The sequence below is a fragment of the Quercus robur genome, chromosome 12 (genome assembly GCF_932294415.1).
Source record: "Quercus robur chromosome 12, dhQueRobu3.1, whole genome shotgun sequence".
NCBI classification, from domain to species: domain Eukaryota; kingdom Viridiplantae; phylum Streptophyta; class Magnoliopsida; order Fagales; family Fagaceae; genus Quercus; species Quercus robur.
The window spans coordinates 15,006,097-15,077,034 of NC_065545.1; the positions used below are offsets into that span (position 1 = coordinate 15,006,097).

Below are 70,938 nucleotides of genomic sequence, written 5' to 3' on the forward strand. Positions count from 1 at the left end.
ATAGTCATCACTTTGCCATGAGGTATTGCCTGAAAATGACGAATTCCATCTTTTAGGCCTCGAAAACTGTGATTTTGCCATTTATAGTAATTTTTATTTTCATACTAACTTTTTGCTCAAAAGTTAGAATAAGATCCTACTTATTTTGGGACAACCCTTAAGGTTAGTAATTTATGATTCTGCATTTAACTCAATCTTGTCATTTTTGGTAAATTTCAGTATTTTGTTAACTAATCGCATAATTAGTGCGAGTTAGGTTTCATACGTTTTTCTCAATATTTATATGTTTTGTAGTCGTTAGAGGCAAATTAAACTATTATCAATAAACACAGACTTTTTATCAAATTCTCTCTCTGATGAATTCTAGTTTATCTCCTTGTGCATTCAAAGAAACCTCTCGTGAATTCGAGATTTACTACCAAAAGTTAATAGTTTAGTTTCTATTCCATTAAAACAGTATCATATGTGCTTTCTTTTGACTTCTGCGACATCACATTTTAAATATGCTTTGTTTAAAACTTAAAACAATCTAAATTTTAGGTGAATTCAAAGCAAGGCAATTGTACTAGCCAATGCCATTTTGTTGGAACCATGAGGCTTAGAGTTAGAACAAGAGTCATAAATCCGAGTGGTATCCGAGTCAGTTCATGCAAACGCATTGGCTCTCTTGAATCTTGATTCCCTTCCATTGACTTAAGCTTGTCAACTTCTTCGTCTAATTATTGCCGAATATATTGGTATTTGTTTATGAGTGAAATCCGGAATCATGTGGCACTTCTCTAATTAGTATATATGTATTATTTTATATATGTGTTCATATTATGATTTTTTTATCTTTAAATTAAAAAAAAAAAAAAAAAAAAAAAATCATTTAACTAGTACCTCTCACAGACACGGTTTAGGTGAGATCCAATGCACCGTACGCGAGAAGTCGCTTTCAAAGAACCATTCAACAACGCTCCCTCTAAAAGCTTAGGATTCTTTTTCTTTTCTTTGGAAAATTAAAAAAAGAAATTAGTTGACGTTTACTCAGAGAGAGTCTTTAATCTTTGAGATCTTCCTTTACTATAAATAAATTCACAATTTTCACTATAATTCTGGTAAGTAATAGATTGTTTGTCACTATTATATGAACTTATTGTTCTTTTTTTTATACTCATAATCAGTCATGTGGGAGAATTGTAACAAAAGTTATGCATTTATTTTTGGTACTAGGTTTTTTTTTTTTTTTTTTTACCCTTTTGAACAAGCTTTACTATTTCTATGTTATTTTTTTCTCTTTTGTTAGGATTTTTTTGAATAAAAGTCATACAAATTTTTATTTTTATTTTTGTAACTATTGTTGTAGCATTTTGTAGTTGGCACATAGAACTAATATAAATATTAGAGATGGTTTCAAAAAAAATAAATAAATATTAGAGATAAATAATGTGAAAATGAACGGTTATATTATTATAAGTAAAACTTATCACTTTAATAAGTTATTATGAAAAGAGTGATAAAGAGAGGAAAAAAAAGTGATAAAGAGAAAATGTGTCGGATTGCCATATTTTTTTATATAAAAAAACAGTAGGAGGCAAAAGGCATTTAATGTATAATCCAACTAAAACCCAACTAGAAGCGTTGATTTCGTGTAGGGTGGCGTGAGGGTCCTTTCTCCGAACTTTAACCTTATTTCCGGTATATGACTAGAATGACCTTACCTAGTTTTTTTTATATCACATAATCTTTTAAATGTCATCATTCAATAAATAAATAAATAAAACTATAGAAATAGAATACAACTGTTCAAATCATATTTCCTAGGTATAATATAAAACAAATAGCACTCTGTTGTGTTGGTTAGGTTTACCAAATCCCTTCTGGCTAGGACAAAGGAAGAACCATTATTCTAAAACTCTTCAAAGTTATGTACCACATTCAGGGACAGAAGACAATAGGGGTTGTTGGTAGCTATTCAATTATTGGATTCATTACCACAGACCAACAGTATAGAAAAGGAAAAGAAAAAAAATTAATTTGAAAATTCCAATCAACATTTGACAAGTTAGAGTTTGTTTTAAAGCAATAATAGGTGTGTGTCCATTTCTTGCAAGCTAAATAAAATGTGAACAAAGGGCTAAGTGTTGCTATTTCTTAAAACTTTAATTTACTTCATCAATTTAAGTCTTTGAAAGTAAGCATCAAATGTGAAGCAAGCCCTTAACTTAGAGAACTCAATATCATAATTAAAAATTACTTTTGACCCTCTTACTCTTAATTCATTTTATTATTCTTTTCATTTTTCATCTATTTCTTTTTCAACATGTTTAGCAATTAGCATCTCTAAAAAAAATTCTTCTCCAAGCTAGTGGCAAGTTAATTAATATGTTGATATACTCAATCTAAGAGCAATTTTTTTCACAACTAATAAAATTATCTATTATGAGTAAAATAACATCATTTTTACCTAAGTTTATGATTGATACCACTTTTATTATGCATCTATCACTAATCATATAAGCTCTTATAAAAAGAAATAATAAATAAAAAGATATTGTCCCCAAACTTAATTGAGTCAGTTTGAAATAACAACTTTTTGCACTATCATATTATTATTTGGCTTTTTGTATTTATAATATTTGGTTGAATTCCAAGCAAGAAGCAAAAACAATTAATGCTGCTCCAAGGAGTGAGAACTTTCAACAATCTAGGGGGCACATTTGGAAACAAAAATACATCCCTAGATTTTTTTTTTTTTTTTTGAGTATAATACATCCCTAGATTAATAATGAATCTCCGCGTTTAGCCGTGTCCACGGTGTCCTCCACGAGGTTTCCACCACCCACAGATCACACTTCCGCACCTTCCACACCAAACAAACAACTTTTCTCTCTCTCTCTCTCTGTCTCACTCAAACACCGCGTACAAATATTTGCAACATATATATAAATAAACCACTGCTTCTCCTTTTCCATCATCAGTACCTCAAACTCCAAAGAAAAAAAAAACAACCTTTTCTTCCACCCAAATCTTTCAATACCCAAAAGCACTTTCTCAAACTCAAACTACTACTTCTCATTTCTTTTCCAAAAGTTTGAGGATCTTAGACCAAAGCCTAAACATCTTTGCTTTCAAATCCTACAATATATCCCAGAACTCAATTTTCTATACTTGTGCTTGAAAGTTGAAAATGCCAATGAAGAACCGTGGTGTAGCTCGTAAAGCATGGAACATCTTGCGTTTAGCATTGCTATGGGCACGTAAAGGTGGTGTCTTTAAACGCCGTATCATGATGGAACTGCGTCAGTACATTCAAAGACTTGGTAACAATGCTAGGCAGGATCGACTCCACTATGGGGAGCGCGAGCTTTCCTTCGATGAGACCCCCATTTTCCATGTCAAGATGAACCGTCGTTCATCCTCTATGCGCTTCCGCTTACCTAACATTCCATGCATAACCAACCCACAAGTGGATTTTGACTATGATGATGATTTTATTGAAGAACAAGCTTATGGCTATGATGATGGGAGGAAGAGTTTTCTAAAGGGTCAAGATGAAGAAGAAGAAGAAGAAGAAGAAGAAGAAGAAGAAATTGTTCCCAGCTGTGAGCAGGAAGATGGGATTGATTCGAAAGCAGAAGAGTTTATTGCTAAATTCTATGCTCAAATGAAGCTGCAGAGACAGATTTCATATTTACAGTACAAATGAGATGGTAAATAGAGACACAATTTTAATCATGGTTCGTGGATCGTGAAGAACTGTACCTGCAGCTTTTGCAGATTTATTATATGATGTCATTGCGGCATTTTGTAGATAGCAGAAAAGCTTCGATCAGAGTTTTGAGTGTCTACAGATTTATAAATAAGCAGTAGAGCTTGATTAGTAGAACCAGTTTTTTTTGGATGTGATTACAGAGGTTTTCTTCACTTTGGTTTGAGAAAAAAAGAAAAAGAAAAGAGGAAACAATAAGTCCAAGGACAACATTTTTTACCATTTTTTTCAATAATATTTAGTTGCCATATTATGATTAGTAATTTAATGCTAACAAAAGCATCAATGTTCCAATCGCAATTTAACATGTCAGCAATAGTAATGCCAAAGCATAATGGATTTGAATCAACTTATAAGCGAAGCAAGCCCAAATGAAACATAAACCCACCAGGCTCCTGAAGGAAAAAGACAAAGCAGGATCAATTGTAGCTCATAATGCTTCAAGTTATACATGCTTTTTTTTATAATCCCCAAGTACCACAAGTTATACATTCAAATTCTTTGACATCAAAAGCCAAAAAATAATAAAATAAAAAAATTCTTTGACATCAAAAGCTAAAAAAATAATAATAATAATTATAAAATTTCTTTGACATCAATCAACAAAATAGTTCAAAATTTCTCCACTGTTTCATTAGAGTACATGGTTAGTTGAAGAATCTGTTTTTCCTTTTCTTTTATTTTTTATTTTTAATTCAGAATGATAATTGGAGTAATAAAACTTTGGGAAGCAAATATTTAGAAAGGACAAAATATAGGATCTATACCTTTGATTTCCAAAAATAAATTAAATTACTAGATGAAAGTTACAAAATAATAAAAATAAATTCAGGTAGCATTTCATGAAAAACTCAGGCAAAGAGAAACTCTAACCAAATGTAATAAGAAAGAAATGCAAGAGGTCGATTCAAGAAAGAATGAAGCATTTCATAATCATTTGGTATAATGGGAGAACTTTAAATAGAAAGTCACTATGCTCCCACTTTTGTAGATGTAAGGACTCAATTTGTAACAACCCCAAACTAATGTTGGGTTCGTACGTTAAGGGCTCAAACAATATAATTTGTAGAGCGTGGGTTTGAAAGACTAGGCCTTGGTCACCGGACGGTGGTTAGTCATGGTGTTCATACAAAATTAAACCATGTTCGCTCGAGGAGTCTTTCTCCTCGATACGGTCTGGGAGGCTCTGGTTCTTGGCCTTTTTTCCCAGCCCCTTTCTCTGGATTGCTTACTTTTCCTTTTATATTAGTCTGTACCCCTCATCCAACGTCCACGTGTGGGTTCGACTTTCCAGGACTGATACTTGTCCCATCAGCTCATACCCAAAGTGGTTGGGGGTGGTTGTAAAAGTTGAAGAGTATGGTCCTGTCAGGTGCAGAGTGCTTTATTGCAGCACTGGCAGCCTTTTACTTGGGCCGCTCCTGCACTGTGCTCGCCCTTTCTTTTAGGGGCACTATGGGATGCCGAGCACGAGATCGTCCTCGGCCATATCCTTAGGCCGTTCGGGACTCCCATTGTGCGTCCTCGGCATTACCTTTCCTCGGCCCAGGCCTTGAGCCTTAATATAAAATGGGCTGGGGTCATAAATTCTCTAACCCCACAATAACCCCTCAAAATCCTGCTGTACGGTTTCTTGGTCGGAAAGGAGAGTTTTGGTGATGCTAAGCCTTTATCACAGTTTGTCTAGTCTTGCCCTTCATTAATGTCAGTGTCTCTTCATCTGCCTAGAAAATGCACCGGGTTACGAGACATTCTTTTAGATTTATTCACGATGCGCTCCCGCCGTTTCAGTGTACGAGGCGCGTCTTTAATAAGTTCCCTTCACGAGGCCACTCAAATCCGACGGTTATAGACGGCGTTGGGAGTTGAGTGGATACTATCTCATTTGCAGCTCCTTTTGGAAATCTATATAGATTAAATGCCACCAAACCTGCCTTCCATATAAGAAGCAAGGCAGGAGGTCACTTCCTTTACGCACAGACCCTTCAGTCTTTCTAAAGTCCTAAACCTTCAACTATGCTCAAAGTTTTCCTTATCAGCATAATCAAACCTTAGAGTGTGATATGTTTGAGGTAAAAGCGGGGGAGAAGAAACTACATCCTCTCCAGAAGCACTGGGTCCCTCCGAAACTTAAGATGGCTCGATCAGGGCAGGGTAGGCAGAGACTCAAGATATTTTTCCCCTTCCTTCAGCCAAAATCCAAAGCAGGTGTTAATCGCATCGAATTTTTGGTGCAACGGAGCTGGGGTTGCTCATCATCAGTACCATCCGCTCTCTTTCAAGCATAGCTAATATGACACCTGCGTGATAGGAGTCAGGGCTGACGCAGAGATTAAGCATCCCTGCTTCTTCCTCTTTTCCTTCACTGGTGCCTCCTTTCGCCTCCTCTTTTTCTTCTTTCCCATCACCAGATCCATCCTGGTGCTTTTACTTCTTACTCTTCTTCTCCTCATCCATCAAAGGGGGTCACCCTCTCATACATAATCGTCACTGGAGCAGAGTTTAGAAAGATTTGTCGTTTCCTTGCATCTTTTTGCTTTTGCTTTTGTAATTAGCTTCCTGTATTGGCTTGTTTAAGCCCCTCATTGTACGCTGTACTACTTCTTTATATTAATAAAAGTTGACATTATTTTATTCTAAGTATTCTTTCTTTTCTGCAATAGTTATGCTGTAAATGGGTGTGCTTTTATATGATTATTTTCTATTTATTTTTTATTCTGAACAATACTTAGGGCCGAAACCCTTGTTAAAAAAAAGATATTATTCTGAACTTATCGAAACTATTCGGCACAATAATGCCGACCTGAAAAAGGTTATATACCCAAGACTAGCCGAGATGACAGCTGAATGCTCGGTACCGTGTAGGAGGTAATCATCCGAGAATGGATAACCCAAAATAAACCGCTCATGCGGGTCGCTATGTACTAGGGTACTTTGCCACCTTCTTGATAACCCTCATAACCTTGGCCATTTTTGGCATCTGGTCCAAGGACCGAAGTACGACCATACCGAACTTAAATGCTCGTTTGCATCAGTTCCCTTAGAATTGAGGATCTGAGGTCAGATCGGGATCTTCACTCCGTCTAGGACTTAATCCGACTTTCAGTAAATAATTTTCCCATAGGTAAACTTAGATATTTTTTTTTAAGTAGTTGGTTTCCCCATCGGTTTGAGTCCGAGAACCATACAATACCTTGGTTCTGTCCAAAACTTAGATATTTTCTTTAAGTAGTTGGTTTCCCCATAGGTTTGAGTCCGAGGACCATACAATACCTTGGTTCTGTCCAAAACTTAGATATTTCTTTAAGTGGGGGGGGGGGGGGGGGGAGGGGGGGTTAGCCCCTCGGCCAAGCCGTGGGACATTGGTTTGGGGGGATTAGCCCCTCAGCCAAGCCCTTAGAACCATCCGCGCTACTGATGCTTCGAAGCGTAGCCCCTAATGGAAAAGCGTAGCTCCTAATGGAACTTTATTTTAGAGCACGACAACGGGCTGTTGGGAGTGATGGGGGGACTCTCTCGACCCACCGCCTGTGCCAACACACAAGCCCTTTCCCACAGATGGCGCCAATTGTAAAGACTCAATTTGTAACGACCCCAAACTGATGTTGGGTTCGTACGTTAAGGGCCCAAACAATATAATTTGTAGAGCGTGGGTTTGAAAGGCTAGGCCTTGGTCACCAGACGGTGGTTGGTCATGGTGTTCATACAGAATTAAACCATGTTCGCTCGAGGAGTCTTTCTCCTCGATACGGTCTGGGAGGCTCTGGTTCTTGGCCTTTTTTTCCAGCCCCTTTCTTTGGATTACTTACTTTTCCTTTTATATTAGCCTGTACCCCTCATCCAACGTCCACGTGTGGGTTCGACTTTCCAAGACTGATACTTATCCCATTAGCCCATACCCAAAATGGTTGGAGGTGGTTGTAAAAACTGAAGAGTATGGTCCTGTCAGGTGCAGAGTGCTTTATTGCAGCACTGGCAGCCTTTTACTTGGGCCGCTCCTGCACTGTGCTTGCCCTTTCTTTTAGGGGCACTATGGGATGCCGAGCACGAGATCGTCCTCGACCATATTCTTAGGCCGTTCAGGACTCCCATTGTGCATCCTCGGCATTACCTTTCCTCGGCCCAGGCCTTAGGCCTTAATATAAAATGGGCTGGGGTCATAAATTCTCTGACCCCACAGTAGATATGATAGATTTTCAATAAACACCTTTCACCACCACCGCACACTTTTAGTGCGATAGTCACTCCACAAGTATAAGTGTTTGTGAGGTGTGGAGAGTAGAGGCCGAGGTTCAAGTCTCCAAGAAGGAGCTTTCACACACATATACACTTAGATTAGATTAGAGTAGAATTTATATCTTGTAAAAAATAAAAAAATAAAAAAATGTAAACACCCTTTCACCGAACTTTGAAGAGGTCAATTCCCAAAAGTATTCCAAAATTGTTTTAGGAATTCCCAAAAGTATTCGAAAATTGTTTTAGGGAAGACTCGAATATAGGAGTATATTTTATATAAAAATTTAATAAATTGGTGTTGATACCCAATTTTGCGAACCTATATCCAAAAGCCCATGAGGAAGAAAGCCCAACGAAAAGCAAGACCTACCAAGAAGACCGAAGAGCAAGAAAGGTCCAAAGAAAGAAGTGCACGGGAAAGCGATCTGCAGCAGAATACAAATCTGCCGCAGAATATAGTTTTGCCGTAGAATACAGTTCTCTAGCAGAATGGCTTTGGTAGATGAAGATAAATTGGGCCCAAGACCCTTTTGATCCAGTCAACATTATTTGGCCCACAAATGCCCAAATCTTTTTGTATAAAAGATAGGCGTGATAACTAAAATGAAAAAGTACGATGAAAAGAAACAAGGAACAGCAGGAAGTGTCAGCAGCAGGAATTGCGTGAAGGAAAAGTCAAACTAAAGGAAATGACAAAACACAGCAGGAAACGCATGAAGAAATAAGACAGAGCCATGTAGTAGAACAAAACAAAGCTAATCGACTACGGCAGAAACGACATGAGAGACAAACACAAAAGATAATGGAGCAAGCACAGAAGGGCCAGAGCACCATCAACCTGTACCCAGCCAATACAAGGGAGGTGGGCTCACGGTTAAGGGGATTCAGAGGGTGTGGTTTGTTGGTGGGGGGAAAAGGGGGTCTATATTTGGTTTCCTACCGTGACTTCTTTTGGGAATATACATTGTGGGATGGTATCTTACCCAAAAGAAGTAATAAATGGTTGGGACCATCTGATGCATGCCATAGAGCTAGGTAGTGAGGTAGCCCAATCTTTATTGGTTAGTCACCTAGAGCTAGAGGTATACAGTAAGAACAAACAAAATGAAATTTTGTCATGAAATGAGTAATGGTGCAGCTGACGTATTTTGAGCAATGGCAGTGGCCGGGTTACCAATGGGTTGGTGGGTAGTCCTGAAGGGATGCCCACAACAAGCCAAAAACAATTGGTGAAGCCCTAGGGGTAAAAGGGAAAAATCTCATTAAATCAGTTCGCTATAAAAGGGAAGTAATCATGGCAGAAAAAGGGAGGAGGAGAAAAAACACGGAAGAGAGGAAAAAAACACCAGAGGAGGACCCAATGGGAGAAGCACTTAAAATGGGGGGGAACCCATGGTAAGAGGGTAATAAGCACCCAGAGAGGACCCAGAAAAGGAAAGACCAAAATGGGGAACAACCCACGACAGGAGAGTAATAAGAAACTAAGAGTAAAAAAAGAACGGAGAGAAAGAAAGAAAGTGGTAAAACAAAGAGAGAAAATATGGTAAGAATAGGGGCATGCATCAATAGACCATCTTTTCCCTCCCTCTTAGCAAACCCACTTTTTGATGTCCCTAAAAGTAATAGCAAGTAGCCATTTAGGCTTATTCTCCAAAATGCACAACTTTGATGGCAAAAGCCTATGACAAGGTTGTTCAAATTGGGGTTTGGGTTCTTTCTTGGTTTACTTATCCTATAGGAAGATTCAATACTTGATTTTGATTGCAAATATATTTGATTTCTCTTATTATAAATTATATCTACTGTATTTAGTCATTTTGCCGTAACACGTTTTTATCACGTTTGCTGCATCAGTTGTCCTGCTATAGTATCTTTACTTGTACTAGTTATTCTACTGTAGCACATTTTCATTATATTTACCGTGTTAGCTATTATACTAACTAAACATTTTCTGCTAAAGCTTTCTTCTTTATTTGTTATTACGTGTTTTACTTTTGACACAAACTAATCATTATCCTGCCATAAGTATATATATACATATATCTTGTTTCTCATGTTCTGCAAAATATATTTTATATATGTATATGTGAATACATATAAGTATATATACTCATATATGTATGTATATATTTGAGAATATGCTAACCCATTTAAATTAACATTTGTTTGATGGGTATTTTCTTTGGATTTTAGATTTGTTTATGTGCAGGAAGTAAAAAAGCATTTCTGCAGTAAAAACAAAGAGTAGTCATTCACATTGCAAAAGGCTTTACTGCACGACAGAAGGCTTTAAAGCACAGCAAACAACTTTAGAGCACGACAGACAACTTTAATGCACATCAAACAGCTTTATTACAGAGCAGAAGGCTTTAATACACAGCAGACAACTTCAATACACAGCAGAAAGCTTTACTGCATAGTAGGAAGCTTTATTGCACAGTAGAAAGTTTTGCTGCATGGTAGAAAAGTCAGTCCTGCGATAGAAACTAAAAAAAAGTTCCTTTTGCGACAGAAACTGGAGAAAAGTTCCTTTTGCGGTAGAAACAAAGGATAAGCTGACTTTGCAGCGTCTTCCCTTGGACTTGGACTCAACGTTTGCGCACAAACTAGCAACGGCAAAATGGTACTTTAGAGCCCATTCTACGGAGCGCTAGACCCAACTTCCTTCTTAGAAAAAGAAACGTAAAAGAAACCCTCTACAATTGGAAAATTCAATATGCTCATACTTTGCCAGAGTTGCATGATCGAATTTATTTCACATTTTTAGATATCCCTATTTGCAATATCTTCTAAACCAAGATCATTATATCAAAATTAAGATAAAAGAGCCACTCCAAGCACAAGATGAAGGTCTAAAAAGTATATAATGTTTTGGAATAAACATCTGAGTGCTTAAAAAAAATATATATATATATATAAAAAATAAATAAATAAACTGAGTCCTATTTTCTATCCAAAAACCTGTCTTGTCGGCTAATAAACAGTAAGAGAAGTCTAAAACCATAAGTTACAACGTTTAGCATTGGCAAAAATCAAGAATGTCAATCATAGAGGGTGAGTGAACCAATAACAAATGCTTACTCTCATGTGGTTTTGTTGGGGTGAACATTCTGAGTTGAACCCTAGGGAAAGCCTAAAGTGGGTATCCAAGACTGGCCACCCCCTACCCTTTTTGTTTAACCAAAAAAACACACGAGTCAACAAGCAACTATCATTGCCACGGTGCATCCAAAATTTGTGTATATCTGTTCTTACATGTAAATTTTATGTCCAAAAGATTGGACCAACATTTTATGTCCATAACTTCAAAATGCAGCAGGAAATCATCTCACTACGGATCCACTTTGGAAACATCTATGCGCGTTGCTCAGTTAGACAGCATCAATAATTTTCCTACATTAAAATGTTAAAACATATTATGTAAGTACAGAGAAAAAATGTCATAAATGAACTATGTTATAATTCAGGTGGCATTACCACACTAATTACAACCTTAGGCAAGGCACTGTGCATACCCACACATCACAGCTGCGGAAAGTGTGTTATGGGACCATAGCAAGAATATCATCCCATAACAGGCACAGCATAAAATGCAATTGGCCCAAGTTTGGGAGGGCAAGGTCCCACCATGAGCGCAACGTTGGTGCCACATAGACAAAGTCAAGGCATATTTAAGAGTAGCATATCTATAAAAATAAAAATAAAAAAAGCATGTGAAATCCACCCTAACCCTAATCTAAATTTCTATTAAGGACACAGACCAGTCAGATGGATTACCCAACTGACCCCATCTGCATACTGCTACATCTTTTTATTTCATACACAATATCAAAAGTGCACGTGAAACTATTCTTGTGCATTTAGTACCATAAAACCAGAGAAAAAGGTCCTAATCCTACCTGCTCCTTCTAAAACATGGATTTGGCCCACCATTTGCAATCTACTGCAGAATTTAACAAACCCATCCCAAATTATGTAAGGTGCACAATGCAGTGAAACCACAGGGCAAGTTGCAAATTCTTCTGAGGTATTTCTCAAAAATTCTTTATCTTGAAAAATGCTTTTTTTTTTAAAGAAGAAATCCTGAAAAAAATACCTTAAAAGAAAGATTTAAGAGGTACTATGATGGGGAAAACTAGCATATCAACTTCCATTCTGATGCCTGCCAAGATATGCTTCCAACTGTCCTGTTGCTGCCAATATAAGACCTACATTGAAAAGGAATAAATGTTATATTGAAGTGCAGATATCAGAAAAGTCCACAGGCATTTGCAGATGAGAAATTTGGATGCTAGGTGGAATTAAAAAGGTATATTCATATTTACAAGGAAACTGCAAGGAGCACATTGCAGGAATGCATCAATATGATTCTACCCATTTTCTTATCAAGAATAACCTTCCTAGGATTTCTAGAAATGACTTCATTTTCAAACTGTTTTGTTGAAAATGAACATGATATTACACCACTGTGAGCTCAATTACAATGATAAATGTGACTTATAATATATTGAGAAAACAAAAGAATAGATCAAAAGTACATTGCGTGAAAAACCAGAAAAGTATTACAAAAATCAATGCTGAACACATTATCCCAGAATAAATTTTTGGAAAAAATAAATATATAAAATAAAAAACTATTGGCAATATGCTAATCTACAAGCCAAGCCTTATCCAAATAATTATTGTAGGTCAGTTATACAAATCCTTCTAGCTGTTCTGCTCTATGTAGAACCCTGTCTTTCCTTAAATCATTGGTCATCATGTCGGTCTGTTAAGGACTTGATTGGATGTTGGTAACAATATAAAACTTGAGAAATAGCTTAATTAGAATGTAATTCCAACCAGCATATCAGGGTATACGCATGGCTCTCAGTAAGTACCTAAAAATAGAGCTGAGGGCCTTGCAGGCCGTGATTTGAATTCTGGATGAAATTGCACTCCTACATAGAACGGATGAGTTGGAAGCTCTAGAATCTGCAAAACACAAGAAAATTTTGGAAGTATAAAATTTAAGCCTAACTTGTAATTATAATTTAAGCAATACTGACAAATTCTCAAGTTCATGTGAGCTTAAGCTCTTCTAATTATTACTCAGCCGAAAACCCACCTCCATTCTATTTCCACTTTCATCTCTCCCAAAAAATTTGAGGCCAGATTCTTCTAGAATTTCAATAAACTCTGGGTTTACCTGCACCAGGCAATGGACACTATATCATACCATGTCAACTACATATTTAGAAGAGAAACAATGCCTGATAAGATCATTTTCTTCCACTGAAATTAGATTGCAAAACTAACCTCGTATCTGTGCCGATGCCGTTCCTCCACATACTCTGAATTTTGGTACCTAGGCAATCAGGAAGAACTATAAATGTAGGCATGGACAATGGTGGATGCTAACAACAAAGTAGACTCAATTGCACAGTATATAAGTCTCAAATATTTTAATCAGGCTCATTGTAATCAGTCTAGGACAAGAGCTGGCTGATTTTTTTTTTTTTGAAGAGTACAAGAGATGGCTGACATATTGGTTGCAAAAGTAGCACCAAATGGATCCCAAAAGGCAAAGAGAATAGAGAGAGAGATGAGAACAGACTTATCAACAAAAAAAAAAAAAAAAAAAAAAGAAAACAGATAAAACCGGTCCTCATGTAAGAGACAAATAAATGCAGTAGCAGTAGTACACCAGGATAATATCAAGCAGAAGCAACAGACTAACCCAGCTAGATGGTCAAAAGGAGATGATTCTTCATCGTTTTTCTAAAACAATACCATACATTCCATCACTAGCACTGACATGACTACTGGACATTGAACAGGCCAGCCTTATAGTTATGGCTGTCTGTCCTTGCAAATAACCAGATGGATACATAAATTAGTCATCCAACTCCAAGGGATGATATCTACACATAAAGGTGTCCTTTGTACAGAAACAAGGTATTTTCATAAAGGTAATCGAGTCACCAATTTCAATTTGCAGTAACAGACTAACAGGATGTTATTTTTGAGTATTTTAGAAAGCGGTCAGATTTAGAGATAAATCACATACAATTTTGAAGTAATACAATCAGGTGTCTGGAATAGCGTTTTTCGGGATCCTAGTCTCATTGTGTTTCCCATATGAGTTCTTGAACCCTATAAAAAATAGAAATGATAATAATTGCATACTTGATACAAGGGTAACTATCACAAGGTAAAAATGTCATGATAGATATATACCTCAGGCATGAAAATTACAACAGGATTTGGTGTCTTTTCGTCAAACTCGCTGCTATTTGCCCTTTCCAAACCCAAAACCTAGAACAAGTAATTATTGTAAGGTTCATATACCTGTTAAATGAAAGAAAACATGATAACAAAAGAAATGTCACATACAGATCTAGCAAACTCAATCACAGAAATCTGCATGCCCAAGCAAATCCCAAGATAAGGAACCTTGTTCTCTCTGGCATACTTTGCAGCCAATATCATACCTGTGACACCACGATCTCCAAATCCACCAGGAACCAAGACGCATGCAGCATTCTGAAAATGGAGTTCTGTCAGAACCAGTTCTAATTATACATTTAAATGTCAAACACCCCCTCCTTGCCAAAATCTACATTAAGTGAGCACCTAAGAATTAATAAGCTCACTATCAAATCAGCCCAGATCAAACATGAGACCTACTTGCCCATACAAACTTTTGACTTTTGACTAGGCCTTATAAATGAACTTAAGCCAGGGAAAGCCGTTCCACAATGTGATATTAGATATACTAGAAATCCCCATCAGTTGTCTAACATATATTTCCAGTTATTGTATCACAACATATCTTCCAAAACTGCCCATCAACAGAACAGGCTAATTAAGGACAACCAAAACTACTGAACAAGGAGTTCAAACATCAAACCCAATCTTAGGGACAGGCCCTGACCCAGCCTGCCCTTAATTTGGCCAGTTTTGGACATATCCAAAGCTGGATTTGCACATGTCAATCTTCATGTTTCAAGAGTGATGGACAACCAGAGTCTTGAATCAAGGGAAATAGCACTTGAATGCTAGAAGAAAGAGAGAGGAGGGGGGGGGGGGGGGGGGGGGGAAGATAATATCAATTCAATGCAGACTGTACCCTCAGAGTCTCCCATGCAGTAGCGTGTGCTTCTGGCGTCTGTATTAGGAACACAGAATTTTAAATGAGACAAAATTCCACCAGAAATAAAACAAAATCCTCTACAAATGCAGCTTAAGGGAACAGTACCAATCTAGCACTATCATCTTCAAGGTCAGAAGCTGCAATCCAGTCAATTGATGGCTTCAGAGAACATGCAATGCAGGCATGCAGAAGGGCCTGCAAGCCAAATTAGACATATTTAATCCAGGAAGTCATAATGAAAAAAGTTACTATAAAATTGGACAGGAAAATAGTTTCCTTAAGAAAAATATAAATCTCATTTATTCAATCAGATTGACCATCATAATGAAATTACAATTGAATAGTATGTCATCCATGACCTAGAATATCATCAAGAATTGCTGATGATAAACCATGTATAAACCCCTAGAGAGCTGTAACTAGATTAATCCTAACAAAGTATGAAAAGACAGGAAGCCATAATATGAAATAAACTACATAATTTGAGTGGTTCGGTAGTGTATCAATCAGGTTAACCATCATAATGCTATTACCATGTGAATGATGTACCATTACCTTCTTATGATATTATGATATAATTTAAACTAAAGACAACACCATTTAAAGACCAATATATATGTGTATATGTATATGCATATAAGTTTTGGCCACAAGGGAGGGGGGATGGGAAATTCGAACTATTGACCTACGCTCAATGTTGGTAAAAGCGTCAAACATATTTAAGCGCATAGGCCTCTTTGAGCCTAGGTGCAAAGCACAAAACACAAGTGCACATCCGATTAAAGTAAAGCACGCATTTTTAAAATACAATATAAAATAACCTCTAATAAAAAGATTGATAACATATATAGAGCCCAAAATAATAATATGTTTTGCCTATTAGCTAAAATAGATAGTGCAATTGCACAAAGTTTATAAGTTTAAATTATACTAAAATTCTTTCAATTCATTAAAAATTTTATATAAAATGTGAAAACAACTATCAATGGACAATATGATAATAGTCTAGTCATAGAAAGTTTAAACATTTTATATAATCCTCTTGTGCTTAAAAAAATCATAGATTCAAGATAGAAAAACATTTTATTGCTTGTGAACTTCATCATGTATGCTATATTCCAAGATGGAAAAACAATAAAAGACAAAGAGGACTTTTTCCATATCAGCATCTAGTATTCTTTAGAATATTAATTTTCATAAACATATCTGATTGCTGAAATAATTGATCATAAGTTATTGACATTGCAGGCTTTACAGATTATAAGTCCATCTCCAATTCAAATTAAGCACAGAAGAAAAGCTATTATCGCACCTTCACAACAGACAAATATGAATCTGATAGGCCAACATACTTCCCAACCAATGCAATCCTCACCTGCAAGTAGCAGAAGGTGATTAGTTTCCATGAAAAAGTGGGAAATATTCAAAGGAAAGCATTACATTTTATCAATGATAATACTAACAGATTCAGTGAGATTATCAAAAGTCTCAGCCATCCTGGTCCAATCTTGTAAAGCAGGAGTTGCAGCATCACTGAAAAAGAAATTTATTAAAAGTTAACGTAATCATCACACATTCAGTATATTATTTCCAAATTGATGGCACATTTAGTTTTATAGCGTCCAAAAGTTCTACAGTTAGCAGTCCATAGATCCAATCTATGCCTCAGCCTCAATAAAAATAAATAAATAAAAAGTAATTGACTAAAATTGTCGGAGTTTGCAAGGATCAAACATATGATTTGCCAAGGTGACAGGGTCTCATCACATACTAGAAAAGTTTTGAAAGGCCAAGGCCGATTAGCACTCTGATGCCAAGATCTAAGCCTTAAGATGAACAAAAACTTACTCAAGTAAGTTTAGCTGCTTTAGAATTGAGAGATGAGCATTTTGGTTCTGAAACAGCAGTAAATGTCAAACATCCAAAAATGAAAATGTTAGATGAATATACTAGAAGCAGCAAAGCCACAGAAGAATCAAAGAACTGTATTCAACCCACCCTAAGTAAGAGAGGAACATGCCAAATATTTGGAACATCATGGATGTTGAGAATATTACCAGCCTGTGAAAGACCATAAGGACAATGAAAAATCCTCAACAAAAATACAGTTCATTTGAAAGATGACCAAGCAAATGTCAACAACTTACTGGAACATGGCAAAACTGTGAAAGTTTCTCCTTGGTATTTTCCAATAAAGGCTGCAATAAACTTGATGAGAATTTATTTCAATATTGTCAAAATTACATTTTCAAAAAAATGATGAATACCAAGCAGCTAAATCTCAAATCATAGATAAGATCAATGCCTCTTCAAGTATGACACAAGAAATAAAAACCTACAAATAAGATACCCACTGCAAGGACTATTTCAATGTTTTAAGAACAACTTATGACCCCATGCCGGCAATGTGCAAAAGCAGGGTAAAAAGAGACAATCCAATATAAAACTTTTGGTTCCAAACTGATACAGCTAAATATACTTACAAGAAAAGTATAGCCACAAATAAATTGATAATTTAGGCTCACAGTAAGCTTTCCCCAAACTGTAATGGTATATGACTCAGCCACACCCCATTAAGACGAGGATCGAGGAATACAAGAAAGCTTACATGGATCCACAGAAAAGTTTTGCACGCAAAGGTATCTTTTTCCCTGTATTTTGCTAGGTGATTCTAAGCTGGATATGTTACAATCATTAACTCCATTATGCACATGTAGTTACCAGCAATTGAAAAGATGTACCTGAGCAGAGCGACATGCTAACAGATGAGGCGTCAAGCCTAATGCTCTCAGCTCCCGGACACTATGTTGGGTAGGTTTCGTTTTCTGCACCATGAGAGAGAGAGAGAGAGAGAGAGAGAGGAAGTTATATTTACAGAGAAAAAAAGGGGAGAGGCAGGGAAAAAGAACTCCAAACAAGAGAACACAAAATTTCAGTTCAGGGAATGTAATCAACTGTAATCTCTACATTTACAATCCAATAAGTGGACAACTAATACTTTGAAAATCTCATATACAGGTTATGGAGTATTACTTGCTCACCAACAACACCCAGTACTGGTATCAGGCTCACATGAACGAGGCAGAAGTTATCTTGCCCTGAGATAGAAATAAAAAAATAAAAAATAAACACGAATAATTATTTCTAAACATGATGAAAACTCAGAACCAAAGAGCAAGCTGAATACTCAGAACAAGTTATTATACTCAATTTTGAGTATCAATTGAACGTACATATTGCAACAGCATTGCACATTAAGTCCAAATTAACCATATTTGTCTATACTGTAAAAATCATAACATATCTGGCCACACTTTTTAATTGAGCCCATAAACAAAGTCAAACTTACCAACTGAGAAGGACAATTGTCGCAAAGCCTCGATGAATGGCATTGATTCAATATCACCTAACAAAATGATATAATAAAATTATCTCTTGCAGGTAAAATTAAGCAACAGAGAGATAATTTGGCACATAATATGCCTCTTTGTTTTGAATAGCTCATACCTACAGTCCCTCCCAACTCTATCACACAAACATCTGCTGGACCTTCTTTTCCATCAACAGGAATGACAGCAACTGATTCAATCGAATTCTTAATGGCATCTGTTATGTGTGGCACTACCTGGAATCCACTCAAACATGGCTAAGCTCAGTCACTAGTAATCTATTAATGCAAGTTAAATAAGAAGCCTAATTAAGTTACCAAATGTAGAATCACCTGGACAGTCTTTCCAAGATAATCACCTCTTCGTTCCTTCTCAAGGACAGACTGATTAAAACAGAGCAACATAGTCAAATTAAGAAGCTTATCAATCTGATAAAGTTAATAAATCCAGTACTGAATTGAAGAAATTAGCACCTGATATATCTTTCCCGTGGTAATATTATTGTTTCTTGTAAGCGTCACATCTAGGAACCGCTCATAGTTACCCAAGTCCAAATCGACCTTTCAGAAGAAAAGCAAATAAATGAAGTAATTATCATATCATTAAACTAAATTTATACCATCGACATCCATAAAATTCCAGGTTTACTATTACCAATAATCCATTTCTTACTTTATGAACTAATATGCCAATAGCATAAACACCTATAACACACACTAGCCTACCCCCCCCCCCCCCCCCCACCCCAACCGGCCACCCCCTTGTGTACATATGGATAGAATTTAATCTTATAAACAAGGGAAAAAAAAAAAAAAAAAAAAGCAAACCTCTCCGCCATCGTCAAGAACAAAAACTTCCCCATGTTCAAAGGGAGACATGGTACCAGCATCGGTGTTCAAGTATGGATCTGTAACCCAATAAACAAATAAAATAAATAAAAATGCAGAAATTTAGATGCAAAAGAAAACATAAAATTCTTCCTAACATTTTCTTCTTCTTCTTCTTTTTTTTTTTTCAAACATACTCCATCAAACCTTTTTTTTTTTTTTAATTTATTTACCAGTTGAGCTATTAGCCACATGCTCCATCAAACCTTGAAACAACCAGCATAAGACTCAACTCAACTACGCCTTATTCCTAATTAAAGTTATAAACTACTATGTTGAAATGAATAAATAAATGAGACCAATACCTTTTTCTTTTTCTTCTTTTTTATGGGTAAGTGAATGAGACAAACACACACACATGTATTTATTTGAATACTTTCAAAGATAGAAAATAATATCTACTTGCAGACCCATATGGACAAACTAACAAATAACAATCACAGCACAAAAAGGTGCTCATTTTAAACCAGTTAAGCACTGAACCAATGTAAACTATGAAGTTTCCAATAGAGACACCAAAAACAAAATCAGCATAAGTAACAAAACAGCGACATTTCCAAACATGAATAAAACAATAATAAACTCAAAAACCCGATAAAAGCAATAGCAACATAGATAGAAGTGATGGGTGAAAGCAAAGAACCAATTTTGATGGAAGTGATGCGAAGGCCACAGGCTTTGAGGACTACGCCTATGCTGCTGGCTGTGACGCCTTTGCCCAACCCACTCACCACTCCCCCTGTCACCAACACATACTTCATCCTCTCTCTTTCTCTCTCTGGGGCTTTTGTGTTTGTGTTGTGTATGAGTTTTCACAATTGCAGACAAAGTGTTTGTGTTAATGACCGAGCGGGAAACGTTCTCGGAACAAAGGAAGGGAAAGAAAGATCCACTCTATGAAGCTTCGTTTGGGAGGTTTTTATAAAGGGAAAAGTCTTGTTTCTCGTGCTGGAGGTAAATGGTAATGTCGCTTTCAAATCTTAATAAGGGACTTTGATTTTTTTTTTTTTTTTTTGATGGGAGGGACTTTGAGGATTTTAATTTCTAAACGTGGGCTTCCATGACATTAAAAAAAAGGTGGTAATGCTCATTTAGGAAAGGTAAAAAAATTATAAAAGTAAAATTTAAGTAGGTTCCACCTTAGTTAAGACAATGAGAGGCGTTAAGAAAATGGATTTTATATCATCGTTATACATGTATTGATGATACTAAATAGTAAATACCAACTCAATCATTAAATGTATTCTTGTTATACCTTATATAATCTCTTCAATTAGCTAATGCTATTTTGGCATCTCAATGCCCAAAAGTGTGTTTTAGTTAGAGCTAAAAGCTTTATTTTTCTCTCTCTTTTTTTACCCCATAAGCCAAATTTTACCACATATGGACTGAAGGAATTTCAATTATCATGCATCACTTCTTTGGAAGAATTTGGAGGCACGTGCACCACTAAAAGTCACAACACCTTTGGCTTTAGCTTTGTTTGATATTTTGTAGAAAGTAGTATAACTTTTGTGGTAATCTTTTGTGAAATTGAGTTTTATCCAAAACAGAATCTTTAGCATTTCGAGAATTTAGTACATTAGAGGGAATTGTGCTTTAAAGTTTAAAGGAATAAGTATGCTTTCACAATCATTTTTATAATTTTGGCTACAAACCATCTATGTGACCAGTAGTAAAATAAAAATAGTAAGATACCGACATCACAAAATTAAGAGACACAAAGAAAGATACCCCTTGTTTAATGAAGGCACGCATAGCCCCATATATGCCTCCACTTTGATTGATTTCGTTGTTTTCCAATATATATAATTTCTTATATGAACGATAGATTTTACATTCTATTTTAGAATCTTTTCCTTTTGAGTTTTGTCCACTAACCTTATCTTAGGTTATATGCTGAAAAAATGGAATCCGTCAATGGCTAATCTTTTAATAGAGCGATCATTGATGCAAAGGCATATACTAAGTGGATTTTTACAAACGCTTAGCATCAAAATTAGAGCACTATAGATTCTCAAAAAAAAAAAAAAAAAAAAATTAGAGCACTATAAATGTCTAAAAGGAAGCCTAAACATACATATAAACATAAATCACTAATCAGTTTGGGGAAATGGAGATTTGAATCATAAATGTCTTCAAAATGTGTAAACTAATTAAACTGTAAGGCTTTTGGCTTCTTTTACTTGTTTTGTGCTAAGTTACTCTCAAATATATATATATATATATATATATAACAATTTGTGACTTTTTTAATTAGTCATATACCCTAAGTAGGATAGACTTAGAAGTTAGAACCCTTAGATAATAACATGATTAGTTATTGTGACTACGTCTTTACAAGGGGAAAAAAAAAATCTCTTAATGACGTTCTTTTTTCTATATTTTTTTCCCTAAATAAATCTTATTGAAGTTTTAACAAAATTGGTGCAAAGGCTTTTGAATTTACTATTTAATAAAATCTCAATGAAATTTTTTTTGACTTTTTTCTCTTCCTTTAATTTAAGGATGTGTTCCAATAAGTTTCATAACTCGAACCATATAAATTTCATATTTTTGTTTCTTTAATTCTTTAATTCTCTAATTATATATAGATTGCATCAATCATTATTCTAAAAGATTTATTTCGTCATTTTTTGAAAGATTAATTCTTAATTCTTACCACTTGTTTGGTACGAAAGATTTTAAAGGGGGTAGGTAATGGCGGAGAAAAAGGGTAGAGGGGTTGATAATTTATTTTGTTTGATATGGAGAAAAATTGAATGGAAGGAAAGTGAGGTGAGAGATGCTTTCTTCCTCAGCCCACAAATTTCCATGCCTTAAAAAGGAGAGAAAATTCAAGAGGATAATATAAAGAGGAAGAGGAAAGTAAAGTGTGAATGTGAGAACGATGTTTTGGATTGCCATGATCAAAGCATTTAAAAAGGGTCTAATTAATGACGAATTTTAGAAAAGAATGCCATTTTTAACATGTTTTTATTATTTTTCAAAAAGAAAAAACAAGATAGACTAGAACGGAACTAAAATTTCATTTTTGAGAGCTAAAATATGAACCATGATATGTCTTTATTATTTTTTCAAAGAGAGAAAGAGAACAATAAGGACAAAACTAAGTGTGCGTTTAGATATCGCTTATTTTGTTGAAAACTGAAAACATTATAGCAAAATAATTTTTCAATGGTGAATAGTGCCATGAGACCTATTTTTAATGAAAGTTTTGTTGAAAAAAGAGATTTGTGGATCTCGTGAACAGTGCATGGGACACACTAAAAAAGCTAGAAAAAAAAAAAAAAAGACAGACGCAAACATGTGAACGTGGAATGCAATCCAAATGGAACTTAAAATATCATCTTTGAAAGCAAAAGTATGAACCGTTATATGAATTTGTTATTTTTTTAAAGAAAGAGAGAGACAATGACGGAACTAAAATTTCATCTTTAGGAGCCAAAGTATATATATAAAAAAATACCATTCATATAAATATTCAATTCTAAACAATCACATCATATATATATATATATTATTTTAATTTTCCATCCTTTTCACCACACAATTAAAAATTTGATATAATTTACATTAGGTATCTAAGTGGTGATGATGATGATGGTTGTTGTTTATGCTTTCTTTCCATCGTTGCTTTTTTCACATTTTTATTTATTTTTCTCTCCTTCCACTTTTTATTTCCCTTTAATCAAACATAGTCTTAAGAGATTCTCAACCAAAAAAAAAAAAAAAAAAAGTCTTCAGCTTGTCATTGGTACAAATTATCTCACGGGCCCATTAAGGCCTGACCTCATTTTGGTGAATCCGGGCTTTGTATTTCAGGCCAAGCCCGTGAATAAAAGTCCACTGTTGTGTTCCGTATCCTTTAAGGTTCATAATGTCGTTTTGGAAAATAAAGGCAATAGTGCAAAGTGAAATACCCTTTTTTTTTGTTTTTGTTTTTGTTTTTATTTTTATTTAATTTTTTTTTATATATAATTTTTGGCGAAACAAAACTTTAATCTTGGAGTGTGACTCGTGAGCAATGCATAAATGAGCCCAATTTGCTTGATCCATTAAAAAAAAAATGTTTAATTCATTTCTTTTGTAAAAATGTTTAAGAATGTGGATATGAATAAAGCTCAACTGTATAAAGCTTTCATTTAAATTAAATTTTTCTTGTCAAAAATTTTATACTTCAATGATATTTTTTGATCTATTTCATAATAGCATTAAATTTAATTGTAAAGGTTTTTTTTTTAATTTTTAATTTTAATACTTTCCATTCATTCTAGGGTTATTGCTTTTTTTCAATCCTAATACTATCTAGGAATTCAATGAGATGTAGTACATAAAAATATGAGATGTAGTACATAAAAATATAAATCTCATCACACTCTTGGATTTTTTTTTTTTTTTTTTAATTTAAGAAACACACACACACATATATAGGGGAAGATGGATGAGATAAGGGAATATACTCACACTCTTGGATATTTTTATCATTAGAAAAAATATCAGTTCTAAATTAAGATGAACGAAAAATACTTACATTTAAAAAAAAGTCTTGAATAAGTGCAAAGAGGCTAGTTTACTTTGAGAAAACAATAATTTAATTACAAAGTTTGTGAATAAACTTAAACTTGCTTAACCAAAAAAAAACTAAAATTTAACATGTAATTTGGAATTTTGGATTAATGATGAACTCAAGCCCATTATCTTATGCTTAAACAAAAATGAAAATTACAAAATCTATTTTTTATTTTTCTCTTTCAAATGACCAAAGTGCCCTGTCTACATCTTCCACGTGTTCTGGTGCCACGAGTTTACAATCCATACTTTTACACAAAGCCACATCCACGTTCACTCTTTTAAGGCACCTCGAGCAAGAGACAACAAATGTAGTTTTACACTTTTACTGTTCTGTTGTCTGTTTCACTGTTCGCTGTTCCTTTCCTAAATTCCATTTTCTTCTGTACTTTTTTTATTTCTTGTTTCGATTTTATGAAAAAAATGGAATTGAAGCAACAATAATAAATAATATAATGAAGCCTGAATCGAACTCAGCAGCTTCTTCATCTTCATCTGCATCTTCATCAACAACACCATCACCTTCTGGAAAGCGAGCTAGAGATCCTGAAGATGAGATTTACCTCGACAACCTTCACTCTCACAAACGCTACCTCAGCGAGGTTGGTTCCTTTTTTTGTTTTTTGTTTCTATTTTATTTTTTTAATATTCTTTTATATATTATTTATCGCCCCCGGTGTTTTTGTTTTGTCTTGTTATTAACTTTTGTTGGCCTAGTTTTCATTTCTAAAATACTGGGTTTTCATGGGGTTTAGCTAATTCATGTTGCCAAACAATGGGTTCGATTTCTTACATCGATTTTGTCTATAGGCAAAACTACAAGCTGTTAGCTTTTGTTAATTGCAGTCTGTTATGGGTTTCTTGGGATATGTTTTGGAATGTAAGTAATTTCTTGATACACAAAATATGCATGTAGGTGGAGTTTTTTTGAGTGCCTTTGATAAATTTTACATTTTTTTTGTTTTTTACATTGATTGCTTTATATGTTTATTTGGTATCAATGGGTGGAGATTAGTATGAGGTTTAGCTTTAGTTTGTGTCTGAATTGGTGTCAATTTGCATCTTAACTCCTTCTCTTCTTTAAAGATTGCGTATAAAAAGAAATTAAAAAAAAAATTGTCCTGCAGATAATGGCGTCCAGTTTGAATGGATTGACCGTTGGAGACCCACTTTCTGATAATCTCATGGAATCTCCAGCCAGGTCTGAAAGCATGTTTTATCCCAGGTAACATTTTATGGTTTTGATGAACACAGACATTAGGCTGAAAGATACATTTCCCTTCTTTTGTTATGAGAATATATGAAGGTTAAATGTGATAGCCATGCCCAACTCATTGTAAATAACTTTTGAAGTTGTTTTTGTTGCAAGCATTGGTTTGGTGGTTAAAGGGTTGGGTGGATTTTGGGTAGGCCTTTGGGTTGAATCTTACTGCTTGAATGTGGAGAATCTGAACTTGGTAGTTGATATAGGTTAATCTTTTGGTATTAGTTAGAGGCTTCAAATTAAAACCAACCGGTAAGTGAAATTGGGTTGAAATTGGTTAATTATTGATAGGACTTAGGAGGTGAAACCACTAAATACAGATGTGGTAGCAGATTGCATAGAATATATTTGTCTGTGATTTTGGTGTTTGCTTCGTTTGCTGACTCATTGATCATGGCCTTAGCATTGTAGGTTAGCTAGATAAGTAGGCACTTTTAGTGGAAATATGTGAAACATCACCGTCTCTGACTGTGAGCATCAGTTCACTTACATCATCTGCTCTCCTTGTAGCTAGATTACTCTTGTTATAAGAAACTCCTTGTTTTCCAATGCAGATATAACTTGCCTTGGTATAGATGATATCTTTAGTGCTTTTAAAACCATTGTTTTATGTTTCCAGGGATGAGATGTCCTTTCAATATTCACCAATGTTAGAAGACTGGGATGACTCTCGATTTTGTGAGAACCCTATAAATACATGCTCCTCCCAACCTGACAGCGTACCCACCAGTCCTGTCTCTCCATACAGGTATCAAAGACCACTTAATGGGTTCTTTTCTTCACCTTCCACTAGTTCACACCCTTCACATGGTTGTGCCATGGCTCCTGTCACAAGCACACAGCCTCGCCAACGAGGCTCAGATTCTGAGGGCCGGTTCCCATCATCACCTAGTGATATATGCCACTCAGCTGACTTGAGGAGGGCTGCTCTCTTGCGGTCTGTGCAGATGAGAACACAGTCTCCTGGCCCATTATCTTATGAACTGCCATTTGGTTCAGGACAAGACCCTGTACCTAATATAGAAGCTGAAGAGCGACCATGCTCATACATGAAGTCTTTGGTTGATGAGAGGGAGTATCAAATTGAGGAGTGTTCTTCAATGGGACTGCCAGAGTCTGAGTTTAATCAAGATAGCTCCTGCGAAGTGGTGAATATGAATGTTAAAGGGGGTGATTCTGAGGATTAGATTCATTAGGAAGTGCATTAGGAAGACAAGCTCTAATCTCATCATGGGCATCTATTTGCTCTGGGGTCACTGTTGTTTGTGTTAGTTAAAAGTGAGTATTTCAGTGCATGCCCCGAAAGGTCTCGGTTGGTTCTTGTCAATTGGGAAATATGCAAGTTAAAGTCTCATTATTTTATGCAAATGAAAGGCCATGAGTTATATATCAGGCAGCTGACAATTTCATCCCCAAAAAAGACGAGATTATTCACTTTGGACATAGCATCCTTCTCTTGATTCTTGGCAGCAACTCGAGCATAGCTTATGATGTTGATGCTGTATGATAGTGATATTTATGAGTATTGCTTGTCATCATAGATTCCTTGCACTTGATGCCTGTGATCTTTCTGTGCCCCATGAATTGGGCTTTTCTACCCTTTATTGTTCTTCAGCACAATTATACTCCTGTCCTTTCTCTTAATATCCTGTAAATCTTCTTTTTCAACTTACCATTTTGAATCATTTCTCTCAGAACCTTACCCATATTCAACACAACAAATACTTTTATCAACCAAAAAAGACAGGATCTGAGAGCCATCTCCCCCTATCAGCCCACACAGCTCGGGCCAGGAGATCAGGATGCAAACAGGCCCAACTCTATTACAACTATTGGCCCGATGGGCTAAAGCATGAGCATTCACGATTATTTCTCTAAAGACAAATTGATTGACCCAGATTCAAAAAAAAAATGTAATTCAAGTTTGATTCACCATGCTATTAATTTTGTGAGGTTCCGAAGAGTCTTATAGACAAAGAGCGAAATAATCTAACCAAAGGCACACACAACTTCCTTGTATAATTAATAATAAATAAATAAGCATTTCATAACTCCATTACTGGTGTATTATCATGGGATGAGCCTTTTGAGGCAACCTTGATTTTTCTTTGACTTGAATTTTATGCCTTCATAAATACTAAATAATGTCTTCAAATATATTTTTTTAATACAAATTTTAGATGGTTAATGTGTTTAATTGTTAAGGAAGTAATGCTCAAGACAAAAAACTTCACAACTATAAGTGGTAAGTACATCATTTTTACATGGACTTTTTAATAACACCACTTTTATTGTATACAAATCACAAAATCTCATAAAAATAAATAATAAAAAAACCAAAATATATTACCTCAATGATTATGAGAATAATTATGAGGTCACAATATCTCACTTCTAGATTTTTTTTTTTTTTTTCTTAAATAAATCACAACATCCACCACTAATTGCTTTGTCAATATGTGGAAAAATTATTTAGTGCATTCAGTGTATTATATTTTCCTTTTTCGTAAAAGGGTTGTATTAACGGGTACTGCACGGTGCCCATTAAGCACACCTTTTTCTGAAAAAAATTATATCTTCTTTCTCAATATATGTTACTTTTTCAGTTTACAGTTACCATTTTAGGATTTTTCTACTTTTTCTGACAAATATTTTTTTGTTTTTTCTGCCCTTAACCAGCACCGCTTGGTGCTGGTTAACATTTTCCTTCATAAAATTTGGATCCTGTATTGGACTCACATATGGAGTGTACCTTCACCTGAGATTAAGGTATAATGCACCCAGGTATAATACACTGGGCGTATTGAATAATCTCAGCTGTGTATGTGTTATCCAGTGTTGCCGACCAGAATGTGAAGATACTGACAGAAGAACCAAACAATATAAACAGATAAACAAAACAGACAAAAATATTCTTATTATGATTTGTAATCAAATCATAAATGCATTCGACAATTATAACATGCAAAGTTCTCATTCTTTTACCTTTTTTTGGGGTTCTTGAGGAGTGAAGTGAAAGTTCAAGGCATATCATAGAAAGAAATATTAGCTGGTAACAAACTCTAACTTCAACTCCAATCTAAAGTTCTATTATCATGAATACAAAACACGATAGTAAAGGAATGCCGTTTCTTTTAGTAAATCACCCCCAGTTAGCTAAAGTGGATCTAAAAGCAGTTCTTGGCTACAGCATGTGTGCTTGATTACCATCAACGCCTACAATTGTAACCATCAAGATGCCCAGATCAGATCAAATTTAAGTTAATATCATGCTGCGGGTGGTGGTGGGAAAACCGCTTTAGAGAACTTCAACCCAATGCCAGATGAGGGCAAGACTAGGCTACTGGAGATCAAGCAAATGATGATAGAACATTCTTCTTCAGGGTGAACTCGTCTGCCTTGGCTGGGCTGATTGACTGCATCAAACAGGGAAAATACGACGAATCATTTAGCTAATTTTTTTAGTATCTTCAACATGATGCTAAACGGTAATAACCAAAAACTAATAGTTATGAACTTATGATTCCTAAGGGCACAAAGCCACAAAATGGCCAGATGGAAGTAGCTTTTTTTTTTTTTTTTTTTTTGAGAGAGATCAGTAAGGATGGTATTAATTTATAGTTGGTCATCCTTCATATTTAAATATCTTGAAAGCTTCTTCTAAAAAAAATTGAAAGCCACAATACATTATTCTCACAATACAATGTACAATCTACTCAATTTTATAAAAGAACAAAAAAAGGACTTTTCTTTCTTTTGGTGATGGTAGAAATATCTAAAGAAAAATTATTACAATGGTCTATACTCTATATGATGTTAGACACCAATTCCAAGAATTGGTCATTTTTAAGCTATCCGAAATTTGTAGATACTATTTCAAGCACAAAACATACCTTGTCAAGTATGCGATGGATCCGCTCGATTTCATTCTTAGCATAATCAGCACCTTTCTCCAAACAACTTTTAGCAGCTTTCGAGTAAATCTTTCCATACCTAAGAAGGGGTTTTAAGAGTTAAATCTAGGTTCACAGTTTTATAAGATAAATAGTAGGTGTACAAAAGTTGTGATGGTGTTTTAAGTATTAGAGCAAACTATGTTTTGATTTTAGAAGAATTTTATCGGATGCTTTTTTTTTTTTGGTTATGTACCATACTACATAATTTTTTTTTTTTTTTTTGGATAAGGCCATACCTACATAATCTTAATTTTTTTTTTTTTTTGAGAAAGAAAATCTTAATGTTAAAGATAATCTTTTTTTAGGATCTGTTTAGGATCCACTTATTTTGTTGAAACTGAAAACTATTTGTTTAAAGTACTGTAAATAAAGGTAAAAGTTAGCTGAAATAGTACAGTGAGACTCATGAATAGTATTAAAAAGTGCAGTGGAGCCCATGAATAATAACAAAAATAAGTTGAATAGTAAAATAAGCTGGCAACTTTCATCAATGCCAAACACACACTTAGGGTTTGTTTGGGATCCGCTTATTTTGCTAAAACTGGAAACTTTTTGCTCACAATACTGTAAATAAAGGTAAAAGTTAGCTGAAATAATACAGCCACCCATGAATAGTACCAAAAAGTATAGTGAAACTCATGAATAATAGCAAAAATAAGTTGAATAATAAAATAAGCTAGTTTTTTAAACTGAAGCCAAACGCATACTTAATATAAATTTTATAATAATAGATGAATTGTTAAGATTAGTTAACTATGATACTATAGAATAATCCATGAATTTAATAACAAAAATAAGTTGAATAGTAAAATAAGCTGGCAACTTTCATCAATGCCAAACACACACTTAGGGTTTGTTTGGAATCCGCTTATTTTGCTAAAACTGGAAACTTTTTGCTCACAATACTGTAAATAAAGATAAAAGTTAGCTGAAATAATACAGCCACCCATGAATAGTATCAAAAAGTATAGTGAAACTCATGAATAATAGCAAAAATAAGTTGAATAATAAAATAAGCTGATTTTTTAAACTGAAGCCAAACGCATACTTAATATAAATTTTATAATAATAGATGAATTGTTAAGATTAGTTAACTATGATACTATAGAATAACCCATGAATTTAATGTACTTAAGCGTTCCAAATGATAAAAGCACACCATACACAGTGTAACACTTATGTTGAGCAACATAGCATAAATACGACATGTAAGACCAAACTTTTATTGACAAAAACAAAAAATTTTAATAGATAATCAAAATAAAATCAATAAAAGTAGGTCTTTTTAACTTCTTAAAACTCTTGCAAAAAAGTTTCACTTTCAACCATAATGTGTTAAAGTGTAAAACCATTTGGTGTTGAGCCACTTGGTGCAACCATAATGTGTAAGATGCAACATTTATTATCTAGTACTATGTCCGTGCGCACAGTTTAATCAAGAATCATATACTGAAATATAAACTAAAGTAAATATTTTAATAATCTAATTAAAAATGAATAATAAAATAGATAGTAGAATAAAACAATCCAAATTACTTTAATTTATATGATGAATGCATATCGTGCAGAACCAAGTTATTATGAAAAATGCAAGGATTATAATACATTATATAATAATTTAATATAAAGTAATAAAATTGAATGGAAGAAAATAATACATGTGACTGATCTTGAATAGTTTGTTAAGGATTCAAAACCGACCCCAAATTTTTTGGGATTAAGGATTGGTTGTTGTTATTGATGTTGTAATGGAAGTCATTTTAAAGTTCTTAAAACTTCTGATAATCGAGTTTCAACCAGAGAAGTATTTTAATTTTTCTTGGCAATAGCTTGATCGGTAGGCCTTGGAATGTGCTCCCTCAAGGTCCTGGGATTGAGTTTAGGGATTAATCCAATGCACGGCCAGGCAGAGGTTTACTCAAACAATGGTGGGTCCAAAGGGCCCTACCTTAAAGACCCTACCTTAAAGAGGTTTCCCGTCATCAAAAAATATTATTGAGTCACATGACAAAATTATGTTGTATAACTTGTAACACTTACATTGAGCCACATAGTGCAAGCTTGACATGTAAGACCCAACTTTTATTATTAAAACATATAATACGATAACGAAAATTTATATTTCTAAGAACACTTGGTAGTAGAATTTTAATCAAAGTAGTATTTTTTTAACTTTTAGAAACTTTAACAATAGAGTTAATTTAAAGCATCAATGTTAATTATTTTAATGTGTTTTTAACGTTTCATACGACATTAAGAGGAAAAGATCTCACTTGACAAAATTACACAGTGCAGAACACAACTTTCATTATAAAGTTTAATAGTTTGATATGATATGATTTGGATGTGAACCTATATAATATGTGAATGTTTTGATGACAATGACTAAATGAATGATTATTAAAATTTCACAACTCTTGTACAGTGTACTAGAAGTCTTACAATTTCACATGGAAGGACTTTTTTGCATTTACGTGAATTTCTGTTAACTTTTAGTTATAATGGCTAATATAGTGTGCAAATTTAATGATTTAAAAATTTTCCTAATTCTAATTGAAAGCTTTTAAAATTTATTTTTTGATTTGAAACCACCCAAACTATAGGGGAACTATTAATAAAGGATAGGCACTTGACATAACCACGGTTTATAGGACCTAATTTTATCATATAGTCTATGATATTTACAAAGAGGATACCCACCAATAATACTTTTTGCTTTCCTTTCTTTTCTTTTCTTTTTTTTTTGAGAGAGGGGGGGGGGGGGGGTTGTTGTTTAAAACCTAGTAACATATAAAAGCCAGAAAGCCACAAACTGACACCCATGGAGTACCTTGCACTGGAACCTGTGAGCTTCTCAGCTTCCTCTTGTATCCGAGCAAAGACTGCTTTCTTCTCTTCATTACTAGCAGCTATAAACTCCTTCACCAAGGCATCTAAACTCTCAACTATACCAGCCTGTAGAAACCATCAAGTATATCAAGTAAGCAATAATAAAATTGCCATCTCTGTCAGCTTTTATCTCAGTTACTAACCTTTGAAGTAAGCTGTCCCTTTGCATCACGGCTGGTGCCACTCTTTTCATTGATGAAAGCCACAAAGTCTTCTAAATCTCTGCCACCCTCATATTCTTCACCAGCTTTGTTGCCCTTTGGGAAGAATTTCAACGTTGGAAACCCACTTACACCATACCTTCATACAAAGCACTGACCTTTAATATTGATTGTTGGAAATCCTTAATGTTGATGAATTCATCACCAGTAGATAAATAAGCTTATAACCTGAGTTTGCACTTACTTTTCCCCTAGATCCTTGTATTTGTCAGCATCTACATTAGCAATCACCACATCTTCCTCAAGTTTAAATGCAGTGGCTACCTTTTCATAGGTCTGAAGAAGCAAAAGAAAAACCCAAATCATTACAAAGTATATAAGTTATGGCTCCATCCACAAGCATAAAAGAAAAGAGGCAGACATACAGGAGCAAGGTTCTTGCAATGACCACACCTGGCAAAATCACAATCCATTAGAAACTATCCATTAACAGAGAACAAATTAAGAAGAAAAATAAATTAATTTCAAAATTCACTGCCCATGGAGAAAGCAAAATCAATAGTATCTATAAAAACTAGACATTAAGAGAGAGAGAGAGAGAGAGATAAGAATGCTTACCACGGTGCATAGAACTCAACCAAAACATCTTTGGTTTCATCCAAAACAACCTCACCAAAATTATCAGATGTGAGCACCACTACATTGGATGGAATTGCAGCTATCTTCACGTTAGTCCCTGCAAACAATTGATCTGATTAGAAAACATAAGAATTTTATAGTGACATTAGTTCCTGAAACTGTGACAGGGAAATTCTTAAAACTACAAAGAATGTCTAGCAATTAATGTTCTATTCTATGAGATATGCTACGTCAAGACAGAATGATCTGTTGTGACACATTCTTGAAGACGTGATAGGGAAAAGAATAATAGTATAAAAATTATGTGTAGCAACCAAGTTCTACTATATGTGTTAGGGTAACACCTGAGGACTTGTTTAAAGACAATGAAGGCAAAGCATCCTACAGAGATTACAATTCAAAGCACATTACATTTGTTTGATTTGATAACATAGAATTAACATACATTGAGTGGGCTTCATACAACAGAGCCATTAAAGTGAAATAAAGAAACTAAAAATAAATAAAACAATATTCCTCTATGAAAAAATGTCATGTAATATATTGTGTCTAACCCAAAATTCCAACAAGATGATTTTTTTTTTTTTTTTGGTTCACATGTTGAAACAGGTAACTTAGAAGACACAATACCTCCTTCAGTATTCACAAACTCAGCAAGGGCTTCTGTAGTACGTGGTCCTTCATACCTGTATAGGCATATAACATTCAATCAAAATTCATTAAAAATAAGTGCATTAGACATGAGAAAGATGATTGACAGATGCCAAAATTTCAGGACTATGTTGATTAGTTGAGTTATCCTCACTTTTTGGGTTCCAAAGATCCTTTAGGAAACCATTTAAGTGTAGGATACCCAGAAACGTCGTATTTGCTGCACAAGCTCTTTTGGTCATCACAGTCCACCTACTCAACATTTAAAAATGATATATCAATAAGCATTCAGCAAATTCTTAACAAAGCCAAAACAAGGAAGTAAAACTTTCAAAAGTCAGTAACATGGCATAAACTTTCAAGCATTCACTGCGGACATAAAAATTTGTCATCCAATTCATATTACTCATAATATATGAAAATCAAGTTATAAATGTCATTTACAGCGTTGTAAAGAGCTGACCTTTGCGATCAAAACAGACTTGGCCTTTTTAAAGGTTGCGCCAAGCTTCTCATACTCTGGAGCAAGCTTTTTACAATGTCCACACCTATCAAAGGAAAACATATTATCAAAGTAAGCTTCACTTTCCAGAAACTCAGTATGTGGGGAAATCTGGTTTCCAACTAAACCCATTACCAAAAACAGCCACGTGACTCAATTTAATTGAGGAATTTAAGGTATAGGAAGCTCGAACAGGGACACGGGTACAACACCATGACGCAAGCCAATTCTGAAAAATTATAACATAAAACGACCAGTACAATACTAGTATGACACAGATACAACACCCTAAATGAAGTGTCGGTTCTTCCTAGTTTAAGGTGTTGTCCTTAGTTTTTTCATACTCATCCTCAGATCCGATCTTTATTAAAAAAATTACTTTAATTATTCCATAAAAAAAACTAAAGTTTGAAATAGTTAAAAACATACAAATCTACACATACAACCCTTTCTTTGTAATATTCATTTTCGTAATTTATTTTTCCCCATCTTCTCAACATAAGTTTACATTTTAGTAATGATTCGAATATATAATATAAAAATCTTTTTTTTTTTTTTTTATAAATAAATTCTATCGATGAAATTCATGGACTGATTATGTAGATTTGAAATGATTAATTCATTTCAATCAAAGTTCAATCTATCGGTATTGTTAAAATTCCTCATATGAAGCAATTTAAAGATTTGATCTCCAATTCTTATTATGCTACTAATCAGTACCAAAAATAACAGAGCTTATAAGTTATAACATTTTCTTTGAGATCTTAGAAAACAATAAAGCAAGGATTTACGAGTAATTAAAAAAAAAAAAAACACAATAAATTTGGAGCTGAGCTTAGATTAAATAAAGAACACAAAAATGGTTAATTGTAAATTAAAATTACCAAGGAGCGTAGAATTCGACGAGAGCTGCTCTGTCTTGACCGACCTCTTTCTCGAAGTTTTCTTCGGTGAGCACAACGACGTCGTCTGCTACCGCTATGGATGATAGTGATAAAGCTAAAAAGGCCAAGCCTACACAGATCTGAACAAGCTTTCCCATATTTGCTCCTTTTCCCTCTCTCTGTCTCTCTGTTTTCGCTTTTCTTTTAGCTCAATGTCAAAACCAACTAGAAATGGAGAAAATAGTACCCAAATATATAGGATTTTCCCCTTACGTATATGCTTATGTTATTACTTATTAACTTATTATTATTATTATTATTATTTGCTGAAGTATATGCTTATGTTATTTTTTATTTTTTGGTCAAATACGGTTAACATGTGATTTGGACTAACAATAGCTAAGTTTAATATTTTTTCAAAACCGACTAACTTAGTCACTACTTTCTCCAAAAAAAAAAAAAAAAAAAAAAAAAGAAGACTAATTTAGTCACTAATTAATATAAAAAAAAAAAGAGAAAAAAGAATAACGATTTAGGGTATAAGTTGAGTTTAGGATCAAGTTAGTAAATTAGTCCAAATCTCATAATTTTTTTTTTTTTTTGAGAAGAAAGATGAAAGACTTTATTTAAAAAAAAAACTAAAAAACTAAAAAAAACTAAACTCAGCTATATAAGCATGAAGTATATAATAAAATTGTGATAGAGTATTTTTTATCCACATAGCACAATTGGGGACATTAAGAAAATGTTTAGCTGGACAAGTTTATTACCTTCTCATTACAATAATTGATTAAAAAGGATTTAGAGAAAATTTTAGCATCTTGAATTAGATATTAAATATATTTTACCTTTCTTTTTTTTTTTTTTTGTGGCTGAAGTATATGCCTGCTTATGTTATATTGTTATGTTCTTTATTTAGAGCAGGTGAATTTTTATGGGCTGCTAAACCCAGGTGGGCGACCTCATGTGGTTATTACTAATTTATTATGGGCTGATAAACCCAGGTGGCTCTTCTTCTTTTTTATGTTAGTGATGTGGCATGGTGCGGTTGGCGAATGAGTGCGGGGTTACGTGTTTTAGATGACGCGTCAAGTTGTGAGAGGCTGAGCTTGCTTGTACGTTGGAGAGGACTTTTGGGATACAAGAGACACGACAGACTAAAAAACAAAATTGAAATCTTACGAGACTTGTCCAAATGAGTATTTGTTCCAAGGCCCAATTGGGGCACAGTAAAGCAATTTGGGCTTGGAATTAATTGAGCATGGACCTAAAAGTATAAAACAATGTAAAGCCCAAAATATTTACATCTTTAATGTTCAATTTAATAATCATTAGATATTGATTCTCAAAAATAACAATGATAATTGTCAAAGTGGACAGAATAGATTGAATAGGACTGAAGTGGACCGAATAGAACCAAATTGGACTGAATAAAACCGAATAGAACCAAAGTGGACATAATAAGAGCAAATAGGACCAAAGTGGACCAAATATGACGGAAGTGGACAGAATGGACTGAATAAGACCAAAGTTGACCAAATAGATCCAAAGTTGATCGAATAAGACCAAATTGGGCTGAATAGGACCAAAGTTGATATAATGGACCGAATAAGACCAATGTCAACCAAATAGGACCAACGTGAACCAAATATGATTAAGATGGATAGAATGGACTGATTGGGACCAAAGTGGACCGAATAGGACCGAAATACACAACAAAAATATAAGAGAAACACTGTTTGTGGTGGTAAAATTTGGTTTAAAAATCAAATTAATAAAATAATGATGTTGTGAAGCCTTCAAAGTTCAAAGTAAGGTAGCAAATATAGATATAGAATATACATGATATTAAGTTTACTCTCCTAAAAATTGTATGTGATTTTTAGGAGAGTAAGTCAGCTACACATCTTTTATTGTGAAAGAATTTGTGTTACATACAAACATGTTTTGGAAGCAAGTTAAAGACTTGCATGCCACTCTAAGAAAAAAAAAATCCTAATGGGAGTCTAAATGCAAGCTACATATCGAGTATTAAAAAAATGGTTGACATTTGATTAATTTTTGTTAAATAAATAAGGAATTAAAAAAATTATGAGTCAAAATAAATAAAGAATCAAAAAATTAAAATTTATGTAAAAAATTATGAAACTACCAAAGCTTGTGTGACATAATATGGAAGAGTCCAAAAAAAGTTAAACATCTTTGGTTATTATATATGTAGGGGGACAAATTGATCCGCAACCCAAAAAATTTGGACAATGGCCCAACAAGCCCGCAACAATAAATTTGTTAGAGAGTGGGTTAATCTTAAACGTTTATAAAGTCAAATGTGAATCACAACGGGTTAGTTTAGTGTAGGAATGATTGAGAAGAACAAATTGAAAAGAGAAACACTCCTCAGTCAAATCCGAGGATGATAGGTTCTTGTATATATCTCCCAGAATTCTACAAATGTTCAAGTTCTTGGTTATACAGTGCCTTTCTTTCTTTCTTTTTCCTCCCCCACTTGTAATGGAAACCTTTCCCTTTTATACTCCTTCACCTTCTCCCATCTCAGCCTTCTACTTGTTGATCAAGCAACTAGTCTTTTTGATTCTTGTCCCATCAAAACCTTCTTAAGGTCCTTATGTGTAGCTGTAAGGTTAGAAGTCATTGTTCAGGTATCACCTCTACATTAATGTGGCCAGTTGGTTAGGTGCAGAGTATTCAATGCGATGGTAGTAGCTTTCTTCACGGATATTTCTCAAGCTTTCTTCACAGATATTTTTCAACTCTTTGTTGACTCACCCCTTTGAAGCTTATCCTCCCAAGCATGGTTGCCTACTACCCAGTACTCACTGGGTTATCGGACGTCAAACTTCCATTCTATTTGTTCGAGGAAGTTTGGCTCCTCAGACAACATCACCTACTTGCTGTTATAAGCCCTCATCCTTGGCCCAATAACCCACTTGCCCTTATTAATACTTGATTGTCCTCAGGCTCTTTGGCATCCTCGGGAGTGGCCCACAGCCCAATACCCCTATTTGAATCTCTTATCCCCCAATATATATTATATATAGATATAGATTAGGTATTGATTCTAAAATATATATATATATATATATAATAACAATCAGATATCCATCTGTCAAAATGGAAAAAGAATCTCTTGCATCTGCATCTTTCTATTTTTTTTGGGTGTAGGTCTCATTATAGTGTCACCCACCCTATGAAAGAATGCATTAGATAATTATTGGTTAAAATGTACATGAGCTAATATAATAGGTAAATATAACAACCCCAAAACCATTACTGATACAAAACCATGGTCCTATCGAATTCAAACAGAAGAATGATAGTTTTTTCTTGACTTGTTGCTTAATTTGCAGCCACCTTAATCGTGCTTGATAGCTTCAACATTAATATGGAGGATTAAATGGTGGGTTCATTTTATTTTTTTTATTTCTTGCATTTAACAGTTTATGTAGTGTCACACCATTTGAAATTTTAAATGGCCTGAGATTATATATACATTTGGATTTATAATATTTATCACAACAATGAAATGTATACATTTGAAATAAAAATCATAGTATGATTTGAAGCAATATGAGTTCGGCAGAGAGTACAAATACAAGTATGAGAGTCCATGATTATCGAAATCAGACATCAAAGACTTACAGCCAAAATTAGCATTCAACTCTTCATAATAATCTTCTAAATTTTCATTAAAGCCTTTTGTAAAGCAGAAAATACCTAATGTTAATATGTATAACTCAATCAATATCGGGAACTTCTCTCTCTGCAGCAAGGGGAGCTTCAAGGTGCAATATGACATGATGCAGATTCTGCAAGTCATCTGCATGAACCTTCATAGTTTTGTTTGATAAGTGAACCTTCATAATTGACATTTCCTTTTTCAAGTCAGCTAAATGATTGCTGATTTGCATCCCCAAATCGAACTGATTATCATTGTTATTGGACATCACTTCAGTCGCAGAGTCTCTAGGATTTAAACAAGCTGTCCAGTTGCAGTCATCCATTATTGTATGGTTCAATCTGACAACCAAAGACATGCTCAAGTGAGGGGAAAAGAATGATGGCAGTCGTTTATTCCTATGTAACACAAGAAGAAAATAAACTCGGGTTATGAGTTTGATCTAATAGGAACATTAGGTAGTTTTGAAATATGAATATTCCTATTGTGCAGGCACATACAACGGGAAAAAGGTAAAATTCCTGCACTGGTAGGTTGCACTTTTGTTCCTGCCTCTTTCCCCTTAATACTCCAGAAGTACTCATGGATCATCAGACAAACATATGACGGACCCAAAACCCAAGTAAACATGGAAATTTCATCAGTGTTTATGTCTTTTTCTTCTTATCTCTCTGAATTAAAAGCTTTATAGTTTATACCAATAATAAAACAGCAACAACAAAAAAAAAAAAATTTCACAGCCAATCATCTTCTATACACTCCAAATTTTTTTTTTTTTTTTAATATGACCTAGACTCAAATAATATTAGCAAAACAAATCATCTCCCAAAAGATGAAGATAGATACAAAATTAATCAGAGTTCTCTATCGTTTCCAGAATCTTTTAACAGCACCCAAACTAACTACCCTGCAATTTCAATGAACCGATTCCCATCCATATATTTTAAAATGTTCAGGGCCCTAGTGTTTCTCTTCCTCTGTATATCATTTATATATGAGTAGCCTGAGCTACTTATGCAACCATCTTGCCAAAGCTCTTACACATCAGAACATTCCTTGCACCATTGAACTCTGCATTCCAGTTCCCTACATGTCTAGAGAAGCAGCACATAATAGTTACCTGTTCCCATATGCCCTTTGAGCTGCTCATGTCTTTAGTTAAAACATTTCTTTCCAAATAATTTTGCCCTTCTGACCACTTTTTAGATAATTCATAATATACCAGAAGAAGTTATATGCTTATCAATAAACTTAATTTTAGAACAGTACGTAATGAATACCCATCCTCCCAGTAAGGGGCGCAGGGCGACAAAAAAGGAACATGTATTCATGAATAAAACCAAGACATTAGAAAACATATAAGTGGTAGTATTTCTTACTTTTCAAGTATGCTCTGTAAGTCTGAATTGTTTTTCACACCAAACAAGGCATCCACCACACCCTTTTTTGTCCTTACAAGCCCTTCCAAAGGACCGTATGACATGCATATAGAATGTATTGTTGAATCAGCAGTCTCTGAGCTGATGTTGCTAATGCTAAAGGTGACATTGTCTTCAACAAGCAGAGGATGAATAGGTAGAATGTAGCTATTAATTGCAATTACACCAGCAGATATTGCTCTCTCGCAAGATTCCGCACTCTTGAAACATGAGATTCACATACTTATTAGACAACCACATCAGAAAAAAGAGGGAGAGGAGAGATGGACAAACAAAAAAAAAAGTACCTCAAATTGGATGTAGCAGCAACCACGTTTTTTTGGTTTACTTCTCATGGAAGCCTTAGAGATCTTCCCAAAAGTTGAAAGTGCCTCTTTCAACTGGGAAAGGTTGACTGAGGAAGGTATTTTCTCAACAGAAATAGAGCTTGAACTATTGAAGTTAGAAGCATTTACATTGTTAGGATTACTAGAAACATTGTCAAGGTTGTCTAGCTTGAGACGAAGAGCTAGAGAAGAGTTTACAAGTTTTGTAGAGTTATCCTTCAAGCTGGGGCTGGCTTCTGAACGCAAAGACTTGCCAGATGAAGATCTTCTTGCGTGCTCATTTTTCTGCATAAATTGGAGATTTAAGCTCCGGTAACAACTCACTTTGCATTTTTCAATGAGTATTCACGAAGACTTAAGCAGAGAGAACTATCAATATGAAAATAATGAATTCAAAGATACACAGAATCCAATCAGTGCATTACTTGCATACCCTAAAAGGTTCTGGCTTTTCTGTCTTCAATTTCTTAAGTGTACCTAGACTTCGTACCACTGGTGAGCCTAATTCTGCAAAGTCATCATCTTCACCCGAGGAACTATAGAAGGACCGCCTAAGGCTCTGCATGCCTTCAAATTGGAAATTGGCCAGTCTTTGTATGCAACATACAGCCCTATTAGAGAATAAGTTCATAAAATTAATCATCTTTTCAACATACAGCCCTATCTTTTAACAGCAACAAAAGTAAAATGTATTTTTTCATAACTTGAATGACCAGCTTAGCAGATAGAATAGAATTTACACTTGGACAAATGTGGTAATAGAATAACTAAAGTTTTTTTTTTTTTTTAGTTACAATGGGGGAGGGGGGATTTGAACATTAGATGTCTCCGTTGGAAACACCAGGAGATGCCATTTGAGCTACAAGGCTCTTGGCAAGAATTAAAGCTTTTACTTGTGTATATCAAAAGTAAAAAGCGTCACCATGGCCTACTTTAATATGACAATCCAACAAAAAAAGGTCAATCAATTTTTTTTTTTTTTTTTGCAAATATTTTTTATTGAATGGCTTTGGGTCTAAAGAATATCTGCAAATCTCAATCCCATTTCACAGTTTCTCCAAATATGAATTCATCTAATTACTCACAACTTCATTCCAAATTTCACACAATGCACCTACATCACTTCTCAATTAAGTTCTTCTTCTTTTTTTCCTTAGGTGGCAGGGTTCAAAAATTAATTAAAAAAAAAAAGTACCAAATTAATCAAAAAATAAGGACATTAATATGACAACAATGTCTCTCAATGGGCAATCAGTTTCAAGTCTCAACTAGTATTTGGATTTGGACAAGCACCCAACTAACTCCACCTAAAGATTGAAATCAAACTATTTGAAATTGCAAAAAGAACTTGATAAAATCCATCCAATTGGTTTTTAAAAAAACAAAATTTATATTATCTAGATTCAGAAAAAGTCAGAGACAAATTAATAAGCTAAAAACCATGTATTATCGTACAAAGTCCTTTATTTCTATCCTAAACCACCTCTTATGTACATAAAAATACACATAACTAAAGCCCGAAATTGTAATATCTAGTTAAATCAGGACTATATATATATAAAAAACTGATTTAAGAAAATGGAAACAAATAAGTCGTAGAAATGAGCTCGAAGAACCTGAGCTTTGAAGAGACTGAAACGACGCCGTGTTCGCCTGCGCGTATTTTAATGCCAAACCTTCAGAATCTAACAGTGAAAAATGTGAAAATAAAAGGGAGAGTAAGGGTTAGGGTTAGGGTTTACCAGTGAATAAAAGTGAAGATAGACAAGCTCCGAGCCTCGGCTTCAGCATCATCGTCGTCGAAACCAGTAGAGTCAGTAACGGCTAGTCGTTTTCTGATATCTCAAATAAATAGCAAAGGCAATTGTTTATTACACATATGAAAGTCGGTTAATTCAATATACGCTAGAACGACTTGCCGTTTAGTAGGTACCAACTAGGCAACCACAGTCGTTTATTGCATATGAAAGTACGTACTTTTTTCCCCTCTTTTTTGGAGAGATTTTTATTTTGAAAAAATAATTTATTTTTTTTTAAATTTAATCTTAAAATCAAAATTTAACCAAATAGGCAGTTTCTAGGAATGGGTTAAGTGCAATTTATAAGAGGGTGTTTGGTAATGTTATTTAAACAACAGTTTTCAGTGTTTAAACAATATTACACGTATTTCCATACACTTTTTCACACACGTATTTTCACAAAACAATAACAACGTTACTAGAAATCCCTGACCAAACAGATCTTAAGATTTGGATGAAGGTGAGACAATCACAGAAGACCATATCCTTTTTGGAGTTTAATGTTGTGATGTTGCAAGAAGAGTTGGGAGAATCAATAATTATTTCACGCATATCAGATACATATATCTTCCTTATCATAGTTTAATTATAAGCCCACAGTTGTGTCAAACAAACACGTTATTAAGGATAATGTATATATCCAATACATGAGATAGAGTCTTTGGATGAAAGAGCTAATACGTATTAGTGAGGAGAGGTGGATACCCTTCCCTTTGATATTGATGTGAGATACCTAATACACACGATATGAGTGAGAAAATACATATATTCGATACATGAGATATATTGTTTGGGTAAAAAGTATTGATTAAGAAGCTATAACTCTATTAGTGATGAAAAGCGGATACCCATGCCTTTGATATTGATATTTCTCATTGGTATTAGATGCTCGGGCTATCCTCAATTTGAAAATTCTTAGCCTTTAAAGGGTTATGACCTTTTATTGTAGGTATTTGATGAGTAAATTCAGCACATACAACCTAGTTCACTCCAACAGAAGAGGCAATCATTATGTGTATATGTTAGATATTTCCTTAATGTTATGTGATGATCTCCCTCCTTATTATTGGTAGATGCTCACATTATTTTGTTCTTGATATTATTTTGTTAATCCAATGCACCTTTTTAGCCCACCCTCCTTTGAAAAGAATGATGAACAATACAATAAGAAGAAAAGGAACACAGAGAAAAAAAAATGAAAGAGTTCTTGAAGAAATTCAGCTCTTGATTTTTGATTGATTAGCACTAATTACAGACTCCAATATATACAATAACCAATTCTGTAGAATGTGGAACCACTCTAACAATTTTAGCTAAAACACCTCTGATGCTGACACGTGGACAAATACGTTAACACCTGGACTCACATCAGTAACAGACTCACCTAATCTTAGACTACCTGTAGTTCATAACTCTACTACAGGTCGTTTAGACTCTGCCTTAGTCTTCTCTATCTTGACATCCCTCCTTAAACTGAAGGAAGGAACTCCCATCAGTTTGGAAGCAAGCTCCAGAAACTTTGGAGAAGAGAGAGCTTTGGTGAAGATGTCAGCTAATTGATCTAGAGTGGAAATGAAATGAACTTGCGTCTCCTTGGACAGAACCTTCTCCCTAATGTAATGATAATCAACCTCAATATGCTTGATTTGAGCATGAAAAACTGGGTTGGAAGCCAATGCTAGAGCAGACACATTATCACACCATAACATGGGAGGCATAGACAAATAAACCCCTAAATCTTTAAGAATTTGCTTAATCCAACATAAGCTGCTGTAGTAGCCAAGGCCCTATACTTTGCCTCAGTAGAGGATCAAGCTATTATCAACTGCTTCTTAGCAGACCAAGTGACAGGGGAGTTGCCCAAAAAGACAACCATGCCAGTGATGGACTTTCTGTCAAGAGGATCACCAGCCCAGTTAGCATCACAATAAGCTGAAAGGGCAAAAGAACCAGGTTGGAAATGGATGCCATTATGCAAAGTACCCTTAAGATAGCTAAGAATCCTCTTAACTGCCATCAAATGGTGTTGAGTATGCTTACTCATGAACTAACATGCTTGCTAAACAAAATAGGACAAATCAAGCCTTGTGAAAGTAAGATACTGCAATGCACCAACTATACTCATGTAGGTAGTAGGATCAAAGAGGAAATGACTAGTCTGGGAGTTCACATGCACAATAGGTGAATAAGGAGTGAGACAAGGCTTGTAACCCAACATGTTGAACTTAGTGAGCAAATCCATAGCATACTTAGACTGATGCACAAACAGGCCTTGAGATGTGTATTCAATCTGAAGCCCAAGAAAGAATTTAAGAGGGCCAAGATCCTTCAAATCAAAGGCAGCACTAAGGCTAGAAATAAGCTGATTAATAAATGGAGGACTATTCCCAGTGATAATGATATCATCAACATAAAGAAGAAGATAAACCACAAAGGAACCATGATGCAAAATAAACAGATTACTATCAGTAGAAGAGGCATGAAAACCAATGTGAAACAACTGAGAAGTGAAGCTCCCAAAATAGGCTCTAGAGGCTTGTTTAAGTCCATAAATGGCTTTATGAAGGAAGCAAACATGAGTGGGATGTTCAGGATCAACATAACTAGGAGGTTGAGACATAAAGACCTCCTCATGAAGCACCCCATGAAGAAAAGCATTAGATACATCTAATTGCTTTAAAGATGGTTTCTCAACCAAAAAAAAAAAAAAAAAATTGCTTTAAAGACCAATTATGCTGCACAACCAATGCCAAAATGATCCTCATAGTTGCTGGTTTCACAATAGGACTAAATGTCTCATCATAGTCCAATCCATATTGCTGCAAAAACCCTTTGGCCACCAATCTGACCTTATACCTAGCAATAGCTCCATCACTGTCCCTCTTAGTTTTATATACCCATTTACAAGAAACCACATTCTTACCAGCTGGAATAGGTACCAAAAAATTATGTTGTTTTAAAAGAGAGGCATACTCAGAATCCATAGCTTCAATCCATTGTGGATGCAGAGAAGCAACACTAAAACTAGGTGGTTCCACTTGAGAGTAATCCCTCACAACTGTGTAAGCTTTAGGCTTGAAACTACCATGTTTGGATCTAGTAAGCATAGGATGAGTATTAGGAATAGAAGGTGGCACAGATTGACCAATAGGAAGAGAGGATTGAGGAATAGGATCAGAAGTAGCACTGGAAGAAGAGGTAGGACTAGGGGAAGGAAACGAAATAGCATCAGAAGACTCATTAGACACATAAATAGATGTAGTAAGAGAAGAAAAGACAACAGACACAACAGATAAGGGATCAGATGAAGAAGTGGGTAAAGGAGTGGACAACCAAAGATCAAAGAAGGGACTAGCAGTCCCAAAATTGTTGGAAGAAGCAGATGGAGTAGGTAAACCTGGAAAGTCAGTTCCATGAAAAATGACATGAAATGTGATGTAAAATTTATGTGTCTGAGGTTCAAGACAGATATAACCTTTGGTTGATGGAGGGTATCCCAGGAAAAGACATTGAGTAGACCTAGATTGAAGCTTATGATCAAAATATGGTCTAAGAAGAAGAAAACAAGCACATCCAAAGGTTTTCAAGGATTGTAAAGAAGGTGGAGTGTGAAACAACTTTTCCCAAGGAGATTTAAACAGAAGAACAGAAGATGGAACTCTATTGACCAAATATGTGGCAATGTTAAAAGCATAACACCAATAGGAAGATGGAAGCCTAGACTGATGGAGCATAGAAAGGCCACTCTCAACAATTTGTTTGTGTTTCCTCTCAGCAACACCATTTTGCTAAGGGGTGTAAGGACAAGACAATTGATGTTGAATGCCATTATCCAAACAAAAGGACTTAAAATAATTAGTGGTGTATTCACCCTCACCATCAGATTTAAGAGTTTTAAATTTAGACCCAAATTTGTTCTCAACAACAGCTTTAAAGTGCAGAAAAATTGTAAACACTTCAGATTTATGTTTAAGAAGAAATAACTAGGTAAATCTAGTGAAATTATCAACAAAAATGACATAGAATCTATAGTCAAGTACAAAAGTCATAGGGGCAGAGCCCCAAACATCACTGTGGACAAGCTGTAAAGGAAAAGTACTTGACATAACTTGCTTTGGAAAAGGAAGTTTGTGCATTTTAGCACTTATGCAATATTTACATTAAGAACAAATGTCATCATTTACAGAAACTTTAACATTGCTAGGAAAAGAAGCTAAGGCAGCTTGAAGAAGCTTGGAACAAGGGTGTCCAGTCTTTGATGCCACAGCATTGCTTGGTTGGAGATAGTATGACTGATTGAAGAGTTGAAAGCAAGAGAAGAAGGAAAGCCAGGATCAGTTGAGAGTTGAGATGACAGAGGGATTGTATAGACACCATCCTTACTCAGGCCTTAATAAAGAACCTTCCCCGTAGGTAAATCCACAATTAAGAACTGATTGGCATCAAAATAACAAAAGGCATTGTTTTGTAAACAAAGTTTATGGACAGACAACAAGTTGGAAGCTAAAGCAGGAACCCTAAGAATATTATCCAAACGAAAATTATGAGAGAAGCTTGCCATTTCCAACATGAGTCACAGGTAATTCTTGCCCATTGCCAACAGTAACAGTCTCATTACTTGTAGTAGCCTAAGAATGCAATGAAAGTTGAGATAGATCAGGGGTCACATGATCATAACAACCTGTATCAATGAGCCAATTAGTGGTAGATCCTGAAGCAGAATTAGCAGTTGCTGCCATTGAACTAGCTGCCATAGAAGCTAACTTGGCTGGAGCATGTCTGCCTTGATAAGCAAAATTCATGTGATGATAACAATCCAAGGCAATGTGACCATTCTTGCCACAAATCTAACAAGTAGGCCTTGTATTGAGAAAATTTTGCCCTTGAAATTGACTTGAGTGAGTACCAAAACCATTCTTGGCTTGAGGATTAGATTGACTTCCAGGAAGTTGAGTAGGATTAGTGGCATTCCCAGAGAAATGACCATTATTGAACCCAAAATTAGGATTGCCAAAAGATTGACCATTGTTAAACCCAAAATTAGGACTAAAATTGTTGAATCCTCTACCACGACCTCTTTGATTACCATTTCTGCCTCTACCTCTATGATTGTTCTGATTAAACCCACTCTGAAGAATCATAGCCATAGTTGTATCTCTAGGCTCAGATTTCTTCTTAATAGCTCTTTCTTCAGCATTCAATAAGGTATTTAATTCTTCTATGGTAAACACATCATTACGAGTCCTTATTGCAAAGCAAAAATCATCATATTCACGAGGTAAAGCTTCTAAGGCTAAATGTATAAGTTCTTCTTTATCAATGAAAACAGCAACAAAACTCAGTTTATCCCTAGCTTCTTTAAATCTTTGAAAGAAAGTATCAATATTTTCAAGACCTTTCTTAATGCTTAGCAATTCATTTCTTAGAGTCAACACATGAGATCAAGAAACAAAAGCAAACCTCTTTTCAAGCACCTTCTAGACTCCCTTCACAGATTTCTAACCCATAGTAATTGCTAGGATTGAGGGAGATAAAGTGGAGTTGATGAAAGTGAATAATGCCTGCTCTTTGTTTTTCCAATTGACAAATTCAAGATTTGGCTCCCTAGTGAAACTTCTAGAACTATTTTTCAAGAATGGATCAGGAGCTTCACACGAATCATCAACAAAACCAATCATGGAGTAAGCTTCCAGAATAACTACAATCTAATGCTTCCACACCATATAATTGGAAAAATCTAATTTGACTGTCATCATACTCACCATATTCGATAGGAGCTACAATGACAGATTCACTATAGGAGTGGTGGTAGTAGTTGTAGTGGAAGGGGTTGTGGAAGAACTATAGCTCAGAGCAGAAGCCATTAATGGCAGGCTTTGATACCATGAAAAGAATGATGAACAATACAAGAAGAAGAAGAGGAACACAGAGAAAAAAAAATGAAAGAGTTCTTGAAGAAATTCAGTTCTTGATTCTTGATTGATTAGCATTGATTACAGACTCCAATATATACAATAACCAATTCTGTAGAATGTGGAACCACTCTAACAACTCTAGCTAAAACACCTCTGATGTTGAAACGTGGACAAATACATAAGATGTTGACACCTGGACTCACATCAGTAACAGACTCACCTAATCTTAGACTACCTGTAGTTCATAACTCTACTACAGGTCATTTAGACTCTATCTTAGTCTCCTCTGTCTTGACATCCTTCTCACATAGGACCTATGAATAGTGAGGGATGAGGGTGGACTCCATACTGCGGAAACTATTATAAAATATCTATATTATATCTCAAAAGGACTAGTCATAATTAAAATTATCCATAATCATTTATTTAGCTCACTTAATGTAGGATTACACACCTAATGCGGGATTTGAATTGACATACAATCCACACAATCAGAAGTACTATATTATCAATGTAATCCTCCTAGCTCATGCCATCACCGTGAGGGAATATGCAAGAGAGAAACAGCTACATACATCATATATGTACTATGAAGTATAAAGTGATGGATATATAAATGCAAGCCAATATTGAGTTGGGGAAGGGAAGTGTTATTCTTTCTTTCAGAAAACTGTCTCCCAATTATTAGGTCAGTCGTCATGTATTCCTATTCTCCCAATTCCTAATGATGCCATCTCTTAGATTACAAACTAATCATTAATCATAGCATGTAATGAGTCGGCTAACCTTTAAACTCTTTTACGGTATAATGTGATCATCAAGAATATATGTTCTGACATGCAATGATTTGTTTCAAGCCATGTAACGAGATTTACATGAAGATGGGTGTCTTGCTTTATATATGAAAGTGAAACCAACTGTCAAATAATAAGGTGAGCACCAAGAATCCACATGGTCTCTAAAACACTCCTTTTCCTCTCAGGTCCTTATTGACCTAATCAACAACTTAGTTTTACTCCAAGGATGCTGGAGTAACTAGGGACATCAAAGGCAAACATTCACACTTGCTTCCCCTGAAGCTGTCTTTGGAGATACAGGAAGCCTGCACTCTGTGAGAGTGCCTTTTTCGGGATACTCAGGCCCAAGGATCCCGGGCCTGAATGAAAAGGAAAGGATTTGGTGGACCGGGCCTTGACTCACCGCAGCTAACAAGCTGTTTAAGAATAAAGTGAATGCAGAGAATACTCCTGACAATATACAGAAAAAATGACAAACAAGGATATCGAAGAGTGCCAAAAATTAACAACGTAAGTTTAGAAAGAAAGAAAAAAACAGGATTAGCAAGACGATAAAAAAAAAAAGTGCTGTGGGGATCCTGGGAATTATGAAACAGTATTTCATTAATACATTATCTGTTTGATTACAGAAAGCTCACTAGGACGTGATACAAGATCCAATCAAGCTCAAAAATTGCAGTCTTGAATGGCTATTTCAGCTTTCAAAACTTGCAAAGTTTGATTCTCGTTGAATCCGAGTATGTGCAATAGTGGCCTTTACAGGATATCGGGAAGCAGTATTTGCTTTCCCTTAGTATTTTCTTTCTGCACAGATTTTTCTGATAGTTTTTCCTAGAGAATTTCTTCTTTCTTGTGTTTCTTTTCTTTTTTTCTCGCTGCCTTCTTCACAACCCATCCCCTCCTTTTATAGTGGAGTTTTCTGGGCGTCCCGGGGAACCGTTGGTTCCCCTGTTTTGTTCTTTTGCAAACAGAGCATGTTCTGTCCCCATCGTCTCGGTAAGTCCCTTTTCCGTTTTCTCTCATTCTTTCCTTCTCTTGGTTCTGATTCCTTCGAAAGTTTCTGGTTGGCCATCCTCTTTGGGACGTGCTGAGGTATGCCCTTCTCGGCATCCCCACTTCTGGCGCCTTCTACTTTTCCGTTTCTTTCCTACTTGGGCGGAATCCTGTTCTGCCTTTTTAAAATCGTTTTGTTATCATTCTTCTTCCCTGTCTTGGTTCCCCTACGCCTCTTCTGTCTGTGCCATGAAGGGTCGCTTGCGTTCTTTTGTTTTCTTGTTTTTTTTTTTCTGTCTTCTTTCTATCGATCTGTCCCGGTCTTCTTCTTTTTTTATTTGTGCTTGAAGGGATCTGCGCTTATTGAGGATCCTTGCTTCTCTATACTTTGCCGTGGTCTCTTTTTGGATGCTTCTTTCTTTTCTAGGCTTCAGGATCCTCTGGGCCTTCCTTTTATTCCCCCATGAGTCATCCGTATCTATTGCTTTGGGCTTAGCCTGAATTTTTCCTTTTGGGCTTGACTTGTTCTTCTATTTTGGGCTTATTTTATTATGACCCTTTTTTTAGACCTCAACATTTAGCCCCCCGAGCTCGTGGGTTGCCTGAAACCCACGCGTGAGTGATTTAGGTTTCCTAAGATTTTCGTGGTATCCCCCTTTTTTCAACTTCTACTGGGTTCCCTTCCTTTTTTACTTGGGATCCCGGCCCTTTTCTGCTGCTTTTGGTCACCTCCTTTTTGCGTGTTGCATTCCTTTACAATTATCACTTTTTGTAGCTTCCTCTTTATACGGGACGTGGCAGTTGGGTATTTGAGGTAAAACTCCTCTACCCACTTTTCTCGTTTCCCGTTATTTCTCATTAATAATTGCTGATTAATCCCTACTTCAAATTAAATTTCTTGGCAACTGGCGCGTCTTTCCATAAACTGTTTTCCCCAACTGCTATTTGCGCCTTTATTGTAGCCGTTTCATCTTATCACTTTGCTTTTCTGAGTTTTTTCACTCTTTGTGTTTCTCTTTCTTTTTCTCTTCTTCTCTGTTACTCTGGTCTTCCTCCCTTTCGCACTTTCAATCTCTTTTCTTCTCATAATGTGTGTTGTTTCGATGGCTTCTTCTTCTTCTCGAAAGAGGAGAGAGCGTACTCCCAGCCCTTCTGAGGGTGAAGGTTCTTCTGGTTCTACTCCGAGTGATTCTCACGAGGTTACTGAACGTCCGGCCTTCCCTTTACGGGATCCTTGGTATTCTCTCAGTTTATTTTTCCCTCATATATCTCATGGTGAGGCTCCTCCATCCCCTCACGTTTGGATGTTTTCTGGCCAAGCGGGTTTCGCTGGTTCCGCCTAGGTTCCTGACCCTAGAGAGATCTTCGATCTCCAGATCAGACAAGGAATCCGAGAGGCGGTTCCTATTTTCTTTGATTTTGTTCCGGGAAAGATTCAGGGTTGGCCTATATGGGTAGACAAGGAACTGTCTGATGCTGAGTTTGTGGGTCGTTTGGAGCGCGCCGGTATCCTAAAGGCAGTGGCTATTTCCAGAAACCTTGAGGGTTTCAGAGACGCCAAAGGGCTCAGGCATCTGGTACGTCGTTGGTGTCCTTCCCTTCATACTTTTTTCTTTTCTACTGGTGAATTGATGATCACCTTGGAGGATGTGGTTAATAACTTCCTCCTCCCGGTGTTTGGTGAAGAGAATCCCTTTGATATTAACCTTTCTGGTGAGGATCTCGTGGTAGAAGAAAAATTATTTGGTCATTTTGGTGGTCGCTCCGCCTCTTCTGGTGGTAAGCCGGCTAGGATGGGGAGATGGGTGATGACCCTCTCTCGTGAAAAGGATAAGGAAGTGAGGTGGGCCGGTTTCCTGGCTTTTTGACTTAGTAAGTTTTTGTTTAGTGAGTTCCCTGGGTACGGAGTTAAGTCTTCGTTTTTTCCGTTGGCAATCAAGTTGGCTCGAGGTACCCAGTATCCTTTGGCCCCTCTATTTTTGGGTCATGTTTATTCTCAACTGGACCAGCTTCATGGGGATGAGGCTGAGGGTGATTCTTGTTATGTGACCACTTCATCTCTTCACTGTACTATTCTTCAGATTTTCATGTGGGACCGTTCTGCAGCTACTTTGGCTAAGTGCAGGAATTTGAAATTTGTGAAGGACAAGTTCCAAGGATCCCCCGACATAGTGAAGGGTCTTTGTGGCAATTCTACTGATGCCTTTCCCATTATTTTTCGTTGGATTAGCTTGAAAGGTGGTGGCCTCAATCTTGTGGAGTTGTTTGACCAAGCAGGGAGCTTATATTGGAGATCCCCTCATGAGTTTGGTCCTAGCTTTGCGTGTGATTCTGTGTTGTCTTCCTTTTTATCTTCTACAGGTAATACCTTTGACTTGCGCCGTGGTGATGAGGGCAGTCTGGCTTATCTTGCCTGCATTAGTCCCTCCTGGCTTCCTGTGCCTTCTTCAAGTGGCCCAAAATATACTCATTATTCAGCACACCGGGTGCTCCGACAATTTGGTTTTGATCAGGACATTCCGCCAGTTTTTAAGGATGTGGTGCCATCCCTTCCTTCCTTGGATCCTTTCTTGAGGCTGCAGGCCTTTTCTTATTGGTCACGGAGGAGCCCCCAATTTGCAATGCCTAATTCCCAGAGAGGAGTCTTTGCTTCTAGTGGCTATACCAGTTATTGGAGAAGAGTACAAAAATCTTTTGTTGATTATGTTGGCACTGGTACAGTTCGGGAAGCCCCGAATCCTAGCATTGTTTCTGCTCCGACAGCCAATAGACGTTTATCCCTTCCTACTGCTGGGATTGTTTCTGCTGCTACAAGCAGCAAGACTGGGTTTGCAGAGTGGCATGCCTCCAGGGGAGGTTGGGTGGCTTATGGACAAGATTTTCCTGAGACCTGGCTGGGTGATAGTCTCATCATTGGTGCTTCCTCTGGGGTGCCCATCAAAAAGGGTGCAACAGAGACAATAAGTGCTGCCACTGCTCCGAGTAAAGGTAAGGATGTCAAGTCGAAGAAAATGAAAGCTGCTGATGTTGGCGAAAGTACAGGGGGTGTGGAGATAGGCTCTGAGGTGAAAAGAAGGAAAACGGGGAAATCTCAAGCACACTTGGCATCTCAGGAAGGCAAGGATGTCAGGGAACCTTTAGTTTCAAGGACCCGGAAGAACACCAAGGTAGAGTCTTCTTTTCCCCAGGTTCCTGTGACTGCTTCAGTCCATGGTTCTTTAGGATCCTCTGGTTTGGTATCCCAGCCTCCTTTAGGACCCTCTGGGCGTACTCGTAGTAAGCAAAAGACTTTCAGAGAATCTGTAGAGAGAGAGAGAGAAGGGCAAGACTTCTTTCCTTCTTCTCTATTTTTTTTTTACCTGTTCACCTTGTTGCACTCATTTCCATTTTGCTGACGAGTGGTGATTTCCTTTGCAGTCCAAGCGCAAGTCTGATCACAAGAAGGGTAAGAGCCAATCTTCTGGAGACGACGTGGTACGTGTGTTCCCCCTTCTTTTGTTTTTTCCCTTTTGTTCTGACATTGTGTTGTTAGCATTTCCTGCTTTTGTGTTTTTTTTTTTTTTTTTTTTTTGGTTTTGCCTTCTCCGCTTCTTCTTCCTTTAGGTGGAGGTATCCCCTCCTATGACTGACAAGGCTCTGGGGGAGGAACCTATCACAGCTCTTTCTGTCGTTTTTCCTGTTATGGGGGAGGAGCCCCCTACTGATGATCCAGCTGAGGAAACCGGGCAACCGATGCAAGGTTCCCAGGATTCTCAGGATCCCAAAGCTTCTAGGATCCCGTCATCTCAAAGTCCCCAACTTGAACGCACTCCTAGTCCTATCAGGACTGTGTTTCCTCAATCCTTGTTAGATAAAGGTGCTTTGGGAGACACTCCTTTATCCAAACAAACAGGTAAACCTTGTTTCTTTGAAATAGCATTATATTTTACTTTCTTTTTCAGTTTTTCTTGAGTTCCTCCTTTTCCTTTTCCTTTTAGGTCAAACCAGTGAGAAATCCGCTCCCAGTGTTACCTCTTCTTTAGAATCAGAGAGCTCAGAAGGTGAGTGCAAGCTGCTCCCATCGTGTTTCCTTTTTCTTCCCCCCCCCCCCTTTTTTTTTTATATATGGTGAAGCCCCCTGCATCTATCCCTTCCTTTAGCCACTTTGCCATTGGTCCTTCACCTTTTCTTCAACTTGCTTTATGTTCCTTCCCAGAATCTTCGGGGAAGTCAGGAGATCAGGAAGAAGAGGCTCTGCCCCAAGAAACTGGAACCGGTTTGTTCTTCTTTTTCTCCCTTTTAAAAAAAAAAAAAAAAAACTAAATCTGTTCTTCCTTTTCTTTTCTTCTTTTTTTTTTTGAATATTGATACAGGCTTTGCAGGTTCTGAGCCTGTTATCCTTGAAGGAATTGTGAGACCTGTTCAAGTTGCTGACCTTCATCCAGAGCAAAAGGCTGCAAGTCCTCCTGTCTCTGCAAGTGGTGACACGACGATGGGGGATGCCTCGAAGATGGCTGCTTCAGATCTTGATCCAAGGCTTTCTTCTTTCCTGACTCGCTTTGATCTCTTGGAATTCAACAGTCTTCCTGCCAGCCACTTCCATGTTTTTGGGTCTTCTTATGGCAGCTTCCTGCGCTTCTCTGTTCCTGTGGAAGGCCTGCCACTGCTAGAGAGCCTGCTCAAGAGTCACGGGGATTTTACCAGCGGCTTCAGGGGAGGCGTTTTTCTAGGCAATATTTTGATGGAGTTGCTGTGTGCTGTGCTGATTTCCCTAAGGAATTCTTCTGTAGATTCCTTGTCTGAAGAAAAGCTCCTGGAGTGGAGAGGGGTGGTGCAAGACCTTCTAGAGGCCAAGTTCAATTTATCTTTTCTGCTGGATCACTTGCGTCTGCTGGCTCATATGCTGTATCAGAGGCAATCATTCAAGAGTATAGACACTGAGATAGCTGCTGCTGAGGAAGTTTTGGCTCATGCTCACAAGGTTTTACAAGACTTGAAGGTCAAGCGGCAGAGGATCCTTTCTACTTTGGCTGTCCCTGTTATTTCTCCGGATGCCTCCCTGTTGGCCGGTCTCATTCCTTAGCTTATATTTTTTTTCAGATTTACATGAACAATTTGGGGTTGTATAAGTTTTTTTTTTTGAACATTGCTTTGCTCTTTGCTTTCTCTTTTGTGTTTCAAAACTGCTTCTTATTTCTTAGTATGTGAATTTGCCTTTTTCTTTGGTATATTGCCTTTTCTTTCCCATGGCTCTTTTCTTTCCTGAGTCCTGGACCATGGTTTCCACAGGCTTCACTGTAAATTCTGGTCCAGGTACCCGGTAATCTATTATGCAAGTACTGAACTGGGTACACTGGTATCCTTCCCTATGTATATATTTTTTTTTTGAGATATGGTCCCAGTTCATGAACTTTGACAGGTTCCCCTTTTGCCAAGTGCTAGGCTAGGTATCCTAGATATTTTACTTTTATTCTGTGATCCTAGACCTATGCACTTGGGACTGTTTGTGGGATATCTGAAATTATTTGTGAGGTGGATCCTGGGCCATATGTAAAAAGGGTATTACATATTCTCCCCTTTTTTTTTTTTTACTCAGGTATCCTTCCTTAAATTTATCCACATTTGGTCTTTGCAGTATTTAAAGAAAAACTTAAATGTTGAAGAAACAGGAATTTCATTAAACATGGTCATTTTTAAGGAACAAAGAAAAAGTCTTTTGGTGCAGCATTGACCACAAAGTGTCAATCTATCACATGTTCCTGAACAAAATTATCTTAGACCAGAATTCATGATAAAGGCTGAAAAATAAAAAGACAAAAATAAAAAGAACTTAGCAGATAGTGAAGCTGGTGAAAGGACCCTGAGGTACCAGGATCCCCTTATGCTTATGCATAGTATTGCTTCAGCCATTTCCCGTTTATGGGCTCTGTCAGGACTGTTCCATCTTCTTTGGCAAGGTAATAATACCCACTTTCATGAGCTGCATTGATGATGTAGGGTCCTTCCCATTTTGGGGTGAACTTGGAAGGCCCTGGCAGGTTCCTCCTCACGTGCTCCGCCATCCTTAGCACTAATTGCCCTTTGGTGAACACTTTTGGGCGTACTGCTTGTGCATATGCTCTAGTCATTCTTTGCTGGTATCTCTGGCTCCTTTTCTTGGCCAGCTCTCTTTCTTCTTCTACTCCTTCCAGATCTACTAGCCTCTTTTCATTGCTTGCGTCCTCACTTTCTCCCTGATTTTCCTCGAGAACTACCCTTGGTGTAGGAATGATTAACTCCACAGGGTTGATGGCTTCTGTTCCATAAACCAGGGAGAATGGGGAGAATCCTGTGGCTGTCTTTACAGAGCTTCTACTTGCCCAAAGCACATCTGCCAGATGGTCACTCCATTTTCCTCCATACTCATGCTTCATTTTCTTAAGGATTTTTAATATTACCCTATTAGTAGTTTCAGCTTGGCCGTTTCCTTGTGGGTAGTATGGGGTAGATCTTCCATGCTTGATGTGGTATGCTTCAGTTAATCCCTTCATATCTTTGTTTATGAATGGGGTTCCACTGTCGCTGATCAATCTTCTGGGGATCCCGAACCTTGTAATGATGTGGTCTCGAATGAAATTTGCTACAGCTGCTCCAGTAGTTTTTTTCAAAGGGATGGCCTCTACCCATTTTGTAAAGTACTCCGTGGCTGCCAGGATCCATATATAACCATTGGATGGAGGATTTATGGGCCCTATGAGATCGAGCCCCCAAGTATGAAAAGGCCATGGCGTCGACATTTGGGTGAGTGTGAATTGCATCTCCTAGGACTTGGCAAGCATGACATGTTTTGACCAGCTCCTCAGAGTCTTTTTTCATCGTTGGCCAGTAATATCCCAACAACAGTAACTGCTTGTACAGCCTTCTCTTCCCTGGGTGACTTCCGCAATCTCCAGAGTGCACCTCTCTGACTACTTCTCTAGCTTCCTTTGGTCCCAGGCACCTGAGGGGATCCCCATGGTATCCTTTTTTGAATAAAATGTCGTTTTGCAAGAAATACCTGCACGCTAGTTTTTTGAGCTTGTGGGCCAGTTCCCTGTCGGTTGGCAGGATCCCCCGAGCCAGGTATCCTATGAAAGGAACTCGCCAATCTTCTGCAATAAACACCGCGTAGCTTTCTTCTTTATCGATTGCCAAACGACATTCCTAGCATTTCCCCTGTATGATTGCTGCTTCCTTGTCCATATCTGGCCAGTAATACCCCATGCGTTGCATCCTTCTGTATAGGCTGACTTTTTCTGCAACTCCACATGCTTGGGCGTGTAATTCTTCTAGTTTCGACTTTCCTTCCTTCTCGGTGATACATCTGGACAGTATTCCTCCTGGCAGTCTTCTATACAATTCTCCTTCTATCTGAGTGTAATCCATTAATTCTTTGATGTTCCCTCTAGGGCTCGCCTCTTTCATCCTTTCTTCGACTTCGTCCCTCCAGTCCCACTGTTTGGATTCCCCGGGGTACATCTCTTGGAGGATCCTTACAATAGAATGTTCTTGCCTTCCTATTTTTATCAGCGTATCCCTCCCATTAAATGGTATTTGGGATCCCAGGGTGGCGAGAGCATCTGCAAACCTGTTTTCACTTCTTTGAGTGTATTCTATGCTGAAGGTTTGAAATTCCATCTCCAGCCTTTGTGCCCAAGCCTTGTAGGCTGCTAAGCTTTGTTCCCGTAATGCAAAGTCACCTTTCACTTGGGAGACTACAAGATTAGAATCTCCCAGCACTCTCATATGTTTCACTCCTATGCTGAGTGCTATAGTCAACCCAGTTAAGTATGCCTCATACTCAGCTGCATTATTAGAGCATGAGAAACCAAGCTTGAAAGACAGGGGCATGATATCCCCATTTTCACAGCTTAGTACAATTCCTACCCCATTTGAAGTTGCTGTAGCTGACCCATCAAACCTCATGGTCCATTTCTTCCCTGGGATCTCCATCACTGCTACCTCACCAGGGATTTCTTCGCTCAGTGGGCCTTCTTCCTTTACTGGGAATTGAGCTAGCAAATCTGCTATGGCCTGGCTCTTGACAGTCTTGGGAGTTCTTATACCTATATCATATTGTGAGAGTAACACTAGCCATTGTGCTATCCTTCCCGTGAGAAGGGGCTGGTGCAGGAGTGCTTTTATGGGGTGGGACTTGGTTACCAAGAGGATTTGGTGAGCTGAGAAGTACCTCTTCAACCTTTGGGATGCATAAACGATTACTAGGCAGGCTTTCTCTATTCTGGGGTACCTGATCTCGGTATCCTTGAGTGTTCTACTTACATAATATATGGGCTGCTCATTTCCTTGGTCATCTTCTTGTGCCAGCAAAGCTCCTATTGCCTGAGAGTCTGATGCTAAGTATAGCAACAGAGGTCGCCCACGTACTGGTGCCTGGAGGGTGGGCAGATGATTCATAATGCCCTGAATTCTTTGAAAAGCTTCCTGCTGTTCTGTTCCCCAGGTAAATTCATTTCCCTTTTTCAATAGTTTGGATAGGCCTGCTGTAGCTGAGGCTAAACCAGGCACAAACCTCCTGATATAGGAGACCCTTCCCAGGAAGCTTTTGAGTTCCCTAACAGTAGTTGGTCTTCTCATCGTGGCAATAGCTATGGCCTTGGCTGGGTCCACGCTTATGCCTTTGTGATGTACTAGGAACCCAAGGAACTTTCCAGCAAACACTCCAAAGGCGCACTTCATGGGGTTCATTCGTAACTTGTATTTCCTGCATCTTTCAAAGACTTGCTCACGTACTTGGAAATGTCCTGTTCTGGTTTTTGACTTGACCACAATATCGTCTACATAATCTTCCATCTCCTCATGCCTCATGCATCATGTCATGGAAAATGGCTGTCATGGTCCGTTGATACGTAGCCCCCGCATTTTTTAGGCCAAAGGGCATTACAGTGTAGTAAAAGTTCCCAATCGGAGTTCTGAATGCCGTCTTCTCTGCATCTTTGGCTGCCATGCGGATTTGGTTGTATCCACTGTACCCATCCATAAACGAGAACATTGAGTTCCCTGCTGCTGAATCTACAAGGAGGTCGATATTGGGCAAGGGGAACTCATCTTTAGGACATGCCTTGTTCAGGTTGCGAAAGTCTACACAGCAACGGATTTGACCATTTTTCTTCTTCACAGGTACAATGTTGGAAAGCCATTTTGGGTGTTGCATGGGTTTGATAAAACCAGCTGTTAGTAATTTCTTGACCTCTTGGACTATTTGAGCTTCTACCTCAGTGTGGAAGACTCTAGCTGGTTGGACTACTGGCCTCATCCCTGGGTCCACATTAAGAGAATGGACTACCAACTCCAGGTCTAGACCAGGCATCTCATCATAGGTCCATACAAACACATCTCTGTATTTTTGAAGTAAAGTTACCAGTTGTTCTCTTTCTTGAGCCACCAATTGACTGCTAATGAAAACAGGTTTTCAGGATCCTGATTCTGTTCCCAAGTCTACTTCCTTTAGTTCTTCCTCAAGCTGAATCTGGGCCTCCTTAACTGGTTCTTCTGGGATTTCTTCTTGGGCCATCATGCAGCTTGGTGGTCCGGGACCTTCCTGCACAATGCATTCGGGTCCCGCGCACCTTCACAAACGATAAATTAGCCTTCCCCCAGGTTCCCGCACCACCACACATTCTCGGGATCCTGAAGAGCTGGGCTCCCTCTTTTGTCTTTTTCTTTCTAGAAGGTTTCTCAGGTCACGGGTGCCCCTTCCTCCTCCTTCTTCTTCTAGGATAGGTGCCCCCGGGGTCCCCTGGGTGGGGTTCTCACCATCTGGCTCCAACTCATCATAAAACATTGTTTCTGCAAAGTTCACTTCTCCCTGGCTGAAAGGATTATGATTGGCAGGGATCCTTATGGGCCTCCCATTCAGTCTCCCTTTAATGCATTGATGGAATGTTGATGGAATAAGGCGATGTTTATGAAGCCACGGGCGTCCCAGCAACACGTGATAAGAAAATTCTGCATTAATCACATGAAACCTTGTCAAAGCTACTATTGGCCCTACCCTTAAGGCTAGCTGCACGTATCCTTCTGTTGATTCCACCGATCCTCCAAATCCTGTTATTTCCATGGGGGCCCCCAGGATCCTTCTGTCAACTAAGCCAACAGCTTCCAGGGTACTTAAAGCAATGAGGTTGAGTGATGCCCCCGTATCCACCAGTGCTCTTCTGACTTGAACACCGTTTATGGTGGCCATGAGATAAAGGGGTCTACGGTGGTCTGGGTGCTCAATCTCCATGTCTTCATCAGTGAAGGTTATTGCATTGGTTGTTTCCAGGAAAGCTCGACTAGCATGTGACTTAGCTGTAAAGCATTCCATCCCTGAATCTGCTGCTATGCTCATGAGAGACTCTATGGCCACCCTTCTTGCTTCTGGTCCGAATCCTAATTGATTGAATAGTGACCTGAACTTAGGATTCTTCTGGAGGGTTCTGACTGTGCTCGGGTGGAAGGATTCTTCAGATTCTCCTGCTTCTGCCGGGTTCCCGTGTATTACTACTGCTACCACCCCTTTTCCTTTGTGGTTAGGCAAGGGGTTCCTCTACACTTCTAGCTCCTTCTGAGTGAGTTCCAAGATTCCTTCTCTCAACTTTTTGTGGAAGAGTCTGCGAAGGGTCCAGCAGTCCTTAGTGGAGTGCTTCACATAATTATGGATTCTGCAAAATAAAGGATTCTTCCTTTCTTCTTCGGTTGGTGGCCTGGACACAGTGAATGGCCTGACAACTCCATCTCTAATCCATTTGTCTAGGACATAGCTTAACTCCTCAGCTGTACATGGGATCACCGGTGGTTCCTCAAACACCTTCCCGTCTGGTCTCTTCCTTTTTTCTCCTGCTGATGCTGTCATAGCTTGGGACGCGGGTAGCCTTTTTGTTCTCATGGTTTGCGCCGTCCTTCTGGTTCTCTGTAGCAGGTCAGCAAACTGTGTGATACATAAATTTTCAAGGTTGAGCCTGTAATCAAAAAGCATGTTGGCTATACAGGTTTCCACGAGCTCCTTTTCTTCATGGTCTCCATAGCAGTCTAGGGACACATCTTCGAATCTCTTAATGAATTGAACAGGATCTTCTCCGGGTCTCTGCCTCACCATTTGCAGGTTCTGGAAAGTGATTTTGTCTTCACCAGGGTAATATTTGGCGCAAAATTTTTCCATCATCTCATCCCAGGTCTTGATGGACCCGGGTCTCAGCGTAGTGTACCAAGTGTATGCCCTATCCACTAAAGATTTGGCAAATTCCCTTAGACATAATTCTTTGTCTCCTGCATAGGGGCCCATAGTGTGGACAAACCTGCTCACATGTTCCACGGCACTTCTATTCCTCCCATTGAAAGGATGGAACTTTGGGGGTTCGTATCCCTTAGGATATGGTTTGCCAAGAAGTTCTGGAGGGAACGGGGGATTCCGAGAGAATTGCTTGGGGATCCCTGAGAGTTTTTCCCTTTCTTACTCCAGGAGGGCATTGACGTCTGCCAGTGTCAAGTACTGAGGGTTGGCTCTTCCTCCCACTACTGATCCTCCTTCTGGCTGTGTCCCATCTTGGTGGCCAGCAGGGGGAATATTGTCTCTGATTTCCTGTGTCCTGCCTTCTTTGAGAAGACGAACTTCTTGCTCCAGATCCTTTAACATTGTTGTCATCCTGGCCATTAGGTCTGGTTCCTGTCTTGCGTGTCTTTGTTCTGACACAACCTCCTGTTCTACCAAGGGTATCCCACCTCCTTGCCTGGAGACTTCCTCGTTTTCTCCTACAGGCTCAGAGGCCGTAGGTGGCACATTAGTTCCTTTGCTGTTTCTTTGTCTCGGAGGCATTCTCTGTGAAGGAGTTGTTTCTTCCTTCTTCTTTGCCCAGTCCCCAGCGGAGTCGCAAAAATGTGAGAGTGCCTTTTTCGGGATACTCAGGCCCAAGGATCCCGGGCCTGAATGAAAAGGAAAGGATTTGGTGGACCGGGCCTTGACTCACCGCAGCTAACAAGCTGTTTAAGAATCAAGTGAATGCAGAGAATACTCCTGACAATATACAGAAAAAATGACAAACAAGGATATCGAAGAGTGCCAAAAATTAACAACGTAAGTTTAGAAAGAAAGAAAAAAACAGGATTAGCAAGACGATAAAAAAAAAAAAAGTGCTGTGGGGATCCTGGGAATTATGAAACAGTATTTCATTAATACATTATCTGTTTGATTACAGAAAGCTCACTAGGACGTGATACAAGGTCCAATCAAGCTCAAAAATTGCAGTCTTGAATGGCTATTTCAGCCTTCAAAACTTGCAAAGTTTGATTCTCGTTGAATCCGAGTATGTGCAATAGTGGCCTTTACAGGATATCGGGAAGCAGTATTTGCTTTCCCTTAGTATTTTCTTTCTGCACAGATTTTTCTGATAGTTTTTCCTAGAGAATTTCTTCTTTCTTGTGTTTCTTTTCTTTTTTTCTCGCTGCCTTCTTCACAACCCATCCCCTCCTTTTATAGTGGAGTTTTCTGGGCGTCCCGGGGAACCGTTGGTTCCCCTGTTTTGTTCTCATCGTCTCGGTAAGTCCCTTTTCCGTTTTCTCTCATTCTTTCCTTCTCTTGGTTCTGATTCCTTCGAAAGCTTCTGGTTGGCCATCCTCTTTGGGACGTGCTGAGGTATGCCCTTCTCGGCATCCCCACTTCTGGCGCCTTCTACTTTTCCGTTTCTTTCCTATTTGGGCGGAATCCTGTTCTGTATTTTTAAAATCGTTTTGTTATCATTCTTCTTCCCTGTCTTGGTTCCCCGACGCCTCTTCTGTCTGTGCCATGAAGGGTTGCTTGCGTTCTTTTGTTTTCTTGTTTTCTTTTTTCTGTCTTCTTTCTATCGATCTGTCCCGGTCTTCTTCTTTTTTTATTTGTGCTTGAAGGGATCTGCGCTTATTGAGGATCCTTGCTTCTCTATACTTTGCCGTGGTCTCTTTTTGGATGCTTCTTTCTTTTCTGGGCTTCAGGATCCTCTGGGCCTTCCTTTTATTCCCCCATGAGTCATCCGTATCTATTGCTTTGGGCTTAGCCTGAATTTTTCCTTTTGAGCTTGACTTGTTCTTCTATTTTGGGCTTATTTTATTATGACCCTTTTTTTAGACCTCAACACACTCTAAGTGGAAAGTTGGTAATATATTCTATACAAGTGGCCGATATGATTCTCTAGCTAAACAAAGAATACAATAGATGGAAGATGCAATAACCCTTTCAATGCATTTGCAATAAACCATTATCGATCAATTGCGGTTCCTTTTATTATTTTCTACAAATAATTAACGTGTGAGATTATGATGTATGGTCATTGGTAGATATACAGATTGACGATATTTTAGAACCAAGCTGGGTTTGATCCTGTACATAATGCATTGATATCCTTGATAGGTTGTGCCAATTGCCACAAAATATTTGTTATCATCCAGTCACGCTGTATCACCATTGAGGTTCTGAATTTATAGTGACAATCTAAACAAATTAACAGACTACAAAATGCAGTCTGCTTTCGATTGTTCTGCAAGGCATGGTTTCACAATTATTAGCACTTTGCTTCTGTCACCAGGTTAATATAATTAATTGGCATCTTCACTCTTTGCCTCACTTTTGTCACCAGGTTAATATAATTAATTGGAATCTTAACTCTTTGCCTTGCCTATACTATAAGATGTTATTATATCATAGCTTAGGGATTATCAGTACATAGAAGTTTATAAGGGAGTTTATCCAAAACGTTACTATTTGTTATAGATTTATTAAAATCTAATTCCAGGGAAAAGACAAAAGGCCAGTAAATTAAGAGAAACGAAAGTCTAGAAGGGGAGGCCAAAGGCCACATGTACATATTGATGGGACAAAGGCTACATTTATGGCCTATTTGGATGGAAAGGGGAAGGAGGGAGAGTAGAGGGGAGTAGAGTAGAGTTAGCTAAAAATAAGCTAATTTTGTACTAAATCTACTATTTTCTACTCTACTTCTCCTCTTTCTCCCTCAATCCAAACGGACCATTATAGTCCAAGAAAATGTGTGACACTCAACAAAGTCTAAAATTCCTCATGCTTAAGGTTAATTGGCTAATCTTTTTTGGCCATTTTGCTTTAAGGTGCATCAAGCACGATAAATTTATTGTATTAAAAAAGAGGGTATACGAAGAAAAGCCAACAAGTGTGCACACATGCAGCCATACAATATGCAAGCAATGTCATATGAATGTGATTCTGTTTTTACTTCAAGGGCATATTGCCTAATACATTTTTCTCAAGGAAAAGATTGTTGGAAATATTTTAGTGAATAAACAAGTTTTGATACAAAAAATAATATCCCAAATAATTAGCAAGAACATAAAATAAAAAGGAGTTTAGAACAATCTCACAATGCTATAGAATCACACTGCGAAAGCGTTGTCCTTAAAGGTTGATTTGTGCCACCCAAAGTAAAACTTGGTGCAATTGGTTCTCTTGGCTAAACAACCCCCCAGGATTAGACTATAGCGTCGACCTTTGTGATGTACGCACTTCCACTCACAAAAGGTTTAAGAACAACCCTCTATTGCCTTTCCTTAGAACAAATATTCTTGTAGAAAAAATATGTGGAAGAGAAAGATAGTAGACTTGTGTATTTCTAAAATATAGAGTAGTAAAAAAGACCCCTTTAGAAAGTGTGTTATGATGAGTATTATATAGGCTACTTATGAAGATAATAGTTTATAGTTATTGGTTATTAATAACCCTTAAAAGTCCAATGGTTATATTATCAATTATTGCCTAACGGCTATTTTTCTCATAATTGCTCAACGGCTATTTTACTCATAAATTTCCAACGGCTAGAAAATAAATAAGAATAAAAGTGTTTGGAACACACACCTACACCAACAATCCCCCACATGTTACAAACACAAAATAGGAAAGGCACGCAACTAAAGAAAGCATGCATCAATATGGTACCAGAAAGTTTTAACCATACATAGGATAAATAAGTAGGAACTAAAAGACAATGGTAGAGTTAAAACTCTTTTAACCAAACTATTAGTAAACCAAACTTACCACCCACATAACTTTCTTTATCAAGGTTGTTCTTAAGAGGGTTGGCGCCTTATCCAGGCCATGCGCCACTGGGTTTCATGAGAGCTCTAGAGACCTACCCAAAAAGTCTCATAGGAAGCGGCACAACTTCCACTCACACATAGGTAACATCCATCAGGAGTGCGTGCAGAACACCCCATCCCAACAAGTAGGGAGTATGGATCCATTAAGAGCCTAAAGCTCAACCTCCAACAATCTACAACTTAGTCGGTGGCATCCATCAGGAGTGCGTGTAGATACACCCCATCCTAATAGGTAGGGATATGGATCCATTAAGAGCCTAAAGCTCAACCTCACCAAATTCTGCAACTTAGCACTGTCTTACACCATAAGGATGGACTCATCACTAATCTCCTTACTGAGATAGCGGAAAACACGTAACAAATGACAGTGCCCATGGACCACTAATGACCTCTACCCATTTAACCTCTTGCGTGGAATCACCCATCATAGAGGTTGGGCATTAGCCACAGTGTCACAACTTGGGTATCAGTCCAATCCCCCTAGATGTCTCACTCACCATCCTCATTGCTAGTGGTTTGGTCAAAGGATCAGCCAAGTTCCTTTCAGACCTCACAAAGTCCAATGACATAACATCATTATCAATAAGCTGCCTCAGCCTCAATTGGATATGTCGACTTTTCCTATTTCACAAAGTCCAATGACACAACATCATTATCAATAAGCCGCCTTAGCCTCAATTGGATATGTCGACTTTTCCCATTATAAACTTTGCTCTTAACACATGTTATGGCAGCCTGGCAATTACAAGGAAAGCAAACAAAGACAACAGAGTTAGTAAATGGAGGTATATCAATTAATAAACTCCTAAGCCATATAGCTTTGGACCCAGCCTTCTCTAAAGCCATTAACTCTGTTTCCATATTAGATCTCACTATGCAAGTCTTCTTGGATGACTTCCAAGAGACAGTCCTTCCAGCTAGTGTGAGCACATATCCACTAGTGGGCTTTACATAATCTGTATCAGAGATCTAGTTAGCATCACAATATCCTTTTAAAATAACAGGATAACCACAATATGACAAACAAAAATAAAAAGTCCCCTTTGAATATATCAATAATATAGATATTGTATTCCAATGCTCAACACTAGGACTATGAGTGTATCTATTCAATCTACCAACATCATATGAAATATCAGGGCGACTACAGTTTGTCAAAAATATTAAACAACCAATAATTTGTGCTTACTTATCTTGTGAAACATTATCACCACATTTTTGACCAAGTGCACCTTTAAATCATACATAATAGGCATAGGTCACATATCAAAGTGTTTAATTTTTTTTTTTCCTCACATAATGAGATTGTGACAGTACATTACAATCATTATCCTTAAGGATCTTGATGCCTAAAATAGCATTTGCCCCAATCAAAATTTTCATATCAAATTTAAAGGCAAGAAAACATTTAGTATCATGCACAACATTATGGCTAGTTCCAAATATAAGTAAGTCATCAACATATAAACAAATAATGACACCTTCATTATTATTTAGCTTATTATATATGCATTTATCCTCATGATCATAAATCACAAATCCATATGTAAGCATCATATATCAAAATTTTCATGTCATTGTATAGGTCTTTGTTTTAATCCATACAAGGATTTAACCAATTTACAAACTTTATGTTATTGTCCAAGGACAACGCAACCTTTGGGTTGCTCTATATAATATTTTTTTTTCTCATTTCTAATTCACCTATTAGAAAAACAGTTTTAACATCCATATGATATATAATAGGTTTGTAAATAGATACAATAACAAACAACATTCTTATAGATGCAATTCTAATAATCGAAGAATAAGTATAAAATAATCAACATAATATTTTTGCTTATAGCCTTTAGCTACTGAGCATGCCTTATACTTATCTATGATCCCATTCAGTTATAAGTTTCTTTTAAAAACCCACTTGCAACCATACAAATTTTGTTTTCATCTCCCCACTACTCTCTACATTAATATCATTCTTCCTCTTTCTCTTCATCTTCCTTTATTTTTGTCTCTTCTTATTCACACCCTCTTACTATAAATTTGTCACTATCTCTTTTATTCTATGCATAGTTTTTCTTCACAAAAAAAGTCTCCCATCTCTCTCTCTCTCTCTCTCTCTCTCTCTCTCTCTCTTTCTAAATTTTTTGGTGGATTTTTTTATTTTTCTTACATCTCTACTTTAGGTTGATAATTTTTTATATTCTTTAAAACTCTATTTTGGGTTTATGCGATTTAGTTTTGTTTTTAAAATTGTGATTTAGTTTTTTTTTTTTAAATTGTTTTTTTTATTCTCTTTGATTGTTAAATGTTATCCTATTGCGTTCTAAAGAATTAAATATAGCATATAAAAATATAATATTATTCTATTACATAGCATGATTTGGATAATTCGGTATTTATTCTGTTACATAACATGATTTTTTATAGTGCTCAATTTAGATGTTAAACTATGAGACTTTAGTAATTTTTGTTTATTTTCTAAACCTTTGTAGTGGACAAAGTACTCTTAATAGTTGTATTAGAAGTACTCTATAATGCCATTTATTTAAAGAAAAGCAAAGGTTAGCCAAACAAAAATAATTGGATAGGTGACAAATTTTAACTTTTGCAATTTTATTTTTATTATTATTATTTTATAACAATGCATGTATAGAAATTTAATTCTTAGATTTTGCTAATAATTGTTAATTTGACAATATGTTTTGGGCGGTTGAAATTATAATTTCTACAAAGAAAATAACCTTAATAGATTATCAAAAAAAAAAATATCCTAATATTGGTTCAATTAATCATTGTTAAGTTTTATTAAATTTTTTTTAGTTTATGTTTTTTTGGTGTTTTGGATTGTTCCTATATTACATTTATGATTGTTCCTATAATAAATAAAAATATAATTACGAAATACATTACTCATTATTAGATTAGTTTAAATTGTAAAAAAAAAATTTAATAAAACCACCATAAAAATAAATATCATGCGCAACGTGCGGGTTCGCGACTAGTTATCTTAATTTTGCTATTTTTGGTAAAAAAAATACCATTTTGCCACCTAATTATGAGATTAGTGTAAATTAGGATTTTCTGGGAGTTTTTCTAGCTGCTCGGGGTTTTCCTTTTTACTATTTAAACATATTGTGGCCTCCAGGGCAATTTAGTTTCTAGATTAATAAAAATACAGACTTTGTTTATTATTTCTCTCCGGCGGATTCTAGAACTCTATCACTTTGTGGATTCAAGAGACCTCTTGTAGATTCGAAATTTTCATTTAGAAGTAGAAGATAAAGTGTTTAATTTCTTTTTTTATTCAGAAAACAACATGTTTGTTTTCTTGTAACTTTCCTGACATCAAATATTTTGTTTTCTTGTAGTTTTCACGACATCAAATACATATTAATGCAGATTTGCCGACAGTTTCATTAGTACAGGTTGGGGTTAGGGGTTAGGTAGAGAAGTTACAAACTGGTAACTTCTTCCTCCTTTCTTCTATATAAATCAAACAATGCAAAGGTCATAAGTCATAACCAATTTTTGTTGTTTTGTTAAATATCATCTTTGTTGAAAATTCTTGACTAAGATTGATGGTGATTGATCCAAAAAAGCTAAGAAAATTTGATATATATTATGCAATTCTTTGTGCTACACAGCAATGCCGTCACGGCATATAAATTATATCCTTTTCTTTCATTCCTAAGAAACATATCTGTATGTGACTTTTGTGTATAATTTTCTTTCATTGTTGGCATCGATAACAAGGTACCTCAAATGTTTATAGCAGAAATACCAAACCACTAAACTTCTCCTGGATCACATAAAGTAAGGGGGGACCAATTTCTTTTGACTTTTCAGTCTCTGTTGACTGTAAAGCACTAAAGCCAAACATGTCCTAATCTCAAACCTAATATTTACATGAGTACTCAAGCGCATATTAATATAATTTGCCTTAACGTTTAGCAATTTAATTGGAACCCAACGATGCAGGCCCAATACCGACACCTAGACCAGACCGGTGGCCTATCCAATTAGATGTGTCCAAGGTTTTACTTTTTAACAGACCGAAAAATGCCAAAGACCGAGCGGACTTGTCTGTGTGAAGTGTGTGACGCAGTGACAAACATTAATGGTTTTATTTTTATTTTTATTTTTTTTAATTATGAATACAAATATTAATCATGTGGTTGTATACTTGTATCATACAATATATTTTTTTAGTGTCTCATACCATGTTACAACACATGTAACAAAAGTATAAGTTTCCTTCTTTTTTAAGATTTGATTTAGTGATGCTGACACGTGTAACTCCTAGCACGCCAAGGAGGGCCAAAATGGCCAAATGGTCATAAAATCCTAAGTATATAGTTAGTAGTTCTAATTACTAAACTATATTATTTACTAGCATCTCGAGTCTAAAAGACTCAATTTTGGCCTATAAATCGAGTCTCAGGGACTCGATTTTCATGGTCTAATCATTTCCGATGTGGCATATTTTTCCACGTGGTCACATGAAAATCGAGTCTCTAAGACTCGATTTGCAAACCTTATATAACCCAGAAGAACCCAGAGAAAAAAAAAAAAAAACTAGAAACAGATGGAGAATAACCCCAAGCTGCACGGCGGACCGCACTGCTTGGCTTGGGTCGCGCACTGGCGCACGCGGCCTGGCCTAGGTCGTGCACCAATGCGCGCTGCTTGGCCTGGGTCGCGCGCGTCGGGTAGTGCGGTATGCTGTGCGGCCTGGGTTCTTCTCTGACCGATCCAGGTTCTTCTGTTCAGGGTTCTTCTCTCTTTCTCTTTCTGGTTTTTTTTTTTTTTTTTTTTTTTTTTTTTTTCTCTGGGTTCTTGATATGTTCTGGGCAGGTCGCCTCTCTCATCTGATCTGATTCTTTCTCTTTTGATCTGATTGTTGTGTTTCTGGATTTCTGAAAGAAAATTTTTTTTGTGTATTTTGGCTTGTACAAGAGACTTGAGAGTTGAAATTTTTTGGTTTATAAATGAGTCTTAGAGACTCGATTTCCAAGTAAGAAAATAATGCCACATTAGACCATGGAAATCGAGTCTTTGAGACTCGATTTATGGACCAAAATTGAGTCTTTTAGACTCGAGATGCTAGTAAATAATAGAGTTTGGTAACTAGAACTACTAACTATATACTTAAGATTTTATGGCTATTTGGCCATTTTGGCCACCAAGGAGCAAAAACATTCCTCCATCATGTGTGTTATGTTGGAGAGATATTTTGAGTAATTAATATAATATATAGAGACACACTTTAACCCAAAAGGCCTAAACCCAATGGATATACACTCAATTATGTTATATTAATCACTCATTCTTCTCATCATTATTCAATGTGTGACTTCACTCACACGTGTAGACCCAACATGTTACTTGTGCTAACATTGCTTTACCCAACATGTTACTTGTGCTAGCATTGCTTTAATAACCTGCTACCAGTAGAAGATCATTGTACTAATGCTACTATATTTTTATTCATTTCGTCAATCTTCTCTCTCTCTCCAACTTCTTCGGTGGTTGTTGTAGGATAGTGAAAGTGGCATGGTGTGCAATTGGTGACTGGGCTTGCGTGTTGAAAAATTGTTTGTGATGTGGAGCTCAAAAACTTATGGGTTGCGGTTGTCAGTTGTGGTTGATGTGGTTTTTTCAGTTGTGGTAATGGGTTGGGGGTTGCGACTGTGGGTTGTGGGTGATGTGATTTTTCAGTGGTGGCGATGGGTTGGGGCTGTGATTTTCAGTTGTTTTTTTTTTCAATAGTAGAAGTTATTTTAATTGGTAATGTGCTAAAGTGAAATTACATGTTAAAGTAACAAAAGTAGCATGTGTACTAAAAATAGCATTTTTTTAGCACACCAAATGCTAATGTTTGAGGCTTAAGAGTTAGGGCTAGCTAGGCTGGTAAATAATTCTCAATGGAGAAAAGCGGAATCTTGCTTCTTGTTCTT

General features: G+C 36.7%; 5 protein-coding genes across 9 annotated transcripts; 2 read left to right on the top strand and 3 right to left on the bottom strand.

The window, feature by feature from the left end:
* The first annotated feature begins 2,949 nt into the window (after positions 1 to 2,949).
* Positions 2,950 to 3,974, top strand: LOC126709778 (uncharacterized). Its single transcript, XM_050410116.1, has one exon. It carries the CDS (start codon positions 3,173 to 3,175, stop codon positions 3,689 to 3,691), a length of 519 nt encoding a protein of 172 aa, XP_050266073.1. The 5' UTR covers positions 2,950 to 3,172; the 3' UTR covers positions 3,692 to 3,974.
* A 7,011-nt stretch (positions 3,975 to 10,985) lies between these two features.
* LOC126708699 (uncharacterized) lies at positions 10,986 to 20,364 on the bottom strand. 4 transcript variants are annotated; one of them, XR_007649237.1, is made up of 24 exons: positions 20,045 to 20,364; positions 19,342 to 19,421; positions 18,988 to 19,074; positions 18,847 to 18,897; positions 18,633 to 18,750; positions 18,475 to 18,531; positions 18,159 to 18,223; positions 17,867 to 17,950; positions 17,273 to 17,323; positions 17,124 to 17,186; positions 16,974 to 17,020; positions 16,589 to 16,658; positions 16,438 to 16,500; positions 15,231 to 15,320; positions 15,102 to 15,140; positions 14,366 to 14,515; positions 14,210 to 14,287; positions 14,040 to 14,125; positions 13,289 to 13,337; positions 13,098 to 13,178; positions 12,871 to 12,964; positions 12,087 to 12,198; positions 11,890 to 11,933; positions 10,986 to 11,383 (listed from the first exon to the last, which is right to left on the bottom strand). XR_007649237.1 is itself a non-coding variant. In XM_050408567.1 (23 exons), exons 1-22 carry the CDS (start codon positions 20,160 to 20,162, stop codon positions 12,134 to 12,136), a joined length of 1,686 nt encoding a protein of 561 aa, XP_050264524.1. In that variant the 5' UTR covers positions 20,163 to 20,363; the 3' UTR covers positions 10,986 to 11,383; positions 12,087 to 12,133. The 4 variants fall into 4 exon arrangements, 2 of the variants coding, with proteins under 2 accessions (XP_050264524.1, XP_050264525.1); XR_007649238.1 differs by having other exon boundaries at positions 11,334 to 11,676; XM_050408567.1 differs by lacking the exon at positions 11,890 to 11,933 and having other exon boundaries at positions 20,045 to 20,363.
* Positions 20,365 to 24,274: 3,910 nt separating this feature from the next.
* LOC126710187 (uncharacterized) lies at positions 24,275 to 26,881 on the top strand. The gene is made up of 3 exons (XM_050410570.1): positions 24,275 to 24,575; positions 25,101 to 25,198; positions 25,857 to 26,881. Exons 1-3 carry the CDS (start codon positions 24,429 to 24,431, stop codon positions 26,422 to 26,424), a joined length of 813 nt encoding a protein of 270 aa, XP_050266527.1. The 5' UTR covers positions 24,275 to 24,428; the 3' UTR covers positions 26,425 to 26,881.
* A 1,364-nt stretch (positions 26,882 to 28,245) lies between these two features.
* On the bottom strand, positions 28,246 to 35,156 carry LOC126710189 (probable protein disulfide-isomerase A6). The gene is made up of 11 exons (XM_050410571.1): positions 34,920 to 35,156; positions 33,997 to 34,081; positions 33,688 to 33,785; positions 33,513 to 33,568; positions 32,862 to 32,979; positions 32,669 to 32,696; positions 32,488 to 32,579; positions 32,226 to 32,382; positions 32,024 to 32,148; positions 29,131 to 29,230; positions 28,246 to 28,653 (listed from the first exon to the last, which is right to left on the bottom strand). Exons 1-11 carry the CDS (start codon positions 35,075 to 35,077, stop codon positions 28,588 to 28,590), a joined length of 1,083 nt encoding a protein of 360 aa, XP_050266528.1. The 5' UTR covers positions 35,078 to 35,156; the 3' UTR covers positions 28,246 to 28,587.
* Positions 35,157 to 38,466: 3,310 nt separating this feature from the next.
* On the bottom strand, positions 38,467 to 42,252 carry LOC126709786 (uncharacterized). 2 transcript variants are annotated; one of them, XM_050410127.1, is made up of 6 exons: positions 42,124 to 42,252; positions 41,998 to 42,034; positions 40,815 to 40,992; positions 40,343 to 40,666; positions 39,996 to 40,255; positions 38,467 to 39,014 (listed from the first exon to the last, which is right to left on the bottom strand). In XM_050410127.1, exons 1-6 carry the CDS (start codon positions 42,173 to 42,175, stop codon positions 38,675 to 38,677), a joined length of 1,191 nt encoding a protein of 396 aa, XP_050266084.1. In that variant the 5' UTR covers positions 42,176 to 42,252; the 3' UTR covers positions 38,467 to 38,674. The 2 variants fall into 2 exon arrangements, with proteins under 2 accessions (XP_050266084.1, XP_050266085.1); XM_050410128.1 differs by having other exon boundaries at positions 38,467 to 38,957; positions 42,124 to 42,228.
* Between the last annotated feature and the right edge of the window lie 28,686 nt (positions 42,253 to 70,938).

What these genes read in the sequence shown, in the direction of transcription:
- LOC126709778 (XM_050410116.1), top strand. Translation starts at nt 3,173, where the DNA reads ATGCCAATGAAGAACCGTGGTGTAGCTCGTAAAGCATGGAACATCTTG.
- LOC126709786 (XM_050410127.1), bottom strand. Translation starts at nt 42,175, where the DNA reads ATGATGCTGAAGCCGAGGCTCGGAGCTTGTCTATCTTCACTTTTATTC. An exon ending in ATCTTCACTTTTATTCACTG is followed by an intron (nt 42,035 to 42,123) that starts GTAAACCCTAAC and finishes AAATACGCGCAG; the next exon opens with GCGAACACGGCGTCGTTTCA. An exon ending in TCAGTCTCTTCAAAGCTCAG is followed by an intron (nt 40,993 to 41,997) that starts GTTCTTCGAGCT and finishes ATTCTCTAATAG; the next exon opens with GGCTGTATGTTGCATACAAA.
- LOC126708699 (XM_050408567.1), bottom strand. Translation starts at nt 20,162, where the DNA reads ATGAAGTATGTGTTGGTGACAGGGGGAGTGGTGAGTGGGTTGGGCAAA. An exon ending in CACAGTTTTGCCATGTTCCA is followed by an intron (nt 17,187 to 17,272) that starts GTAAGTTGTTGA and finishes GGTCTTTCACAG; the next exon opens with GCTGGTAATATTCTCAACAT. An exon ending in AAAGTGGAAATAGAATGGAG is followed by an intron (nt 12,965 to 13,097) that starts GTGGGTTTTCGG and finishes TGTGTTTTGCAG; the next exon opens with ATTCTAGAGCTTCCAACTCA.
- LOC126710187 (XM_050410570.1), top strand. Translation starts at nt 24,429, where the DNA reads ATGAAGCCTGAATCGAACTCAGCAGCTTCTTCATCTTCATCTGCATCT. An exon ending in ACAAACGCTACCTCAGCGAG is followed by an intron (nt 24,576 to 25,100) that starts GTTGGTTCCTTT and finishes ATTGTCCTGCAG; the next exon opens with ATAATGGCGTCCAGTTTGAA. An exon ending in GAAAGCATGTTTTATCCCAG is followed by an intron (nt 25,199 to 25,856) that starts GTAACATTTTAT and finishes TTATGTTTCCAG; the next exon opens with GGATGAGATGTCCTTTCAAT.
- LOC126710189 (XM_050410571.1), bottom strand. Translation starts at nt 35,077, where the DNA reads ATGGGAAAGCTTGTTCAGATCTGTGTAGGCTTGGCCTTTTTAGCTTTA. An exon ending in AGTCTGTTTTGATCGCAAAG is followed by an intron (nt 33,786 to 33,996) that starts GTCAGCTCTTTA and finishes AATGTTGAGTAG; the next exon opens with GTGGACTGTGATGACCAAAA. An exon ending in ATTGCAAGAACCTTGCTCCT is followed by an intron (nt 32,580 to 32,668) that starts GTATGTCTGCCT and finishes TTGCTTCTTCAG; the next exon opens with ACCTATGAAAAGGTAGCCAC.